We start from the raw sequence: 60595 nt of genomic DNA, 5'->3' as shown, positions 1-60595 counted from the left end.
CTGGTCATCTATAGCTTTTTTCTCAGCTTCATTTAAAGCCAAAGAGTATAGCCGCTTCCAGTGAAGTACCTCCAGCTCCTTAGAGTTAAGAATACGAAGCAGCTATGTCAGTTCGGCATTTCAGTTTACCGAGCAGGCAGTAAACCACAATAGGAGTAAAAGAGATTAAGAAAAGCTATAAGGAAGACACGAGTGTATAAAGAAGAATTTTTTTCATTCACAAGAAAAAATTTACACAAGGAGGGCTTCAAGGCCATTTTACAAATAGAAAGAAAGAAACTAAACTAAGAGAAGGGAGACGAAATCATACTCCGCCATTTTCGTCTCCGGCTTCCCTGTGGGTTTCAGCTTCTTTCTCCTTGTCGACCTCGGTCTCAGCCTCGGCCTCCCTCCTCCCTCCCTCCTGCTCGGCACCCCCATCGCCGATCTGCTGCACCTCTTGCTCGGCGTGCCCGTCGCCGGTCTGCTCATCCTTCTGCTCGGTCTCCTTGCCGGCCTCATTTTCCTGCTCACCCTCTTCTTTGAAAATTGAAGCGGGTGAAACAGGCCCCAAGGAGGCAAAGATGGCCTCCATGTTCTCGTCACGGTCAGCACGGCAATTACGGACTCGTTCAGCAGAAAGCAGGACCGATGAAGACGCAAGCTCCTCAAGGAGCGGCAGACTCTGGAGACGCGCTGCAATCTCTCGGCCATACAGCGGCAAGACGACTTCGGGTTCCTGCTCAACATTATCGGTCATCAATTTCAGCAGATCACCGATAAGGGCCGAAAATTGATTGCTCAAAAAGAGTTTCTCCGTGTAAACACGGAGAGCCTCCCCCTGAGCCACCACGGCAGCCGCCTCCCTCTGTTTCGACCGCTCTCTCTGGATGATGAGCTGGTCTTTGGCATGCTGGGCTTCATCCTGAGCCGAGATCATAGCGGCCCTTGCCCTCTCAAAGTCTGCCCGAGCCTGTTCGGCCTGATGACTAGCATCATTCAAATTCCTCTGCATCTCATCATAATCGCTGGACGCTTTAGAGAGTTCAACTGTGACGAGTTTGCAGAGCATATTGTTCCTCTGAAAATGGAAAAAGGAAAAAGTCAACAGAGGGGCCACAAAAAAAATATAGGAAAGAAGCAAAGCCAGAAAATCAAGAAGAAAATTCACCTCTACAAAGTCCTTTGGCCATAAAAAGGGCTCAGAGATATGTTCCGAAGTGGCCGTAACCACTCCTGATCCATAACCCCCCTGGACAATGTCTCTCTCTGGCGCTTTTGGGGGTTTCTGAGTCTTCGCCTTCCCCTTTGCCGAGGTCGATCCCGGCTTTTTTGGATCCGAAGACTGACTCGAAGAGGTCTTCTGCCTCTTCGGATTCTTCTCGGCATCAGACGCCGAGCTGGTGGTTTTCTGTTTCTCCGGCTCCTTTGATTCGGAGGATTTGCGACCAAGCCTGCTTAGCATGTTCACTGCCAAAAAGCAAGAAAACAAAGTTAGTTTTCGCCGCTAAAGCAGTAAAGCATAAAAAAGAAATCCTCACCCTCAGTCTCTTCGTCCGAAGACGAGGAGTCGAACACGAAGTCACCCTTGACGAGCTCAGATTCCAAATACTGTTTCCTAATCATGGGAATCTTATTGAGCCCGCCCTCGAGCTCGTCCAACGGTTCTACCCGAGGATGAGGAATTACGGACTTCGGCCCTCTCTAGGAAAAGTCCGGAGCCGCTGTCCTATTGTAAAAAAAGAAGCGATTTTTCCACATCGGCCATTTGGTTTTACAGAAGGCTCTAAAGGGCTGTAAAGGGATCAAGTAAAACCAGGATCCCTTTCTCTTAAACTGAAAGAAATTAAGGATTGCCCTCAGAGACAGATCTTTTTCTAGTCTACGCAGCTCGGCAGCAAAGGCCGATAAGTGCCTCCAAGAATTTGGAGTCACCTGACCTAAAGGAAGTTGGAAAAAATCAAGAAGCTCTACAAAGGCGGGGGGAAGAGGGAAACGAAGCCCGCATTCTAAGCAGGCTTCGTAAACGGTGGCATAACCCTCCGGCGGCGAGTTAGCCCTATGAGTGTCGTCGGGAATCACCACTAACCCCCCAGGAAGAAAATATTTTCTGTGTAAGGATATCACAGTATCCTTACTCAAAATGCTGTGAAAATATTCTACCGTCTTCTCCCCGGACTTTTTCCAGCCAGAAGATCCCTTACCCCCCTTCCTACCACTACCTGATTCAGAAACATTTTCAGAAGAAGAAGACATGATTCTTACTCTTTGATGGTCGAAAGTCTCTGAAGAAATTCTTGAAGAAGCGGAAGAAAATTTTACGAAAAAGAGAGAGAATGCAGAAGAAATAATCGCAAAAGTGTTCCAATGATGAAGAAAGGAAATATTTGTCAGATTCGCAGAGACGTTTCAAATTCGTCGCACCGTTTCAAATCCCACTTTTTCTGGATTCTCTGGCCGGATTTGCTGTCACATTTAATGCAGACACGTGCAGAGCACGTCCCCCTTACACTTATCCAAAATGCCGAAGTGATTCACTTCGCTTTTCGGGGGGGGTGGTGATGGGATACGAACTAAACAACTAAACAATAATTGCGAGCCCAATAGCAGTGACGGCCCATCACCCCAAAACCCAAGAAAGAGTATCAGTTCGGCACAACCAAAGAGTTCGGTCACAGCCTATAGCTCGGTAAAAGCCGACCAATCGAGCTCAACTCTCAGATCGGCAAAAGCTGATCGGCAAAGTTCAGCAGTTCGGTCTCAGTATTCGACCGAACAAGGAGATAGTGGACCCATGCAGGATCTCCACGACCTCCATTACACCCACGATCTATTTAGTGGTATTAAGCAGTTATCAACCCCCCCTACCAGGGCTGCAAACCACGATCTTAGTTCGAATGTATAAATAGAACTTAGATCAGATAGACCAGGGTTAAGTTCTCTAGATCCTGAAGTTCATATAGCAAATCAGTATTGTAATCTGTAAGCTAGATCAAGCAATACAAATTTGCCCTCTATTCTTCCCGTGGACGTAGATTTACCTCAGTAAATCGAACCACGTAATTTTCAGTGTTGTGATCTTCATTTATTACTTGCATTTATTCCCATCAAAAATTCGCTAAATCTCAGTAATTATAGTATATTGATTAAAATAAGGTGCATGTATGTCAACATTGGCGACTTGTAGGGCACGGCAATGTTACAAGCTGGCTAAATAAGATAAACAGTATCGAATATTCGAATCGCACTCAAAATATAGTTAATCGAATTGGTCGGCCGATTTCTTAAATATCTTAACTGTTCATATTTTTTAAAAATTAAAATGTGTGGCATACAATATTCGCAGATAATAAACCTGAACTGGATTTTTTAAATGTGTAATTGTGTTAAAATAACTAGAAGAATTTCGCAAAAGGCTGATTCGGTATAACTGTGGTCAAACAAAAAATGTATGATTATGCAAATATAAACACACAGACACATTTTAGGTGTTTTTGTGAGGGCATACATTTCCTTGAGGTGGCTGTGTGGTGGGGGGGGTTTGAACTTTGGAGAGATTTCACACACACACACACACACAGAGAGTCACAGAGAGATACATTGTAGGTGGTTTTTGTGAAGGGCATGCATTTCGTTGAGGTGGCTGTGTGTTTGGAAGGTTTGAAGGGATTACACACGGTTACAGAGTAATACAAGAAATTTCAATATTTATGAGGCGGTTGAATAATCGAGTGAGGCTTCCGACGACTAGCATAGTAAATTTCTCTCTAAACCAAAAAAATATTAAGAAATAAAAACAAATCGCTCACTTAATATTCCACATGCCTGTTTGGGCAAGATGAAGGTAGATAACATAGAAAGGGGGGAATGCAGAAATGCACAAATGTTGACTTATATCATGTGTGGTGTATTTTACAGTTAATGTTTGTAAAATTGATAAATTTTGATATCGGAGAAAGAAAATAATGTATTTGATTTGAAGGTAGAAAGGAGGGACTGAAGAATTACAGAAATGTGGACTTGTAGAAATTACCAAATATATGCATATGATAGAAAACAACAAAAAAAATAGGTATGATTATTTGAGTTGACTATCAAATACTATATCAATATATGTCAATACATAACTTTTGTTTGACATTCATTTAATTACATAACACATCTAGCAAGTTAAGAGAATAATTTAACACAAAAGATTATTCTTTTTTTTTTCTTTTCAAACTAACTAAATTTACAACTTTTTAGTTATAATATTAAATTTATAGATAACTCAGATTTGCATCTCATTAACTATTTAACCACTTTTAACATACATTGCGACCTTGTAACATAATCAATACTAGTATATATTATGAAATTATTATATGGGTGGTATGAATTGACTGCTTCGGATATCGACGTTTATAACAACAAATATCAAATAGTAAGTACTTATAATTTAGAAACTCATAATCAAAGTCCCAACACTTCACAATTTCACCCTCGGATTGGACTCTTCATTCACTAGTCTCCCATAGAAACTCATACTTACACGGTTAGAAATTAGAACCATGAAATGATTAAAAGAAAGGACGTACATTAAAAAAATTGACTCGTACTTCCTTTTATAAGGCCGAATACGCAGTTTGGTTTTAATAAAGATTGAAACATTCAACTTAAAGGCAGCTAACTAATCCATTAGCAAAGCCCATTCGAATTATTTATAGATAAGCCGTTACTTTTTTAGTTGTTTGATTCCTTATTTGATTACTACGGCAGTTTATTTCACTTTAATTGACTACCTTAACAACTTCGCGCGAAAATCATTACTGCTTTCCACTATTCTTTTTAACCAAAAAAAATATAATAACAGTTGATGATCTAAACCTAACACAGAACCAAAAAAATATAACTAAAAAATTGGGTAGGGGCCGCGCGAACGCAGGCCCCCTCTGACACAAATTATGACGTAGGCTCGACCACTTGGGCCGACCTTAGGCGGGCGCCCCTTCAAAGTGCAATGAAGGTCGCCAACCTAGGCCATGGGCCTAATGGATCACCCATCGACCCCGTCCAGGTAAGTATGTTTTACGGTTCCACTCGCCTCCATTTTATAATCCCTCTTCTCTCCCTTCTTCCTTTCTTCTACCGATGTGGGAATTGGATACTCAACATCACAAATCCTTCTGCAAATAAAACTGCATCCTCTCTCAAATCCTTATCCACATTTGAAGCTAGCAATGAAGGAATTTGAGAATCGAATCGACACAACAGATTTCATTTCGGAAATGAATGAAAATCACTAACTTCCTTGTCCATCTGACACTGACAGACACAGCAGTATCAACCACATTTCCACTGCTACTCGGTGTAGTATCCATATTCGACGTATCAGCAGGTGGATTAAATATCCATTCAGTAGCTTTCTCTATATCACCACCCTGTAATATAATAGCGTTGACACACAAGTTCTACCCAAAAAAATCATTATTTTTAAGTTTTTTACCGATGCCTGTAGAGCATTACGGGCAACTTCTTCCTCAAACCCAAATGATATCAAAGTCTTAACTTTCGATTGATCAACACGCGGAACATCCTTTTGAGCTTTAGTGACAGGTTCATCAATAAATGAGCATGTCGCTACCTTCTAATACATAACTATATAAAATCTTTTGTTTGACATTCATTTAATTACATGCCCTTAGTAATTAGTACTATGTCATTGTAATATTCACGGAAATCCTCAAATTTGTGGAAGCCACTCTTCTGAAAAATATTCTGGACCAAATCTTGCTAGCCCCCTTGCATTTTGAAGAACTCAATCTTCAGGTTCGTTAGTGCTTCTCTGATATGTGTGGTGTGTGGACATACGTCCACACACAGGAAGTTGCTCATTTTTGGAATTACAATGATATTTATTTAGGCATATTTGATTGTGTGCTATTGTCATATTCATGTGAACATGCTCAATTAGGAATTACAATAATGAGTGGAAATCGTGCGTGGATGTATAAACGTTTCCTTCCTAATGGTGCTTTCAATCCAGAATTTATAGAAGGGCTTGACAGTTTCATCAACTTTGCAAGTAGTGTGCCAGCATATATGGATATAGACAAAATTAGGTGTCCATGTAAAAAATGTGATAACAAGGGCTACAGAGATACAGACCAAGTTCATTATCACATCTCTAGGTTTGGTTTTGTAAAAAACTATCACATATGGAGGTTTCAAGGCGAAAGATCAGTGGAATCAACAGATAACACTAATATGGATTTTTAAGCGGGAGCAAGTACTACATGCCACGAAATGGTATTAGACGTTGCCGGTCCCCAGTTTAACGAGGAAACAGAAGAGCCACCGAACCCTAATGCTCAAAAACTTTACGATATGTTGAATGCCGCCGATAATGAATTGTGGTCTGGTTGTGTCTCATTACTATAAACATAAAGTTTTTTAGTGAAATTATGAGTCTATAATTTAAGAGCAGTGATGCCATAGTTTACCTTAAGCAATGCATTTGGACAGCTTGATTCAAATTAGAAGAGATGTGATAGTCCAAAATTAAAATAATAATTGAAAGATTTATTTCACTCCTCTTCACTGCCACTTATTTAATCACAATTAACTAATAAAGAACTTGCAGCTGATTACGTAGAAAGAGAGATAGAGTTACCGGTATGTTATACAGAAGGTGGCTTTACGAGCAATCTGAGAATTCATGAGATTGGAAGTGAGAGTGGAGAGACGTTAGTAGACTATGTTGGTGAACTGGTTCATCACAGTTGGATCCCTGAGTTGAGACATGTTGATTCCATTATAATCATTTATAAACAATCTCTTGGCACTGCATCAACACCAAAATACCAACCACTTTTACCCTAATATTAACTGTGTTTGACTTTCACTAATATCCAAATATTCCATTTTTTTTACAGAAAGCATTTTCATGGCCTTCTGATTGGGAGCATGAGGTGAAGACAGCGGCGGGGCGGAGACAGGTGGGTCGAGTGGGGTCGGCCGACCCCACCGCCGTACCCGGAGAACCGCCCGGAATACTCCTGCCACCGCCCCGACCCCACGGCATCCGGAATTCTGCCCTATGATTCATCCTCAAGACGGCAAGCAGCGCAATTTGCCGACAAAACGTCATTGTTATTCTTAACTATACTAATATGTATTGGATTAATTTGATTGTAATCGGGGGATGATGGGCGAAGGAAAAAGATGCGATGATAGGGAAGATGATGTTCCTTTTTGCAATTGGGCTTTTAGTTTATTACTCTAGTAAAAAGGAAGCAGTGCTAATTTCACAAATGTTTTACATTATCATAATTTTAATTAAAGAAATTTCTAGTTGAAGGAAAAATTAAGAGTTTTAAGATATAGAGAGCCGCTTTGCACAAGATTTTCGTATACAATATCATAATTTATTTATCATCTTTTAATCATGTTTCATATTTTTTCTTTTTTTTTAATTTTATTTAATAAGTAACAATAAAATTTTACCCTAATTTTAGTAGATATTATAATTATCTTTACTTTTGATTATTGATTTTAATTACCTTCCATTTTAGATTAAGAATGATTTTTTCTCGAAAAGATCTCCAAGTTTTTGTTAGCTCTTGTATGCTTAAGTTGAACAAGAATTACAACGATTAGAAGATTGTTGGATAGTATACAACAATTCAAACAAGCTTGAAATAGTTGAAAGAGTGTTTTCCGCGATGAAATTTGTCCAAGCCTAAGCTGCAAAGTAAGATGATGACTGATTGAACAACATCTTGATGGTACATCGTGAAAAGTGTATGTTCGCTAACATAAGATAGAGATATTTCATTTGTAATATATTTTAATTTTAAAAATATATTTAAGTATATATGGTCATGTTTGTCCGACCCCACGATTTTTTATTTCTGGATCCGCCATTGGGTGAAGAAGATGTGGCATGAAAAAGCTGCAAGAAGATACTCGGGTTTTATCAGTTCCTTGAAGGTGATGTACAAAGCCGGTAAATCCCGGCCCATTTACGTACCTCTAGAGTTGTGGAAATTAACTGATAAACTATTTATAAGGAGTATTAAGGATTGAGATTGTTATTTAATTGCTCAATTTATTTTTGAAAATGGTTAATAATATTGTAAAACTTGGAGAGGAAGACACATGAAGTAAGTTAAGATGTAGCGTATGAACATGAAAATATGAATGAACTCAAAGATAGGGCTTGAAGGGATACGTGGTTGGGAGTTTTGAGTACGCGGTTTGCTTGATATTAAAACGAGAAGTTTGAATATGTTTCTGATGCATAAAGTAAATTCCCAATATTGAATATAGATTTCACGTGAACTCGTGCATCTGTCAACTTATTGATTTTGAAATATAGCCCCACCAAATCACACAAAACGCCAATGCCCCACGGCCCCACCCAAACTAAATACCAACTTCCATATATGAAAAGTCACATTTGCAATAGAGTTTGACATGATTGAATTTGATCAAGAACTTTTAACACAGCCCGTATAAAGCGGGAAAAGAAAAAGAAATATAAAGTCGAGAACCCCTTTTCTCTGTATATATTAGCAGATTCATTTTATTTATTATTCTCAGGGGGAATCATAATTAAAAATAACCACATAAAATAGAAAAGGAGAAGTGATTGGAAATCAATCAAGCCTCAGGAGAGGCAGCATTTTAATTTTGTAAAGAGAGCTGATCCAAACATGACATAAACCACCAAGACAAGATAAGCCTACTAAATCATATCTTCATTCATTTTATTTCATCTCTACATGATATCTTCAAAAACAGGGTCGAAAGAATTGGCCCCATCCTATTATTGATTCCCAAGTGGCATTAAATAATAGCTATTTGTTCCATGTTAGATTTGAATTATTGCTCAATTGGAGTACGTATTGAGATAAATGTTAATAAAATACTAGTATCATGTGCTCATACCACTTTGTCATGAATCCTATCTAACCATGCATCAATAATAATAATAATAATATTGTAGTATCTCCCTGCAAAGTTTCCAAAAAAAGGTAGAAGCTTTTTCCCTCCAAAAAATGTTATTTCGGCTCGTGTATATAAATAGCCAATTTCAATTAATTACGCAAATACACCCCTTTAATGTACATAATTTGACTTTAAATAATAAATAAAAGTATCATCATATATGTATAAATTTCATTTTTAATTGATACAAACTCATTTAATTCACTGTGAGGGGAAATGCAATGCATTCATACGTCATAACTAGATCTATTTTTTTTAAAAAAAATCTATACAAAATTGGGCAGCATGTATATTTATTCGTTAGGAGAATTATGAAAGATTGAAAGAGAAAATATTGTTACATGAATACTATTGAGTGGTCGATTAGAAAATCATATCTAGTCAAATGCAACCCCCTCAATTGTTCCCATACACTACATGCAAATTGCAACCGAGGAAAAAGACTGTTTTGCGCTCATCTCCAAAATATAATTAATACCTTAAACATATAAAATAGGTCACCTTTATACTATCTTTTTTGTAGAATTTATCATGCAAAAGTGCCCATTTAATTCACATTATTCCAAAAGTGTCCCTTTCTTTTGTGAATAAATAGGCACTTACCAACCAAATGTTAGCCATAACAACTGAGATAGAGTATTATTTGAATCTCTAAATTTGCTAGAGCGATATGGCTGGTTTCTCTGCACATTGGGCTCTTGCATTTGGACTACTTGGTAAAAAAATTGAGTTCTTATTTTACTTTTTAAGTAATTCTGTTATGCTCACACATATAAATATATTTAGTGCTCGATCAAAAAAATGAACAAAATCTTATGCGAATCTGCATGGTAATTATCAGTTTATATTTCTTAAAACCCGTGTGAAGTCAAACTTGGACAATATTTTTTTATGGACTAAGGGAGGAAATTTCAATTTACCTTTGCAAAGACTATCTTTGCAGAATATTTCAATTATGGGCCGCCTCTAGAATCAGGACATCTGGATTCCAAATATGGGCTATATTGGAGGATGTCCTCAATAGAGAACGTGATTACAAAAGCCCATGATCCACTAAGAAATAAGTAAGTCCTCTAACATTTATAATTAAACATTCCTTAATGAACAGCTTTATCCATCCCTTTTCACAATAGTTATCGCTTATTTTTTAAATAAATTCCTATGGAAATTAAATCTAATTAAAATGTTAAACTACTGTACTAATTTTTTATTTATATGATAATAAAATTTTTAATACACTCACCTAAAAGCAAAAATAGAAAAAAGCAAATCTGATAATTACCATGCAGATTCTTACATATTTAATGCAATATATTATAGTTTTATTATTATTATTATTATTATTATTATTATTATTTAATTAAAATCTATTAAAAGTAATTTAAAATTATAAATCATACTTAATTTTGGTATAATAAATAATTATAATTAAAATTATCATAGTTATAACTATATTACTATAATATATATATTTTTATTATCTTAATAATAATTAATTATTTAATAAATAATTAAAATTATATAATATAATGTATATAATAATAAATAATAATTATTATTTTATATATTAATAATCAATAAATAGGAGAATATATTTATTATTATTATTATAATTTGTAATTAATAATTTATTAAAAAAATATATTATTGTTTTTTTTATATAAATAGGAGAATATATTTAGTTTTGTGCTTAAATGTATAAAATTTAAAATGTTGATATTTTCCAAGCACAAGAAAGTAAAGTTATTATGAATCATATTCCCGGGATTCATTTTCTCATGAATAATTATACTTTCCCGTCAACCAAACATAGCCTAAAAGGTTAAAAAAGTGTAGCTGGATTTCAAACCTCAAAACCATCTTGTATGAGATAAACAACGTAAGTACTTAACATCTTTGGGGTTTCACATAGAGACAAACATGGATCTAGAATTAACGTAGATACATGCCTTAGGCAAGTTGTGTGGTGCAACTTATATGATCCCCTCTGATTTCCGAGTAGTTGGTGAGCGAGGGGCAATCACAAGGTGAAGGCTCCAAAAAGTATTATTAGTTGGATTGGAGGAGACGAAGATGGTTGTGAGCAGACGGATTTTTAGAGTTTTTTTACTAAAGCTTATGTACATTCATTGGAAATATTTAGTTATTTACACTCAAATTTATTGGATTTAGTTTAGTTTCCTGCAACAATCATTCGACAAATCAACTCCAAGATTGATGCTTATTTAATTATCTTCCTCTCATTAACGACTTTTCTCTGTCTATCATATTTAACTTATACTATTAAAATCCATATTGTCCACCATCAACTATACTTATTGATCAAAGGACGAAATATGGAGTAATATACTTTTATGATTTTTATTGAAACTTGTACAATTTTACAAAAGATGAGTTATCATTTAGATATTATAAATAGATATACGTGATGGGCAATGGTGTTTTATGTTATCCCATAAATTTTTCAATCTTTCTCTCTTATTGAAACAATTTCTTCTTCCTCCTCAAACTATTTCATTTTATCCGTGATTTCACCATCTTCACTTCCTCCAACTTTTGGTATTTCAACTTGATGGATCCGCGAATTTCTGATGTTAGTAAATGCTGGTAGAGAATAAAGACTACGACACAGAGAATTTACGTGGTTCGATTTACTGAAGTAAATCTACGTCCACGGGAAGAAGGGAGGGCAGAGTTGTATTGCTTGATCTGTTTTCTACAGCTTACAATACAGACTTGCTATTTTATCTTTGATCTCTAGAAAGCGAGAGAGTCTAACCCTATCTATCTGATCTAGGTTCTATTTATACAAAGGACCAAGATCGTGGCATGCAGCACCATTTACTAGGTAGTGGATGTCGTGGAGATCGTGGCGATCTTCATGGGTCCACTATCCTGCATGAGTTAATGACTGCTTGACACCACTAAATAGATCGTGGGCGTAGTGGAGGTGGAAATCCTGCATGAGTCCACTATCTCCTAGTTCGGTCGAACTATCCTGCATGTGATCCTGCATGAGTTGACTATCTTCCAGTTCGGTCGAATACTGAGACCGAACTGCTGAACTATTGCCGAGCAGCTTTAGCCGATCTGAGAGTAGAGCTTGACTGGTCGGCTTTTACCGAGCTGTAGGCTGGGGCCGAACTCTTTGGTAATGCCGAACTGATACTCTTCCTTGGGCTTTGGGCTGATGGGCCGTCACTGCTGTTGGGCTTGTTTAGTCCGTACCCCATCACTACCCCCCCCGAAAAGCGAAGTGAATCACTTCGGCGAAGCGAGTCACTTCGGCATTCTGGATAAAGGTACGGGGTAAGTTGATGTTTGTCCTCGGTCTTATGAAGTAAACTCTTCTTTGACCGGACTTGGTTTGTGTCCTAATTTGGCGAGTTTTATCGCTCGGATCGGACTTTCCGTTGTCCTAATTTGGGGATCGGACTTTCCCTTGTCCTAATTCGGCGAGTTTTATCGCGTGGATCGGACTTTCCCTTGTCCTAATTCAGGCAAGTTTTATCGCGTGAATCGGACTTTTGTTGCAGTTCGTTTCAGACGAAGTGCTTGATTCTTAAGCTGAATTGTGGTCTTGTATCCTCTTTAGAAGCTTGGACTTCACAATCGTTGGCTTATTGCAGTTTGTTTCAGACGAACTGCTTGTTTAAGCTGAATTGTGGTCTTGTATCCTCTTTAGAAGCTTTGACTTCACAATCGTTGGCTTATTGCAGTTCGTTTCAGACGAACTGCTTGTTTAAGCTGAATTGTGGTCTTGTATCCTCTTTAGAAGCTTTGACTTCACAATCGTTGGCTTATTGCAGTTCGTTTCAGACGAACTGCTTGTTTAAGCTGAATTGTGGTCTTGTATCCTCTTTAGAAGCTTTGACTCACAATCGTTGGCTTGTATATGTTCTAAGAAGGGGATCAGCCTTCGAAGAACAAGATACCTCAGTAACATTTGTAAGAGACGACACGCATAGAGACAGACAAAACACACAGACAAAACGCACAGAGACAAACAAAGACCAAGCAAACCAAAGAAAGCACATTGACCGAACAGGACTCAAGACTGACTGACCGGACTGTCTCTTACAAATGGAACTTCTTGAGGTTGGAAATGTGCCATGTTCGGGGTACCTGTTCTCCTGACATGTGAGCCAATTTGTAAGACCCTTTGCCGAGGACTTCTGACACCCGATACGGACCTTCCCATGTGGGTTCGAGCTTGCCCAGCTTTTCTGCTCGGCTTACTTCGTTGTTTCTCAAGACGAGATCTCCCACTTGAAATTGCAGCTTCTTCACCCTTTGGTTGTAATACCGGGCTACTTGCTCCTTGTACTTGGCTGCTTTTATGCATGCCAATTCTCTTCTTTCTTCGGCAAGATCTAGCTCGGCTCTCAGTCCGTCGTCATTCATTTCTGCTGAGAAATTTAGAGTTCGGGGACTGGGTATGCCGATCTCCACCGGAATTACGGCTTCAGTGCCGTACACAAGACTGTACGGAGTTTCACCGTTGGAGGTTGTGGGTGTAGTTCGGTAGGACCATAGGACTTGAGGGAGATTTTCTACCCATTGTCCTTTGGCTTGTTCTAACCGAGCTTTTAACCCTTTCACCAGGATACGATTTGTTACCTCCGTTTGTCCGTTTGCTTGTGGATGAGAGACCGAAGTGAACCGCTGTTGAATATTCAGCTCTTGGCACCAATTCTTGAACGTCTTGTCGGTGAACTGAGTCCCGTTATCCGAAATGAGGATGTGGGGTATGCCAAATCGGCACACTATGTTCTTCCAGACGAAGTCCAATGCCTTTGAGCTCGTTATCGTAGCTAATGGTTCAGCCTCCACCCACTTCGTGAAGTAGTCCACGGCAACGATAAGGAATTTCATTTGCCGAGGAGCTTGAGGAAGTGGTCCCACTATGTCTATGCCCCATTGCATGAAAGGCCAAGGGCTTTGCATAGTGGATAGATCGGTCTGCGGCATCCTTGGGATATTTGCATGGATTTGGCACTTCGGGCATGTCTTGACGAGCTGCACTGCTTCTTGTACCAAGGTTGGCCAATAATATCCCCATCTTAGAACTTTTTTAGCTAAAGCTCTAGCTCCGATGTGGCTGCCGCACGATCCTTCATGAACTTCTCTGAGGATGTAGTCCGTCTCTTCTGGTCCTACGCACCGCAATAACGGCTGGAGGTAAGACTTTCTAAAGAGGACTCCTTCATGAAGTTCGTACCGAAGTGCTCGGCACGTGATCTTCCGAGCTTCTCTCTTATCCTCGGGCAATTGTCCTTGATCCAGATACTGCAAGATCGGCGTCATCCAGTTCGGCGAGCTGGATACTGAATGCACCTCGGCTTCATCAATGCTTCGATGCATTAATTCTTCCGCCTTTGAGCTCGGATCTGAGGCCAACTTACTTAAGGTATCTGCTCGGCTATTTTCCGCTCTGGGAATGCGGATTATCCGAAAATAGGAGAAACTTCGGCTGATGCTTTGCGCTTTGTCCAAATACTTCTTCATTCTCTCGTCACGAGCTTCACTTGTACCCAACATGTGATTTACTATGACTTGTGAATCACAATGGACTTTGAGAGATTTGACGAGCAGACTTTGCGCTAACTGGAGTCCGGCCAGGAGGGCTTCGTACTCGGCTTCATTATTAGTAGTGGGGAATAGGAACCGAAGTGAGTAGGTTACCTCGGGTCCGTCGGGAGCAACAAGTAAAATACCAGCTCCACTTCCCATCTTGTTTGAAGCTCCATTTACGAATCCGCTCCAGCAATCCGGCGGCTCTTCTTCGGATTCCAAGGGCTGTGCTAGTTCGACATTGGCAGAATTTTTCTGTTCGGCAATGACAGGGATTGCTTGATCGAACTTGGCCTCTGCAAGAAAATCTGCCAAGGCTTGTCCCTTGATGGCTTTCCGAGGTAGGTACTCGATTGAGTGTTCTCCCAGCTCTATGGCCCATTTGGCGATTCTGCCTGATGCTTCTGGCTTGGTCAAAACTTGCCGAAGAGGCAGATCGGTTAAAACGCATACCTTGTGAGCATAGAAGTATGGCCGCAGTCTCCTTGCTGCATTTACTAACGCCAGAGCAATTTTTTCCAGAGGTTGATACCTTGTTTCTGGACCTCTTAATGCTCGGCTTGTAAAGTAGATGGGAAACTGCTTTAGGCCTTCTTCTCGTACAAGCACCGCGCTAATGGTTTGATCGGATGCCGCTAAGTATAAGAAAATCACTTCGGCATCTGTTGGAGCAGAGAGAATTGGAAGCTTGGCTAAATAACTTTTGAGCTCGTCAGAAGCCTTTTTCTGCTCTATGACTTCAGAGACGATTTAGTCTTCTCGGCAGGGAGAGCTTCAATAGTTAGGATTACTCCATCATATTGCGGCTCGTTATCGTCTTCGGGATCCTGTTGCCTTTTCGGATCCTGAGGAGCGCAGTTCGCACCTCCCTGCTTTTTGTTCCTTTTCGGCTGCTTGCTTTGGTATTTTTTTAACGTCCCTGCTTTCACAAGGGCATCAATACCTGCAGCCAAATGTCGGCACTCCTCGGTATCGTGACCGTAGTCTTGATGGAAGGAGCAATATTGATCCTGAGGTCGGCGCGCGGCCGATTTCGTCATCCGCCTTGGCTTTTCGAACATATCGGAATGCAGTTCGAAAATTTCCGCTCTTGACTTGTTCAATGGTACGAACTGAGCGGGCGGCTTCTCAGGATTGAGACGTGGTCCCAATCTGCCTTGTACCGGTGCCCTTTGAATTCTTTCAAAAGGAGTTCGGCGAGGAAACCTCTGATCGCTATGATCGGGCTTCTTTTCGTCTCCTCTAGATGAGCTGTCTAAAGACCGTTTTCGACGGTCTGCCTCATCGGCACGGGAGAACTGGTCCGCAATGTCCCACATCTCTTGAGCTGTTTGCGGACCGCACTCCACGAGCTTTCTGTAGAGAGCTCCGGGCAGGATTCCATTTTGGAATGCCGAAATGACAAGTAGATCGTTGAGATCATCTACTTGTAGGCATTCCTTGTGGAATCTTGTCATGAAGTTGCTGATCTTTTCGTCGCAACCTTGACGTATAGAAAGCAGCTGAGCCGAAGTGATCCGGGCTTCCGCTTTCTGAAAGAACCTCCTGTGGAATGCATCCATTAGATCTCGGTAAGATCTAATGCTGCCTTGGGGGAGGCTATCGAACCATCTTCTTGCGTTCCCGATGAGCAGCTCGGGAAACAGCTTGCACATGTGGACCTCGTTGAGACCCTGGTTCGCCATGTTATATTGATAGCGTCCCAAGAAATCATGAGGATCCACGAGTCCGTCATAGGTTATCGACGGAGTTCGGTAGTTCCGCGGCAAAGGAGTTCGGGTGATATCGTCCGAGAACGGAGTCTTTAATGCTCCGTACATGGCGAACCCGACATCTCTTCGGTACGGAGGAGATGGAGTTCTCCTGTGGTTCCGGTACCGAGGAGGAACAGGAACATGTCGGGGTTGAGGATTCTTTCTCCAGGAAGACACGTCACTACTGCGGTAGTGACTTTCATGTCTGGATGAGGAGGGAGAATCCGCCGTTGTCTTCTCCGGCTGTTGGCTCTTCTGCAGGAAGGTTAAGAACTCCTCCTGCTTCTCAGCCAAGAACAGCTTGACAGCTTCATTTAAATCGGGCTGCTGGGAAGACTCGGTGCGATCTCTCCTGGAGTGGCTTGTTCCTTCTTCGTGAGAACCGGAGGTAGATGTCTCCCGAGGCCGTTTTTCAGACCTGCGAGCTGGACTAGCTTCCTCACGGTTATCACGAACGGTATTATGGGTGTTATGTGATCTGGTATGCATTTTTTTTTTGGGGTGGAAAAAGGGTCAAAAATTCGCTTTATCACAAATTTGGTTCTCTGTTTTCCCACAGACGGCGCCAGTGATGGATCCGCGAATTTCTGATGTTAGTAAATGCTGGTAGAGAATAAAGACTACGACACAGAGAATTTACGTGGTTCGATTTACTGAAGTAAATCTACGTCCACGGGAAGAAGGGAGGGCAGAGTTGTATTGCTTGATCTGTTTTCTACAGCTTACAATACAGACTTGCTATTTTATCTTTTATGTATCTAGAGAGCCCCCTTTTCCTTCTGATCTAAGTTCTATTTATACAAAGGACCAAGATCGTGGCATGCAGCACCATTTACTAGGTAGTGGATGTCGTGGAGATCGTGGCGATCTTCATGGGTCCACTATCCTGCATGAGTTAATGACTGCTTGACACCACTAAATAGATCGTGGGCGTAGTGGAGGTGGAAATCCTGCATGAGTCCACTATCTCCTAGTTCGGTCGAACTATCCTGCATGTGATCCTGCATGAGTTGACTATCTTCCAGTTCGGTCGAATACTGAGACCGAACTGCTGAACTATTGCCGAGCAGCTTTAGCCGATCTGAGAGTAGAGCTTGACTGGTCGGCTTTTACCGAGCTGTAGGCTGGGGCCGAACTCTTTGGTAATGCCGAACTGATACTCTTCCTTGGGCTTTGGGCTGATGGGCCGTCACTGCTGTTGGGCTTGTTTAGTCCGTACCCCATCACAACTCCATAAGGGTTAGAGACAATTTCTATAAATTTTAAATAGAAAAAAATTAGGCTCAATGTGTTTTCGCCCAATATTCTCCTGAAACTTTTGGTCAAAACTCACCACCCGTATAAATACATAAGTATACGAAAATGAAATAAGGTAGTACTAGTACATATTAAATTAGAATTTCTCTAATTGCGAGTGACTATAAGTAATTACTCTTATGCTCAATTTGTTCCAGTAAAATTAAGATACATATTTTGACACAACACAGCCACTCAACCTTGGTAAAGATACACCACAAAATCATTGCAGTTTCATATATAATCCATGAACCTTTTAAGGAATACCACACATTATCAGTAGATTAATGTTCTAACCCGAAGATACATCCGAAAAAATACTAGAATCAGATGAAGAACAACAAGAAGAAGAAGATGAAGAATCATCCACTCCAGCTCCACTAAATCTCGATTTCTTAAAAATTACACGACACAACGTCCAGTTTCCTATTCGAACCAAGCAACCCTGCAAACATAATTATACCAACAAATCAATTAATATTGTCTTATGAATTACGTTAAATTGGTATCATAGCTAGAAACAAATACCTGGTCACTCGCATGCGTTTGCTGAGTTTGTGAAAGAGCAAGGCAGTACTCATGCATGATCCAATCAGTTCTAACAGCACAACGCTGCTTCGTACGTCTATGAAATACGTATGATTTTCTGATCCCAATAATTGGCATCTTTTTCGAACAAATTATTCGTTTGGCCGAACCGCTACCCTTCCAAACACCACATTCACTCCCTCTCCCCATTTTCCTACCTTCCTTGTTACAGAAAAAATACATCTCCTGCTCTCCATCACCTACAAATTAATTAATATTTATTGTATCAAATTTGCAAATATTTAATACTATGAAAAAAGTATGAAAATGAGATGTATATATACATTACCTGGAAGCTCCCATGGATCATAAGTGAAGACATCGAGTTCAGGGATCACAAGAGCAGGCATAGGATGGTTAAATGTTTTACGCGACAAATATTGGAAGACGATCTCTTCATCTGTGGGTTGAAATCGAAAACCCGGGGGCAGTTTGCTCTCTCCTTCTCTCACTAAACTAAACTTCTCCATATCAACAATGAGATGAGAGAGAGAGAGAGAGAGAGAGAGAGAGAGAGAGAGAGAGAGATAGCCTGCGAGCTTGCACGGAAGGTATGCCCTTTGGAGCTTTTATATGTGGAGATGTTAATGATAGATAATGATATATCCTAATTAATAATTATTCCCTTTTAAGTATTTGTTTGCATAACAATTTCTTTTTGTTGAAGGAACTGCTTTTGCCACAAATTCAAACCCTGCATCTAATTACTAGTTTGATTATGTTTGCTTTCTTGCACTCAGTTACTTTAAATTATGGATTTCTGACATCTAAAGTTCACTTCTCCAATATAATATAAGATTCATGTCACAAAGATTGAAATCTGATTCCTTCTTTTCCTTAGTAGGTATATAATCTTTTTTTTTTCTAATTATGGCCAACCAGGAACAGATACTGGTGATCAGTGTGTTAATTACAGTTATAATTTTGATTTTGTAGACAATTTACAAATCAATCACGTAGGAAAATAAATTAAATTCATTAGACAAGGATTTAATCTAGAATTTATTGCAAGTGATTTTTGTTATAAACTTTTCCACCTCCGCTACTACTTCACGTTGAAGGGGGCATTTTATTGGTATCTTTGGAATATATGAATTGAGGTTGAAAGCAAAAAATCAAAGAATGGAAAAGGGTTATACTTTTTGAAAAAGTGAAAATCCTTCAAAAGATTTAGTTGGAGGAGGAAATTGACTTGAAAGAGGGTTGCATATGTTCTTTCCTTCATGTAGAAGAAGTTGCTTTTCTTGCTCATATTTATTATTTATGTATATTTTTACAAATTAAACCTTTCTTTTATTCTATGAACTAAAAATCAATTTGTACAATTGCTTTCTATGTAATTAATTACAAAAATATATATTCTGGTATTTATAAAAAAAAGTTGTATATTTTCAATTCTCTCACCTTTGTTATTCAACTCTTTCCTCTAAAAACAAGTGATTTACATTCCACAGCAAGAAAAGCACAAGGCTGAGGTCAAATGCAACATTGCTACTCTTCTAAATCCGATATCAATAAATTGAAGAAACAGACACACAATCAAAACCGAATTCTATTGAAACAACTACATATGCACAAACACCAATCCATCCGCCAGTTTCTTTGGCTCAATGTTCTTGCTTCCCAAATATCATTACTTTACAAGTATTGCTGATATTCTGTTACACTATCACCATTACTAGAAAGGGTTACCCGGTTCGACCCTATGGCGAGGGCTCTGTCATTCGCCTCGTCCCATACTGACTTCCCTTGCAGACTCTTGGAAACTGCCAAGGTTGTACTGTCGAAACTAGCACCCACTGAGTGAGAAGGCATCGTAGGCTGCTTCCTTTGCACCTTCGCCCGGAAATCATTCTTTGATTTAGGAATACTGCCACAGAATATATCCATAAAGTTTCCAATCATTCCTCTGTTGTAGGGGTTGCCACGTCTGCTATATTGGTATCTAAAGTTCTCATATGTCGTCTGTTAAGAAAAAAAAAACATGCTCAAAAATCAACGGTGCTATATTGTAGGGGTTGCCCCTAAAACTCACGTTTATAGTTGGGGAGTGTCGACAAAACATCAAAGTGCACGTTACCTGGTTTGTTGCGATGAGGTAGAAATGGAAGATCGAGAGCCCTCCTACGAACCAGAGTCCCAGGAAAGTGTAAATAATGAGTGCGATGGAGGCGGGTGTTTTAGTCATAGCTTTCCATATGGAGTAATTCTTACTGTTCTTTATCTTTACAATGTACACCCAGCAAAACCCATGAACGTACAAGGCAAGCAGCATTGTGGAAAAGACAAACATGTAAAAGAACCGATAATTCCTCTGCAGCCAAAATCAAGAATAGTTTAAACACAAAGTGAAACACACACACACATATACATAGTATCTTTGTGTGCATATGTTCATATAGATTGACGTGTAGAGCAATCAACTATAACAAGAAGTCTTCACCAAATGGAATATTACTCCCTGAAAACACATCTATATAACTTTATTTCATAGTATAAATATAGTGAAAGCTTGATTGAGGAGCTTTAACTGAGGTATATAACAAAAGTTCCTGAAAATTCAAAAATACAACTTACCAGTCCAATACATTGTCCAACCCAGGGACAGTGATGATCGAATCGTTCCACACAGTTGTCACATATCGAACAATGTGAGCAGCGTGGAGGCCTGTACAGCATACAAGTGTCGCAGTATTTGACTTTCACAGTAGCTCCGTTAACTATAACATCTTTTGTACGAGGCAAGCGAGGTGTTTGGCCAGAGCCCAATTCCATACTATTATCATACGTTTCCGGTTCGGGAGGTTGAGCATTGCGAGGAATAATACCGGGGTCCCTTCCAGAAGTCAACAGAAGCAGCACCAAAACCTGGAATAGCACAAAAGATTGCCACATCAATTAGTTTCTCCAGATGCAAACCCTACTTTATTATCTTACGAAACACACTTCAATTGCAATCAAGCTCCACTTTCTTCCCAGGACTTTCTAAGAGCTCACAGCTGTTCTCCATATTTCCATTATTTTGTATAGTTTCACAAGCAAAACGCACTTCTACTTTCTATATGACACAACTTGTCGCAAGTCTGAATGAAGGTCCATTTCCATAAACCTTACGTTACAGTCGCAACAACAATAGTTCTAGAACAAAGTATCAAGATTTTCATACTCCCTCCGTCAACAAAAAATGGTCCCATTTTGCCATTTTGGGATGTCCAAAAAAGAGAGTCCCATTTCTAAAAATGGAAAGTTTCTCTCTCATAATTTATCCACTTTTTCTCCTCTCGCCCTTACTTTACCCACTTTTTCTCATCATCTCTCCTACTTTACCTACTTTTTTCTCATTCTCTCTTACTTTATCAATTTCTCATTAAAACCCGTGCCGTCCACAAATGAGACTATTTTTCATGGACAGTGGGAGTATGTAATATCGAGCAAATCCATCACTCTCTACTAATCTAATAGGCTGTCCCAAAGAACCCTAATTTCCATCCCTCTTTACGCAAGTTCAGTTCTTTAGTGAGTTAGTCACATGTGATGACTCTTCAACTACTTTATACTAAAATTCGTCCAACAGAAAAAACACGCTAGTTCAAGAAAAATTGAGTTTCAACAGTTTTTCGATATTCACGGCTATTTCCCATTGCTCTCTCGGATGAAACTTATGAACTTTGTTGTATTCGAATCCATACATAAAATGACGCTAAGCATAGCTCTTAAAATAGAATCCGATTGAGGCCTAATAAAAAACGGTGTACTAATACTGTTAAGCAAGAAAGAGTAAAAGTTTAGTATGATAGACGCTATAGAGAGTTCCCAATTTTCACTGCACTGCTGCAGCCATGCTAGAGAACTGTGTGAAGATTCATCCTAATATAACATGTTAGTGGCTGGGCTAATAGAAAAATTCCAGACAAGTGTAAGATTTCAGGGTGGGAATAGAACTTACAAATACAGTCTTGACGATAAATACAACTAAAACGGCAATTCCCCAATCACCAGAAAAATCATCCAGCAGTTTCCTTGCAATGAATAAGCAGAAGACAGCAGCAGGAGCAACTATAAGAAACACCGTTAGAAATATCGATCTTACATCAGGCCCGAAAATAAACCTTCCCCCAAGACAGAATTTCTGCAAGAAAAGAAAACATCTTCAGAAAGATTGACAACACTTTTCTACAGCGTTGTTCTTATTGAGAGAGATATAGACCTAAGACTAGTTGAAGGTGGAACCAACAACAATTCTGCAGTATCCACTTGAAGGTAAGTCTAATCCATAAGGTTGGTTAAAAATATCTATTTAAATTAGAGTTTAAGGTGCTTGACAATGCATAAGAAGAAATTCAAGTCATCACAACATTCAAGCAACTCCAATGGCTAAAGAAAAACACATTTGATTTGAGGCTAAAATAAAGTGATAAACTAATTTCCCCTTCCCTATTCCTCAAACAAGATTGAGAGATGCTCCAAAACAATATAAGGAAGAAAAGGCATATAAAATCAAAGGTTCCCCTAACAAAACTCAAATCTAATCAAATTATTTCAAAATTATCCAAATTTAAGATCAAATACTCTACCAGAAACAGTCAATAAGCAGATAAACCCCTGATTCAATTGAAAAGGGCAGATAGAGAAAAGGCATCAAGCGATTGAATTTACATTACTGCCCTCCCACGCCTTGTATTTCCTGACCATCTCCACCGCGCCCTCGGCGGCGCCGCCCACTGTATTCATCTCTCTCTTTCCCGAAAGAATCTTGCTTTTCAGTTGGAGCAAACTGCACCCTATCTTCTTCCCCGAACAAGAGAAAAACGGAGTGCAAAATGATGGTTGCGAATATTGAATTGATGTGTGAAAAAAGTCAGCAGGGGAAAATGAATGGGAACCGCGAATTTTATGAATAGAATAGTCGAAGACGGCGTGGAAAGTCTTCGATGAACAGCGAATTGAAGAAGTTCCACTAGCTGGGGTTTGACTACGACCACTGACGTCAGTCGCCGGGAAATGACGACAAATCCCGGCCCACTTTTTACTTATTTTCCCAACAGAAAATATGCATAGACATTAGACAGCATTGCTTTACTCTTCTCTTTCTAATATAACTGATGCAAGAAATTGAATGCGATATTAGATTATTGTGTAGTGAATCCGATTCAATTAAATTCAAAGATTGATTTATGATTAATTGAGACTTTATGGACTTTTTTTTAATCAAATGTGCAGAGCTACTATTTACCCATTTACACTCATAAATCCTCTTTTTTTTACTGAGGTTTCTTATCTCTTAATTTAAAGATGGTTGTTGGATGGTTAGCGTATAAATACGGGTACTCATATCTAAAAAATCGGATATTCAAATTTGAAATTTCTAAAATTTTCTATCCAACATTTGACAAGTATTTATCAAAATATCTGATGTAGGTACCCGCACACCTAAAATTAATATGTTTCGTATTTGTTCTTATTATATAAATTATATTGTGATAAGTATGGTAAGTTATTAATATTGACATAATAGTTATTGACTTTTGTTCAAAATTCAAAGTTTTTTTATGGGCAAATGATAGAATTTAAAAACCGCGTCATAGTGAATTCGAACCTGAAACCTTTGAACTCGGGTATTACCACTCTACCGTTAGCAAACTCACACACACAAGTTCAAAGTTTAAGTTCAATACTACTTCAGTTTTCTCATTATACTTTACTTAATTTTAAAATAAAAAACTTTTGGGGTGTAGTATTGGCGAATCGGGATGGGCAAAAGAAAACTTAGAGAGTCATTAAATAAAGGGATATTGGCATATAATATCATAGAACTTTAAAAAAGTTGGGTTTTTCCCACGAACTTTGAAATTGAAAATAATATCACGAACTTTACCCCGAGTTTGTTATTTCCCACCAATGAAGAAATTCCAAAAAATAATATCATGATACGATTTTTTTTTCATAATTTATCGACAACAACTTCTAGAGCTTCAAGTTTTTCAATCATTGAGAATAGTTTTTCTTGAAGCACACCCTCCAAATTTGTTCTTAAATCCATTAAAATAGCCATAATTTTTTCATTGGTGAGAAATAACAAACTCAAGGTAAAATTCATGATATTATTTGCCAAATTCAAAGTTCGTGGTAAAAATCTAACTTTTTGAAAATTTCATGATATTAGGGGCTAATATCCCTTATATAAATTTACCCTAAATTACCCTATGTGACTTCGGCCCTATCTTAGATAAAACAAATATTTATAACTATAAACACAACTGCACAAATCTATAATCGGGTACTATTTAGATATATAAAACCTTCAAAAAATCCTTACATCAATCACACAAACCTATAATTTCAGATATTGAGTATCCAAGATTCATGCGTGTCGGGTTGATATTGAATATACATGAAACTTTAGAACTAACTTTAAAACCCAATGGATGATCAAGTTTTCAACGTAGAGGACATAAAAAGATCAATAAAAAATTCAAAATTGGTAGGGTTGATGACACTTATTCATTATGATTGCGGCTTGCGGTTTACTGTATAGGTAGGTGATGATAGTAGGAACAACTATATTTATTTTAGAGAAAATGACTTATCTTTTCCTGAACCCATGAATTTCAAATGAAAATGTTTCGACATTTTAGGAATTCAATTTTTTTACATTTTTTTGTTACAAAGTTTTAAATTTAGGATGCAACATTTCGTTTCCATTGTGTGACCAAATCAGATCCATTAGATGAATAAATCAACATTCAAGATTATAGAAACTTCTTTAAGAAATTTTATTTCATTTTTAGGTATGAAAAATTTTATAAGAGAATCCGTTTAGAAATTGCCGGATAATAAGCCACAAAATTAGGAATCAAAAAATTATTCCTAAATCCTCTTCGTTTTCCCACCCTAATTCTTTCGTGAGTAAATAAAGTTTTCAAATTTTATCTTCCACTGAATCTAACAAATGATGATAGCAAAAACAGGTCTTGGTACTTTCTTCTATAATTTTTTAGTATTTATAATGCATTTATTTAATTAAATATTTTTACAATTATTTTTATTATATTCTTATACTATAACATTTTGAATTTAGAAGTTTTTAAGTTGAATCTTTATTTAACAAATTTTATAATCTAATTAACTTTTAATTGTGTTAATTAAATTTTTTTCTCTTAAATATTTTAAAATTAATTTAAGTTGCAATATCTACTCAATATTTATTGAAATGTGATAAATTTGTAAATAGATAACGAGCAATATCAATAAATTTTTCATTTTCCCGAATATTTATGAATCGATATTGCAACTCAACTAATTTCAAAACAAATATAAAAAGAAAAGAAAAATAAATGAATTTAACTAACACAAAAAATTTTATTAAATTATAAAGACCAATAAATAATTCTCATTTAACAAAAAATAAATTTTTATAATATAATATACTTTGAATAAACAAACCTAGCAAACTAGTAATAAAGTAGTGCCAAACTTTGATCGAGTTTATGTGAGTGGGTATGACATTAAAAAAATGCACTTTGAACATTATTTTGGGCTTGTCTCCAAATTGAGGCCCAATATTTTTCTAAATAAAAAATGGTAGTTATTACTCAATGAATTAAATAGGTCCTACCGGGAGTCGAACCCAGGTCGCTGGATTCAAAGTCCAGAGTGCTAACCACTACACCATAGAACCTCTTCATTTTCCACCACATACAAATAGATAATAACAGATTACGAATTACTCAAAATATCATTCCCAGTCACCAAATACCGGCAAAATATCATTTGATGTCCCAAGATTAAACACTTGCTCGTTTCAGGTGTTTTTTCACTTTTTAACAAATTTTTAGACAAAAACACTCCCAAAAGTCTAAAGGGCATTTTAATACACTCACTCTCTAAAAGCAGATGCCCTTTTCTAACTCTTGATTTCCCAAGACATCGAATTATGTTTTCATCAGGTGTACGTTGTGTATGTCATTTGATGTGAAAAATTGGAGAAATATTAAAAGAAGTGGAGAAGTACGGAATTATGTTTTCATCAGGTTTATTCATCTTCTAACATAGAAATAATAAAAATAATTCTCATTTGTGCAAACCCTAGTTTCAGTTTCCACCACCACATCCATTACCTTCCATACCAAATTTTACCTTTGTTTCACATATCAAGCTTGAAGGAATTTGAAATGACATACATGTAATTCAATATATTGGTAAATCAAGTGTCAGAAAAGGGGTGCCTACTTTTGGAGAGTCCGTGCACAAAAATGCCTCTTAGACTTTTAGGGGAGTTTTCATCCGAAAATATGGTCAAAAAGTGAAAAAAAAAACACCTGAAATGAGCAAGTGATATAATTTAGAACCGCAAATGATATTTTGCAAGTATAGAGACCACAAATGCTCGTCGCTGAAAGTATAGAGCCTAGAAATATAAGTTCAATCAACTTCTTTTATCATTTTCATAAGTACTTAACTTCAAATCAAAGGGCAGACTAAAAATTAAATCTTTTCCAATTAATTTCTCATCCAAACAGTCACAGGGTCATTGCATAATTTTTTTTCATAAAGTTATATACTGCTAAGAAAAATATTAGTGTCGGAAGTAATAAAGCACCAAATGAGAGTATAATTTTTATAATACTTCAGGAATCACCCTAAATTAAAATCATGGGGTAAGAATAATACAGACATTATTTGAAAAACCGTTGTGAAGAAGGAAGTGCATATGACAGCTAAGCTAAACTAAACTAAAACAATGCCCATAATCTCAAATGCACAAAAGCAGGGTAAATATGAATTTCATCAAAAAAAAGTCGCGAGACTGCCCAAGCTCCGAAGAAGAAGAAGAAGAAAAACTCACGATAGAAGACGATCAAAAGCACCATACCCACAAATAAAATAGTGACCCCATCTGTGATTCTTCAAATCAATAAAAAGAAAATTAATATCTCCTGTACAAGCTAAGAAAACAGAATGCATCAAATAACTAACTAGTCCTATTTCTTATCAATGACTGAACGAGCAGACATTTTCAGCAAGAACTCCAGAAACTCATCAAACAATCTCTCATCCATAAACAATTAAATTGCATTTACTTACTCCTAGATAAAAATCATTGATAATGTCCATGAATAACGATAAAGCATATAATCAAATAGTACTAGTTAACTATCATCCGGTCACAGAAGTAAATAAATATAAACTGGTTCGATTTTACTCAAATCAATATGACAATATACCTAGGTCCACCTTAAGAGAAACCCGTAATAGCTTAACCACCTGCGTCATAATTTCTCTGGAAGTAAGCTAAAGAAAGAGCTACACATCTTACATGTCTTCCAGATAACCAAATTAACACGGCCGCGTACAGCGATAAGAGAGCATACGACTATTATCTTCAACATTCAGTTTCCACAAAATCTATCTTAATTAGCAAACTAAATAGTAGTAGCATATTGCAACTTCACCTGACGATTACCGTTTTAGTATTTTACGCAAATGGTAATAGTAAGATCTAGAGGCCAAGCTTCACCAGACAGAATAACAGAACAGAATTGTGCAGTTTAACGCCTAAGCAGTGACTACGAGTTAGCATTTCCATATGAACGTAAATAGATCAAGCACCAAACTATAGAGAAAACTTAGCGATGAGGATATGGCCTCAATAAAGACCATTTGCTAACATTCAAACAAGATCAATAATATTCCTTCTTCACAGTAGCCAACTCTTATAAGGACAGTTAAAGTATAACCCTATGAAACTAGGAACTAAAACTATCTACTACTACTAATTTCACAAGTTAAAAAGAAGTCACAGGAACAATTCATCATTGTATGTATCTTAATAATAAGGTACAGATCTGCAAAGTATAAACTGAGGCAAAATTAGATTTCTGAATCAAGAAATAAAGTGGATATAAAATGTCACATGCAATTATGGCTATGTATGTTTCTCACGGATGTACTTTTAAGGAGTTTCTGAAGCTCATTATCGCCTCATCTTGGAACGACTTTGCAATTCCAGCAGCTGCTCAAGTGATACGAGGGACCATCTGTCCTCAGTCTGGGAAAACACCTTTTGGTTGAGGGAGTCTATAATTATGCATATATTACCAAATGCATATATTTGATGCCCATCATGCATTCTACCAGGTTTGGGCTTGAACAGCAAACCATTTTGCTGAGCATGGATTTCGATAACTTCTTTCAAGCTTATCTCGTTTCCACCACTAATGCCCTCTGCTGGAATTTCATTATCCGAACTTGGCACGGTCCTATGTTGAGCTTGTGCAGCAGCTTTTTTCTGAGTTTCAAACTGCCTTTGCTCGCGCGCCCTGAGATAGCTAATATTCTCTTTCAATCCAGGGGGAGCCACCTCCATGCCTTCAACTGCCTGGTTCATCATGGCCAAACCAAGATTAAGCCTATACCGGATATGCTCATTTGCCTGAAGTTCTTGAGGAAGGAGCTCTTTCCAGTTGAGATACCACTGGGTCACTTCGTCAAAATTTGGTTCGGAACACAACCAATGATAAAGCACTTCTTGCCACTTATTAAAGAAAACATCCATTAACTGCAGCATGTGATGAGTAGGAATAGCAGACACCCATTTCACGACACAATTAAATTGATCGAGACTCTGATTGGCTGGATTTATCTGGAATTCATGCATGACAATCAACAGTTTTGGAATGATGTACCGAACCATTAAATGCTCCCAACTGGCAGGATCAAACACAGTCTTCCAAGGAGACAATATGGCAAAAGCTGATCCATCACTTGGGTGCCAAGCATGAAGAACACTGGCCAATCTATTGCGAATCGTGTGATAGCAATTCTCAAACTTGTGACCCAACAATGGTAACCAAGGGTGGATCCACTCATGGATGGGAATAGTTTCTCTACGTGGATCCCACGAGTCTACAGCAGCTGATATTTTTGGCATAACAACGTTGTCGAGTATGGCCTGTAGGATAGAAGGAGGCAAAAGTTCTTCCCAAGAATCCAAATACCTAAGCATGGGCTCTGCGTCCCTTGCCTGCCAAGAGTTGGTCCCAGATATTCTTACAGCAGGAAATACGACTTCCATAAGCAGCTGCACGTATGGAGAAGCTGTACTTGAGAAATTCAAAGAATCTTTACCTTGCAACAGTGTCTTCCACAATGATACAACCTCAGTTCCATGAGTTGGATTCTGGAGTGGGTCCCATCCCTGAAATATTCTAATAAATAGAGGCAGAGCATGCGAGCACGCGATGCAAGATAAGTTGCATAATGTGTACTCATCCGGAAATCTTGTCTGTAAATCTACAAATGATTTAGCAAGTGATTCTAAAGTTAACAATCCTGTAGAGCTCTTCTCACCCAATTGGTCCAATACAGCTATTATATCCTCCATGTTTCCAAGCCGTTGTTTCTGGTCATGAGCCTCCTTTTGCAGCTTCTCCTTTTCCTTCTGTAAAGCAACCACAGTCTCCCTTTCGTTTCTCAGATTACTATCAAGTTTCTGAATGTCATGCTCAATTATATCAACTATCAATTTGATATTATGCTGAAGTTCGGGCATTGGGACATCATTTTCCCTGGCCATTTCTTCTGCATTCAAGTTTTCCAAATTTGTCAAAACCCGAACTTGTGGCCCTCTCATGTCAAAAACCTTCTGAACAACTTCAAAACCTTTCTCTTCCTTCTGGGCCAACAGTTCTGCAGCTGTTATATAAGCCTTCTTCTTTGAAATTTTCTTCGACCAAAGCTTTTCATTAGTGCGACCTTCTAGAGAATGGCTGGGACGTGGAACAGATTTTTCATCTACGTCCTGTATTGCTGGACGAACGGCTTCTTTGTAGTCATTAAAACCCATTCCCATATTCTTAGGCCGGAGCTTGGCCTCAATAGGAGCCGTAATTCCCTGCTCGTTTTTACCAAGACCGCCACCCTTGTTGCCCATCTTCTCAAGCAACTTCATTCCAATACCTTTGGTATGCTTCTCAAATTCACCAACACCATTTGGGTCCAAGTCCCTCTTGCTAGCTTGAGATGATTTTTTGGCTGCCCTAGCCTTCTCCTTTTCCTTCTCTTCCCGCAACTTCGCACCTTCCCTGATAATCTTCCCAAATGCAGTAGGCAAGAAGTCATCATCTTCTTCCTTGTCTTCATTTGCCTTTTTCGAATCAGCAGAACCAAATCCAAGGCCTAAACCAGCAGGTGTGACATCCTCCTCCTCCATTACATCATTATCCTCCTTGATATTATGTTCAATCTCCTGACTGGGCATAACTGTGCCAGTCGAAATAAAACTGACAGGCTTAGAGTAGTCAGTCTTCTTCGACGAATCCTTCCTGCGCTTGTTCTTCGACCCAAACCCCTCGTCAGAGTCACTATCACAAGAAGCAAACACACCATAAAGAACATCATCTTTGGTCTGCACACGTTTCTGTCTGCGCTTGCCATAAAACTCGCCACCAATCCACTGGCCATCATCATAATCATTATCCATGCCGAACCTTTCCCTCTCCTGATACTCATCCATCTTCTAGTAAAATTTGGTAGCCTCTGGAAAAATTTGCAACACCAATCAAGCAACTAACAACTAAAGTAGGGTATAAGCAACGATAATTAAATTACAACCCTTTTCCCTAGATTTATTCAAAAAGTAGCTCGCACAGAGGCAGCGTTTTTAACAAACGATAAGGGGTGTCAAATTGGGTGAAAAATTACCCAATCGGGCGTCCAACCATGCTAAAGCGCATTTAAAACCTAATATCAATTCCCACAGTCTCATACTACTATGTTATATCAAACCACAATTTTAATTCCAAGTTTTCAACTCGATTAATACAGCTTGTAGTTTTGTTATACTTGTGATTTAATCACAATACTACTATATCAAAACCCAATTTCAATTCCAAGTTTTCAACTCAAGCTAAATGTCTAAAATCATCTGCTAAATATCTAAAAACTAAAATTAACAATGATATTGCTAAGAGGAATCAATAGCGAGTGGAATATGACGCACTGTTGGGTTGAGGGAGAGAGGAGACTGTTGTTCGGGTCCGGTCGTTGCGACGAGCTCGACCTTGGGTGGCGGTAGGGCAGAGAGTCGGAGAACCGCGAGAGAGAGAGATGTCCCCAAATAGTTGTATAACTAACTCATATACTACTATTGACAAGAAATTGAATTTAATTGTTAATAATCGAAGTTACTCAATATTAGAACAATTTATTGGGCTAGATTATTTTATGGGCTGGGCTGGGCTGGGCTAGGGTATATTTTTAGTTTGGAGTAATATAATGGGTCGGATCCAAGTTATGAGATGAAGTGTTTTTGAGCTAGGTTGTTTAGTATAGCTAAAGACTTAAATTTAAATTGAATTGTTTATTCAAGTAGGATCCGAATTCGAGTTTGATTCATGATATGATCAAAATAAATTAGATTATGCTAAGTATATTTTATTTATTATAGTATAAATTTCATTAAAATATTTATTTTTTATTCATAAGAATAATTACTATTCCCTCTGTCCTAAGGTAATCAAGTCAGTTCTTTCTTTTTTTTGCAGGTATTTTACGAAATTGATACTATTAAATAGTTAAGTGAAGATAGAATAAATAGAGAAGAGAGTGAGAAAGTGAAAATTAGTGGAGTATGCAAATGCCTTCCTTGCTTGCCTTGGGAGGCATTTCGGTCCAAAAATATGTAAAAACAGTGAAAAAAAGGATCAAATATGTGATTAGCCTCTAAATTCAAAAATCTTTCATGCTATTTTTAAAGTTCAGAGACTAGAAAGATACAAATCTCAACGATCGAGAATTATTTGTGTAGTTCATTCTTTATTTAAAGGAGTAAAATGGTCCATAACTCATAAATCTTTATCAAAATTTTATTTTTCACAAACTTAAAATTTATACCACTAGTATTTGTTAAAATATAACTGGATAAACTTTGATCCTTCCGCTTCTGATGCATTTAAAATTATCAGGCATATAAAAACAAATTCCGATATATTTTATGACACAAAATGATAACTAGCATAAGTATTATACTATATAGGGTAAACTGCTTCTAAAATCGTGAACTTTCACAATAGTTTGGTATTTCCCGTAAACTTTAAAAGTTGCGTTAAAAATCATGAACTTTGCTTTTGGTTGCCGATTTCCCGAGTCGGGTTTTCCAGCCAGACTTGTGCTCGTGTGGCGCGCTGATAATTTTTGTTAAAAAAAATCACCTCCTTGCTGACGTGGCATGATGACTAAGCATTCTATTAGTATTTTTTTAAAATTTCCTCCCAGCTATAATTAAATCATATTTGAAAATAATAATTAATAAAATTAACACAGCTTACTCCGTCCTTCGTTTTCGGCAAATCACATTCATATTTCTAACCTCACCTCTTCACTCTCTCTCTCTCTCAATTCGATTTCTCAGTTCAATCTCCAATCACAAAATCGGAATCGATCGATTCGGCAATGTCGAGAGTCGCGGTGGCGTAATCGGCGAAGAGGCAGCCGCTGCTTACGATGGCGGCGCGAAAATCGAAAGGAGGGGGAGACGGCGGGGCGGCGGTGTGTTGCTGTTGCCCCTGCGCAATGGTGCACCTCCTGATCTGTCCGTGTTCCGCCTCCCGAGAGGGCTGTGGCGGAAGAAGAAGCTGAAGATGCTGCTGAGGAAGAAGAAGCAGCGGAATTCGCCGGAGAAGGCGGCGGATGATCGGCGGAATTCGGATTTCCTCGGCGGCGACGAGGCGGAGGAAGGGGAGGGGGTGAAAGCGGACGTCGTTGAACGGGAGGATCGGCGGAGATCGGACTTCCTACTGCGTGACATTCGTGACCGTCAATCCGCCGGAGCCGCCGTTGTCGGCGGAGACGAAAACGCCGGTGTCAGAAGCGCTGAATGCTTCGATTGAATCGGGGGTCGACGGGATTTTGGGGATTTCTCTATTGGGTATCTCCGTCGGGCGAGGGAGATAGCGGAGAGGGGAGACTCTCCGGTACTTCTCCGACGACGAATCGCCGAGGTGACGGCCGGCGGTAGATGATGGTGGAGGTGGAAGGCGACTGATTTGGGTGAAGTGAAGTGAGGAGAGTGGAGAAGGGAGTTGACTGATGACTGATTTATTGAAATTTTAATTTTTTTCAACCAACACCAACCGACGTCGTTTTGTGTTCTGGCTGCCAAGTCACGTTTCCGGCTGCCACATAAGATAAGTTTATGCCGGAAAACTACCGGGTCGGGTCGTTTGCGAAATTTGCACAACCCGACAAAGTTCATGATTTTTAACGCAAATTTTAAAGTTTACGGGAAATACCAAACTATTATAAAAGTTCACGATTTTAGAAGCAATTTACCCTACTATATACATGCACTTTAGATAATATCCATCAAACTTGGATTTATAAATTTGTAATTGCACTTTCACCACCAAATAGTAGGTCACCCTAAAGCAGTGATTTGATTGTAACTAATTCCACTTACTACTAATTTTTTTATATAATCAGAAATAATGCTCACTCTAAAAGAGACCTCGATGAAACAGGATCATTAATTAAAACTAGTGTCAACACTCGTCCTATGCACGGGACATAAGATTTTTAAATTATGTGTAAATAAAGATAAAAGAGTATGAGTTAGTTAGAATAAAATATTAGTAGTAAAAATAAATACATAATAGAAAGAGAAAGAAAATAAAACATGTGCAAACAAAGACAAAAAAGTAACAACCGAATAAATGGAACAAAATAAACAGCTCAACAAAATAGGATCTACCAAACACCAATAGTTCATAAGTTTTGGAAAACCTCTTTGTAAACAACATTAACAGTCGAATCACCCCTACTATCATCATCCTCATGCTTACAAACCAAAATCTTCTGACCTGCACGACTCATAACTCTAGATATAGCAACATACAATTGTCCATGACTGAAGACTGGTTTTCGTATAATGATGTTTAAAGTTAAAAATATGTGTTACTTACAATAAGTATTAATAATACTAAGAAAAATTAAAAATATTATAAACAATTAAAAACATTATAAACAATAACAAAAAGAGAAATGCACTTCTCTGACATGAGTGGAGTAAAATAAAATAAAACAAATGACAAAGAAACGACTAAGAATTAAAGAGTATGAGTTAATTAAAATAAGATAATTAAGTAGAAATAAGAAATAATATCATTATGTATACTTAAAGAAAAAAAGTAATGTAAGGTCCCAATCCAAGTAAAGCATTTCCTATTCGACACAGAACTTTATACATTTTTATTTTGTGAGTTGAGTGTAGAAGAATAAAATAACACAGAATAAAGTAAAGATAATGATGTTACATTAATTAGAGTAAAAACTAAAAAATAGAAAATGTATTATAATATTTTTATAATATTTCAAGAATTAACACTGGTAGATTTAAAAACATGTTTCAAGAATTAAAAGAACCAAATGGTAATTATAATATTTTTAATTTTCAAATAAAAACATAAAAATCACAAACATGTAATAAAAAAATCACTAATATAAAATACTTTAAGCACAATATTATGACACGTAAGATTTCTCCTTCCTAAAAGTGTAATTGTCAATTGAGTGTCATTACAAATCCAATAATGGAATGCAAGAATAGTTTTGAAATGGAGAAATAATTTCATCTCCACCATAATTAATTTATGGGACTATTTTCCGTGGACAATCTAAAATGGTAAAATAAGACTATTTTTCATGGACGGAGGGTGTAAGAGTACTTAAGTAGAGAGAAAGTAAAGAGAGTACAAAATCATGTTGAAGGGGATTCTCCTCTATATTAATCTCTCGCTTACCTTATTTTCTTTCCACTCTAACTATTTATTACTTCTATTATTTTTTAAAACACGTCCGAAAACGAAACATGTCATCTTAGTCGGGATGGAGGTAGAACTTGATGGGTTGCTCATTCTTTTTTGAGTTTGTGGTTTTGAGTATCTATTTGCATATTGCAACTTGCATATTATTCCTATTACTAATATTACTTCCTAGTTCTTCATAACATGATAACATCTACGCATCTTCAATTTAACTCTAGTTCCTAAATTTTCAAGTGATAATTTTATTGTTTATATTGTCATTTATAATGGTGTGAATTAGTGTGGTTAAATATATGGTTAATAGTAGTTTATGAATCTTGAAAAAAAATATGAAAGTTTTGGTCATAAACTAATCTTTCTTATGAAATAAATTTTTTATGTATAGTATAAACCTTTTGCAATATTTTTAGATTACAAATCTTCAATAGATATTTATGGAGTTCTTTGAAGTGATGCATATTATAATTTTTTGTATCTAACCTTTTGCAATATATTTTTCTTAGCTATTCATCTTTAATTTAATACAAAATATACTGTATAAATTATTTAGTATTTGTACTTGGACTTGCAAAACGAATTTGTATGAGTACGCTCCCAAACCCTATGCTTCCTATACCTCTAAATATTGCCCAAACAAAGAGCCCCTAATCTAAATAGAAGTAAAACAATTAAATAATTTTTAGCCCAAACAATGAGCCCAACAACTAAATAGAAGTGAAACCCTACTATTTCAAAATCATGTTTCAGATATTAGAGAGGGCAGCGGCGCCTTTGTCACCATCGGTCTCACTGTTCTCGGTTGGCAATGGCGTATCGTTCTTCTTTCTCTCCTTCTTGCGGTTCCACCTCTCGGCCACCGGCTTGAGGACTCCTCCACGCCACCCAACCGCCATCGCCGGTCACCAACACCTCTCTCTCGTAACTCTCAGGTATTGGGCTTGCCGGCGTGCGAGTCCAGCCGCCACCGCCGTCGGCTCTCCTTCTCTTTACTCCGCTTCCGCCGCCGCCGCCGTAACCCATCCTGCACAGCATTGTCGCTGCCACTTCCTCTTCATCTCCGGTATCTCTCTCGTCGCCTCACCCGCCAGCTGTCGCCTGAGCCGTCGTCGGTTCCAAGCAGAACCACACCTGCTATACGACAATCACCAAATCAGAAAATCAGTCCACAAAATGCAAATTCTAGTCCATCTATTTTAAAGTATTTTAAATCTTCTTCAAGAAGTTTTGCATTTGATTGGATAATTTTTCGTCTAATTACTTTTGACATGGCCCTAGGGCCTAGGCAATACCGTCCGATATCACTTACTTATGCATCTCATTTTCCCTCCAAAAAGGGTATCAATGTCTTTTCAACCAACTGCCACTAAGAGTAGTATAGATAGCAACAAACTTTGTATATATACCAAAAAAAACAGCAACAAACTCTTAATTCTTATGAAGACTCAAGACAACGATATTAATTGAATCTGCCAAAGATATAATAAAAGAACACAAATAAATCTGACCAAAAAATAACAAAGCTAAAAAGATCCCAACTCCAAATCATGAGAGATAGCTTAACATATTAATTGAATCTGCACAAAGGACAATATTTGAAAAATAGTTCACGACATTAAAAAAGGAGAAAGATAGTCACTTTTCAATTCATTAATTTAAGAAGACCACTAAAAAATATCTGAAGACCAGCAATCATGAAAATAATAAAAACAAGAATCAACATCAAATCTACCTTGTATTTACTCAAAAAAGAAAACTAATCTACCATGTACCATATCACATTATATTAAAACATTTATCTGCCGCTTTTTTCACATAAGCCATTGCAATTGGCATGCCGATCTCAAACAATTTGTATACGTTAATTAACATGCACTTACCATTAACGAGAGAATAAAGATAATTTAGTGATTAGATATGATGAGATTAATAAGTGATTAGAGATTACACTCAAAGGACATCTTATCCTCTAATTAAGTATCATACATCCAACTTTGCGCCTACCTTCTTGAGTATAGCTTTGTTGACCGACAGAAGGCACGGTGGCATTCTTTCCCAAAGGTTACAATCATATAATTATGTGACTTTAGACACATTTATCAGCAATTGGTGCTTAAGTAACATCATGCAGAATGAACAAATAATAAATAGACAAGATGTCAAGATGGAGATTGCTTTTAATAATTTCAAAGTTTGTGCTATTTTTAACGAGGCGCTAATCCCATTCTACTTGAACTTGATTAAACTGATCTAATTATTATTATTATTAGTAGTATAAATTATGATATTCTAATTATACGAAAATTACTAAGTTCTATTTTAACTTTTAGATTAATATAATTAGGCTTATGATTTATGATTAAGTAAGGTTGATGGTTGCACCTTTATTACTTTAATTTGAGTCAGGAAAGCTCTGGTGATGGAGTAGCACAATTCCAAGAACAGAGTTGGGTTCAACCCGATAAGGGGCTTAAGCCCATAACGCGTCCATTTTTTAATTTGACGTGCATGGGCGGACACACGTGGTGGGTTCGGGGGCTTAAGCCCATACCAAGTCCATATTTTCAATATATACCATGTTTTATGGAGTATAAATTGTTACTTAAAAGTTAGTATTAGTGGTTGAACTACCTAAAATATATGTTCTCGAATAAATTTTAAGAGGCTTAATTAGTAGTACTAATCTTTTTTTCTGTGTCCGCTCTCTTGACAAGAAACTACATGTACAAAAGTTAATGTATATTATAAACAAATCAATGTAAGATTAAATAGGAGGTTAATTTTATTTTATGTTACAATGTACACACGTTACATAATTGGAATCTTTAATTTGTTGTGAGATAGAAAATGTCTCTCTCAAATATTGTCCAATGTTAATAAAAGAAAAGGGAAAACGAAATAGACCAAAAACATTCATATGGTTGATTTAGGAGGCCGTACAAAATCATAAGATCCATGGTGCCACCTGTCAATAAATTAGGCAGACAATTGTATGGAGAGATCGGTCATAAAAGCTGGATCATTCTTGATAAAGCGCATTACCATTTGCTGATGACATCTCATCACTAAATATGGAGTAGTAATAGTATAAAGGATAATTAAGTGGAATTTAATTCATAAGATGCAAATTCAATTTGTTGAAAGTTTAAAGTCAGAAATTACTATTTGTTTTATTTCCATTTAACAAAGAAACGGAATTTAAATTTTAACAATTTAAATGCATAATAAATACTTATTAAATTTTTAAAAAATCGACACTTTATATTCATCAATTAACATCTAATCATGTGCTAGATTAATTTCCATTTATATATAGAATAACTAATGACTAACTTTATTAAATACTAATATTTTATGTACTTAATTAGCTTAAAATAGAATTTTAAAAAGGCTATCAAATTAGTTTTATCATGGGCTCTTGTAATGATTGATTGATTTGAGTAGTAGATTGTCAAATGCAACTAATTCAATAAACAGATTAAATATGAAAACCCTCAACAATATAACATCACACGTAGGGATGTCAATCGGGCCAACCCATTCGGGTTGTCGGGCCATTCGGGTACGGGCTATTCGGGTTATGATTTTTTCGGGTTATAAAAGTTCGACCCTAACCCTAACCCTTCGGGTTTCGGGCTAACCCACCGGGTTATTCGGGCCAATGCGTATTTTTAATTCTTTTAATATTTTCAAAAAATAATACGTATTTTAAATTTTCTTTATTATATACATATTTTTAATTAATCATTCAATAATGAAATACATATTTTTAATTTTCTTTAATATTTTTAAAAAAGATTAAGTTATTTAAATTTAAATAACTTATTCATTACATAATTATTTACAAAATATCTATCAATAGTATGTTTATGTTTATGTATTTAAAACATAAATCAACACTTTGTTTCAAAATTCAAACATAAATCAATTCGTAGAAAATTAAATAAAATTTTCATAACGTGAGAGGTGACATTAAATAAAATTTTCATAACGTGAGAGGTGCATCGTAGATGTAACAAAAATATTTTGAATTGTTAAAGAGTGAATTATCAAGATGCTAGCTAATTGGAGTAACTCTAAGTTTTCTTGAATTATAATTGGTCAAATTTAATTTATTCCAGATGTAAATAAGTCAAATAATAATTTATCTTTGTTTTAAGAATCATCAAAGTACGCATAATTCAATGACGAAGCGGCGTCAAAATACTTTGCACTATTATATTGGAAATATACTAAAAGAAAGCTTTTATATACACGTATTTATGAATCCATGAACCACATGGTGATTTTTTTTGTGATCTTATATAGTCGGTTGACGTATTTGGATTTTGCATGGTTTTAGAGGGTTGTCTTGGATGATTTTGATTATATTTCTATATTTTGGTATGTTTACATGTTTGTTGAGAAATGATAGAAAATTGATTAGAAAATGTACACAAAATATGTGGATGTGCAGCAACCTTGTTTGAGTCAATGTTTCTCGCGATTTTGAAGTCTGATAAACCTCTAATACATATCATTCTCTTCCTCTTCGAAAGAGCTTCGCGTGGATATATTGCATGCCTCAATTAGAGCTTTGTAGAGAAAGTTATGACCGTTACAAAAACTGCTCGCTGTGCAGAAGCCTTCAACCCGACGGGCCGACCCGTAACCCGAACGGGTCAGCCCGCCTAACCCGACAACCCGAACAGGTCAGCCCGAATGGCCCGATTTTAAATTCGGGTTGCGAAGTTACAACCCTAACCATGTATTTTTATCGGGTTATTCGGGCCGGCCCACGGGTTCGGGTTACATTGACATCCCTAATCACACGTGTGCATTAACTTCGTATACACATTAATTTGATTTTTGAGCTTTTGAATGTCATTATGTAGACACAAGGAGTAATATTTTGCACAAATATTTAGTATATTAATGTTTGTTTCTTTTACTGTATTTAGGGATGAAATTAGTATGGTGGGATTCAACAGCTTAAACGAGGCACCACTAACTAGTTTTTTTTTTTTTGTGATTACCAATGGTATCCACCAGCGGACCCAGTGATTATTTCCCGCGCTGATTTGTAGGCACCACAAAAGTGGGACAGCTGGTCCAAGGATTTAAAGTTGCTCCATAACCAAAGACAGGGATCGATTCACTGACCATTTGATTAACAAGTCTCATCTTATTCGACCACACTCATTGGATTACCACTAAGTAGTTAATCATCTAGGACTTCGTAGGCAAGTTTATGTAAAATTTGTTGAGGTGACAAAATTTGAGTAAATGTGTCAATACAGTGGCTTGAAATTATGCACTCATGCATCTATATTTGTAATTGTACAAGAAATCAAGAACAACAAGATAGATTATTTTGAAGAACAAGAGTATAAAGCCGGAAACGACGTCGTATTTAGTTCAAATACTCTTTCTACCTATTTAAAATGATATGACGACTTGGAAATAAGTGTTACAGACTTAGGGCGTGTTCACTCTACCATATTTCATTTCCGTCGATTTGGGCCCGTAAAGATTTGGGTATTAGTTTTGGAAAAATGCTTATATTGCTAAGGTGTTCAGTATACCAGATATAAATTCAATATGCAACAAAGATAGTAAATGACAATGACCATTTTACCCTCCACCATTTGTAACCGGATGTGTTGTTAGAGCGTGAGAGCAAGCACAGCTGTGCCGACGGAGATGAACCAGCCATTTTTTCCTGATGGTGGCGCTGGTCTACTTTTTTTTTTAATCGAAACTCCAATATTCAGTTAAACGATTCATAAGCAACAATTTTATACAATCGAAAACGAGAATTAATCCTAGCACCAGCTGATACTATAATCAAATCAGAACAACCAATTTTTTTTCAATTGTTATGCTGGAAAAAATTGTTCACCTCAAACCCAAAATAATTTAGCATTATAGAAACAATCCCAAGCTAGAATACAAACTCATGCTAATTCCTCAACATATTCCTCTTTCTTAGCACTTCTTCAATGGTGAGAGAGAGTCTAGGCACCTATCAATTGGTATTTTTCTTCAACTCTTCAATTGGTTTTCCTTCATGGCCTTGAGATTGCGAATAAATTCGGAAGGAAATATGGAATTCAATGGCATCCTTGTAGGTCAATTGTGTTGAGAAGAGGATTGACGGCAGTAGGTTGCCGGAGATGTATGAATTAAGAGAACTGAAAGCAAAATCATAGATCACCTTGTTTTGTTTGGGGAGATGTGCAGGGACTGCCCTGGAGGACTCGGAGCTTTAGAGCCGCTGTCGTCGAGCTCATGACGGTGGCCAAGGCTCGGAGTTGACGAATCTGGGGGCTTCGAAAGAATTGTCGGGTCTGCGGGAGGGAGCCGACGCAGAGAGAGAGAGTTCGCGAGGGAGGGACAGAGAGAGAGAGAGGATGGGGGAGGTTGTTGGTGGCGAGCTGTCACACGCCAGCGTCGACGGTGGTGCCACCGGTAGTAGCCGAAAGTGGACAGAGAGGGAGCCGAGTTGGAGAAAGGGAAGAGAGAGAAGAAGGAAGCTTGGTAATTTGTGTAGGAGATGATGAGGTGGAAAGTAAGGTTAGCTTTGTCAATTCAGTATCAATTCTTGGTTCACTCATCGATGCATATAGCAAATCTTACCTATTTTGCAAGAAATAAATTTGCTTTATTTCTTATGAATAGTGCGGGCTTACCATCAATTCTCGGGCTTTGAATGAATTAATTCAAAGAAAGCGAACAACGGAAATGAACAGATTTGCCTCCATTTCTTGGCATTTCTGGTAGAGTGAACACGCCCTTAGAGTCGTAAATGGTGATGAAAGCGTTGTGGAGGCCAAACAAAGCATTATTTATTCTGGTGAGCAGCCTAATTAATCAAAATGCAAAATGCTAGTAATATTTTGTGATTATAGGGGATTGTGGCCCCTTTTGTAACTAATTACAAGTATAAATCAAAGTCTTAATGCTTCCAAGCTGCATGTTAGGTAATTTTTGCTGTCTGCCGCCATATAAAATATCTCATGTTTCTTTTTCATCTGATATTTTGTAGTAATATGGAGTATGTATTTTAGTTCAATCAAATAAGAACTTCTATATATAATGTTCCACTGCTGAAACCTGTTCATCCATCGCTCTTAAGATTTGATAGTAATATATGCCGTTCAATTGCCATAACTAATTATTATGGATATAATTCATCTAAGATTAAATTGTGGGATTATTTTAGTTAGAAAAGATAACTATTACTAATAATTATAACATTATTACTATCTAAAATTAAATTATGAGATTCAATCTCATTCCAAACACAATACATATTTTAATCGAACAGCCTAGCATAAGTACTATTCCTTAATATATTAACCTTCAATCAAAAAAAATCCTTGCTCCAAAGACTGATCATCAAAATCCATTGAATACCACTGACATTTTTAAAAAGTAAAATTTGTGAAGCTATAGTGCACCGCCATATTTATGAAATGTACCCATCACATCAAGTTTTGACTGCCTAAAAGTTTGAGTTTTATAATCGAACGCGAAATATCTCACGTGACGACATTTAATTGAATGTTTCCATAAATAAAAAAACGGCTCTAGTTAATTTTTTGACAAGGCATAAATATCGGTTCATGTGGAAAATATGAAGAAGAAAGAAGGTAAAAGTAAAAAAATTGTTGAAAATCAAAATAATAAAGAAGGTATCCCATAAAACGAATATACTATGGTCATGTTTGGTTGTCAGGATTCTGTCTGGGAAAGTAATCTGATTCCTTAAATTTTAAATTCCTGTGTTTGTTTCCGTTTTTAATCAAACTGGGAAAGTAATAAAAATCCTGAAATAAGGAAAGTTAGTACAACTTTCCAGGATTCTTAATCCTAACTTTTCTTAGGTATTCTTTTTCCCAGTTTTAGGATTCTTACATATTTAATGCAATAGAGTACATTTTATTATTATTATAATAATAATTATTATTATTATTATTATTATTATCATCATTATTGTTATTATTTATTACAATGTTTTAAAAATAATTTAAAAGTATAAACCATACTTAATTTTAGGATAATAAATAACTATAATTCAAATTATCATAATTATAACTATATTATTAATATTTATTTTTATTATCATAATAATAATAATAATTTATTAAATAATTAAATATAAATATAATTATATAATAATATAATCATTATTAATTTATAAATTAGTAATTAACAATAAAATTGTAGTGAAATTTTAAATTATAAAATTTATTCAATTAAAAATTAAGTAAATATAATGATAATATTAATAATAATAATCTTATTTATTATTATATTATTATATATATATCCATCGTAATAATAAATAAAATAATATAATTATTATCATTTATAATTAATAATTTATTAAATAATATATATTATTATTTTTTGTAAATAAAAAATGATAAGTATATTTTAGTTTAGTGTTTAAATCAAATATATACGTTCAAATCTTTATATTTTCCAAACACGGGAAAATAAAGTTATTAGAAATCATATTCCCGGGATTCATTTTCTCAGTAATCATTTTCCTTGTCAAATTTACTTTCCTGCCAACCAAACATGGCCTATAAGTTTGAGCGATCGACAAACAAATTTATAAATGAAATCCAATCACAAAAATTGGACCGCGCGTATATAGTTCGATCGATGTGATCCGGGCCAGAAAAATCACGTTATTTAAATGCTAATCAAAGTAATCAACAATTGGAGGTTACCGCAATCAAATTTTAGCAAAACAAATTGTCATACAACTAAAAAGGCGATTTGAAAAAAAAGGGCAATTATTTCAACGCTCAAGTTTACGTGGCTGTGGATCCGCCAACAATCTCTATTATTCCGTAGGGTTACAAACAATCAATCATTACCTTAGACAAGTATCTAATTACAAAGAGCACCACGCCCCCCAAAACCTAAAAACTTTATTTACTTTACTTAATCACATATACTAATCGTAGGCCGTAACGACGATTCTTGAGCTGTTGATAAACTTGATTTTTCTTTGCGTTAATTAGGCGTTAGATGTGAACTATTTAATTTGTTTTTAAATTTGGAGAGACATAACCTGTCTCAGTCACGATGAAAATGTCGTTCAAAGCAGACACTCCCACATGACCCATGTGAAGCCCAAAGCTTAACACACAGACCGTGTCTCACTTGGCGGCCATTCTAGCAGCATACACACGGATTGTGTGCCCGTACCGTACATGCTCGTACATAGTGACGAGATTTTATGCATTTTTACGCAATTTTAGTATCTTCAAATCCTATTTTAACTCAAACTCCTTCATAGTATTGTATAATAGTTTTTGTTAGAGTTTTTATGATTTTTAGTGTAATTACTCACCCTCTTAAGCACACGCATGCGTGCCTTACCGGTGTTTAGGATCGTTGAGCATGTCGCACTCACATGCAAGGTCGTGTAGAGCTCATATTTTCCTGCCCAATAAGAACTCACCATGTGACATTATTATAATTTTGAATATTAAAAAATATTTTAATTTTTTTTGTACTTAGATTTTATCCATGAATACACATTTCCCGCAATTTTATTTTTTTTATTTTAAAGTTTAATTATTTAATTTTTTGCTTAGTTTAATTATTTAATTTTCTCTATTTTAACAAAATTTTAGTACTCATTATTTATTCTTAAATTAATTTAACTGAAAATTATAAATAAGGAAGAATAAGAAAAAAAAATAGAACCGAGAAATATAGATAAATAATGTAAATGTTCACTTTATTAGTGATATATATTTAATGGTTGTCGATAGTGTTACTACTCAAGAATTGTGCACGACCTAAAATAGTAATAAATCTGTATCCTAGCTAGTTTTTGAGAATATCTTTATAATCGCTGATGGTTGAGTAGGTTTTGATTCAAATTCGAATATCGTTTAACTTATATATATTGGTCAAATCTGTAGAAGCATCCCCATATATATTATGCTAATAATTTTTGTATCACATTTCGATATCGCTTGATTACTGCGATAGATTATATAAAGCATTGAAGATTAGAAAGTGCATGCATTAGCTAATCTATAATTAAAAGAGAAATGATTTTATGAACTTTATTAGTGAATACGACGTTTCGTTTAATTAATTGAGCTACAGTGCCTAGCTAGTGATCTTATCTAACATAGTAAACATATACTAAGAAAAATTGCACGAAGGCTACTATATGATATTTTTCAGATTAATTTGGTACTTAATTTCTGTTTTAATTATATATAATTAACACTGTACTTCAATTGATCATGTTTTGATGGTTCCCTTTAAGATTCTATTTTTTTTTTTCTTATGCGGAAATTGAAACTCTACTTATGTTGATTATCTCACAATCGCGCTTGCCTCTTCAATTCTCAATAGATCACTAACTCTTCCATAAAATTATGTTCAAGCTAGTTCATGATATATAGATGTCACTAATTGAGACATCTTGTCAATGAATAACTATTATATGTATTGTACGTACATGTATGTCATAGTAATATATTAGCATGTCACAAATTTAGTGACATTTGAGGGTGTAATTAATTAAATCAAACCAATAGTAATACATCGTTAAATAAATTGGGATTCAATTATATATAGGATTGAATTAAACATGTAATACATCTAATAATGTAATATTCATGTCGATAACTTTCAATTTAACACATTGGATACAAAAGTATGTTTAGTAGTACTACTACTTTTTTTAAAATCCTGATCTTATCTATCCACTTGTATAGTATGGAACATTAATTAGTTAGGGCTGTGAACTTTAAGAGTACTTAGCATGCATGCAGGAAGGCCACACCGACCTAATCCAATCACAACAAATATCTCATATTTATAATAGTATGTGCCAATAATTTTAAAGGTGCAAGATACACAGGGCAGTCCCGACAAAATCAGAGGCACTGTGCAAAAATCTAAAATGAGGCCTACCACTATAGAAAAAAAGACAATGCATTTTAAAGCTATATGATAATTAAAGAAATATACCATTTCGAACCTCGATTGCATAGTCTTTACTTGAACAACATCATTCTTTTGGTGTTCTTTGAAATGAAATCTTCGACGATGTTAGAAAAGAAACCGATCAGAATTGGAGTCACGGTGCTAGAAAAAGGTCTGGGCGTTGCTATACAAGAGAAATAGCTTTGTTGGGCTGAAAAAATAGGAATACATGTATATGGGCTGAAATATTTCAGAGGCCCCTGAAAATTGGGGGCCCTGTGCGGTCGCACAGGCCGCACGGGCCAAGGGACGGGCCTGAAGATCACATATTCTTTTATTACGTGCATGATTAATTATAATGTTAATTTATTGTATAGTGTTCGAGATTCTGTACCACAATCATGCACTGGTAAATGAAAAGAAGCATGGCGGCAAAATAATGACTATAATTAAACTAGTTAATCTCACCTTGATAGCTTCGCATATAAACTTATTGAAAAATAAAGTTAATTACTATAGTTTTTCTTCGTAAAACATCATGTACAATATAATATAGCAATATAAGAAAATAATGGTTTAATTCCACTTAATTATTAGTTAGTTATTAATTGAGGCCAGCACAATAATAGTACGAGTATTATTTTCTAAGCCACCACACAAATTTAAAGGCACATTTGCAATAGAGTTTGGCATGATTGAATTTGATCAAGAACTTTTAACACAGCCCATATAAAGCGGGAAAAGAAAAAGAAATATAAAGTCGAGAACCCCTTTTCTCTGTATATATTAGCAGATTCATTTTATTTATTATTCTCAGGGGGAATCATAATTAAAAATAACCACATAAAATAGAAAAGGAGAAGTGATTGGAAATCAATCAAGCCTCAGGAGAGGCAGCATTTTAATTTTGTAAAGAGAGCTGATCCAAACATGACATAAACCACCAAGACAAGATAAGCCTACTAAATCATATCTTCATCCATTTTATTTCATCTCTACATGATATCTTCTAAAACAGGGTCGAAAGAATTGGCCCCATCCTATTATTGATTCCCAAGTGGCATTAAATAATAGCTATTTGTTCCATGTTAGATTTGAATTATTGCTCAATTGGAGTACGTATTGGGATAAATGTTAATAAAATACTATAAAGTTTGAATTCCTTTTTTGCCTCCTCAATTATGTGCTCATACCACTTTCTCCTCAATACTATCTAACCATGCATCAATAATATTGTAGTATCACCCTGCAAAGTTTCCTAAAGAAGGTAGGAGCTTTTTCCCTCCAAAAAATGTTATTTCGGCTCGTTTATATAAATAGTTAATTTCAATTAATTACGCAAATACACCCCTTTAAATAATAAATAAATTAATATCATATACGTATAAATTTCATTCTTAATTGATACAAACTCATTTAATCCGTTGTAAGGAGAAATGCAATGCATTCATACGTCATAACAAGATCTAATTTTTATAAAAAATTTATAGATAATTGGGCAGCATGTATAATTCGTTAGGAGAATTATGAAATATTGAAAGAGAAAATATTGTTACACGAATACTATTGAGTGGTCGATAAGAAAATCATATCTAACCAAATGCAAAATTGTTCCCATACACTAACATGCAAATTGCAACCGAGTTGAAAGGACTGTTGTGACCTCATCTCCAAAATTTAATACCTTAAAGAAATAAAAAAGGTTACCTTTATACTTTTTTTTGTAGAATTATCATGCAAAAGTGCCCATTTAATTCACATTATTGCAAAAGTGCCCCTTTCTTTTGTGAATAAATAGGCACATACCAACCAAATGTTAAGCCATAACAACTGAGATAGAGTATTATTTCAATCTCTAAATTTGCTAGAGCGATATGGCTGGTTTCTCTGCACATTGGGCTCTTGCATTTGGACTACTTGGTAAAAAATTTTGAGTTCTTATTTTATTTAAGTAATTCTATTATGCACACACATACGTATAAATATATTTAGTGCTCGATCAAAAAATATGAACAAAATCTGATACGAATCTGCATGGTATATCATCAGTTTCAATCATGCATAAAAAGTACGTGCTCGAAACAAACATTTTTTGGTGCACTTTTTAGAGGATAATACTTTAGTATATCTAGCTTAGCTTTCAATTTCCATGCATGTGTACGTCAATTTATGCAACCTAACTAACAACTTTAACCTAATCATTAGTTAAGATCGATATTCATAATATTTTCTTGAAACAATTAAATTATGAAATTCTCTAACATCTAATTCTTTATGCGCAGGGAACATCATCTCGTTCTGTGTATTTCTAGCTCCATTGTAAGTAACAAATTACTTCATATACTAATTAAATCTTACTACATAATTAAAGATGGATATCTATATCTCACAATTTTAACTATATTTTCACAGACCAACTTTTTACCAAATCTACAAGAAAAAATCAAGCGAAGGATTTCAATCGATTCCATACGTGGTTGCTCTGTTCAGTGCAGTACTATGGATTTACTACGCACTTCTCAAAGGAAACGCTACTTTCATAATCACGATTAACTCAGTTGGCTGTTTCATCGAGACTTTTTACATTATCTTTTATTTCTATTACGCCTCAAAGAAGTCCAAGGTAATAAATCATTAAAAGAAGTTAATTAACTTGGCTCATCCATGCATGGATGATGGATCAATATATAGTTTGTTTAAAATTAATTTTTTGTATTTATACGCAGGTAACAACAATGAAGTTCTTAGGTTTGGTTGTTGTAAGCGGGATGGGAATATTTTGTGTCACTCACTTCCTAATGAGACCTTCTCAACGTCCCATCGTAGTTGGATGGATTTGTCTCGTGTTTTCTTTGTGCGTGTTCATCGCCCCTCTATGCATCTTGGTGAGTAGGGATTTACACAAAAATTGTAACATTATGTATCAGTACTGTATTTTGGTTTATTATTATATAAGTTTATACGATAATTGTTTGCAGAGACAAGTCGTGAGAACCAAGAACGTGGAACATATGCCGTTTCTTCTCTCATTTTTCCTTACAATTAGCGCAGTGATGTGGTTTTTCTATGGCCTTTTGCTTAAAGATTATAACATTGCGGTACGTAACATCCATGCACTAGATTTTGATAAAAAAAAATCATTAGACATGTACATGTTCTATATTATACTAGTGGAATATGAGGTCCACTTAGATATACACACGCATTCGCATAAAAATACATAGTATCTAAGTATTCATGTTTTTTCTTTTTCTGTCTACATAGATTCCAAATGTGCTAGGCTTCATCTTCGGCTTGCTTCAAATGGCGCTCTACGCGAGGTACAGAAACGTAGACAAAATCATGGATCATAAGCTCCCAGAAGTTCAAAAGCCAGTAAGTGTTACGGAGGAAGCGAAGAACAATATTCACAAAATCGTTGAAGTTTACAAATTGAGTTCACTTCTGAATTCAGACAAGAATGGAGTGGAAGCAACGCCGCAAACTCAAGCTTGATGTGAATTTGTCCAAATTTGCATGGCATCCAGCTGCATGTGATCATCTAATTTAGTTACTATGCTTTTTAAATTAACTTTGCCAATTTATGTGTATTAATTATTACTGTATTTGTTGATGGAACATGATGTACATCGACTTGTTCTCAATATGCTGGAAATGAAAAATGGATGCCTTTTTTTATGGACTCTTCTAGTCCCTTTTCTTCATCAATTTACTTATTCATACATTGCTTTATGCAATGTTGTTGTCGTAAATATCTTGTATAGTTCTTATAAGTTTGTGCCACGTTTATATGTAGTAGACGTAACGTGGTTAGATTGTGTACACAATTAGCGCACATTTTATTGTCTGCTATAGACAAAAAACAAAAAAAGGGCTTCTTTATCGAACACAGTGTGAAAAAGTCGAGCCAGTAAAATAAAATAACTGTTCAAAATTAGAGGATCTTTAACTTTCAAATGTGAATTAATCCCTTAATTACTTGAGATGGAAAATCGAGGTTAAATTGCAAATTAAAATAATTAGTAATTGCTAGTTATAGTTTGTGGTATCCAAGAGTCACACATACATAAAGGCCCGTACTTTTGTATTTACAAAAAAAAAAACCCAATTTCTGCACTGTTTGTGCGCATATATTGCTTTCTCAAGCCCGTGTTTGACAACAAAAAGCCCAATTTTTCAATTTACTGTCCATTTACGTTGTTTTATGGGATTAATTATGCTTAGCTATTTCATATTACTATTATGTACGTAATGTGTCATCAGTAGCGGCCAAAGAGGTTATATATATATCTCTATATATTTGAAAAGGTGTCTGGATTCAGTGCTACCCCTAATAAAAGCTCATTCTTTTCGTATCACAAAATAGGATTAATGATCAAATATATTTGACAAAATCATACAAAAAAAAGTAAAATAAGGGAGAGGAAAAAGTAGAGTTGATATTGTGTCCAAATGTTTTATTTTTAATAAGACAATTCAAAAGTAAAATATTTTATTTTTAATGGGACATAGAGAATACTATTTACTAATTATATATCAATTTCATTCCATGTTTTTCAATTTTCCAATGAAATTCCGATCTTTTCAATTTAATCAATCGTTTTCTAGTAATTATTATTTCAAAACAAAATTAATATTCTCTTATAATAGGTCAGTTTAGTTTCCAACTTGAAATGTTTAAATGTCATTTTTGGTACCATTAACTCTTACCTGATCTATATTGTATTGTAAAAAGAACATCCAAATAATAATTGAAAATTTACAGGATAATATATGGTGATATATCATCTTGATCTTAGAATTGAAGGATAACAAAGATTCGATTCTATCGAAATTTCAACTTTTGCTATGAAAAGTTGGGGTTTATAATTAGGACAAATATGTTTGAATGACATCAGCCTTGCTATAATTGATGTCCCGTCCCATGTTAAGGCACGTCTTCATTCATGTCTGCCGCCACCATTTTAAAACTTGTTGTCACGCCCGCCCACCCCAGGGGTTTTACAAACGAGGCGATCGTGACCAAGGGACAAACATTAACAATAGCATTTAAGGATAACAGTTCATAAGAAAGGCTCAATTAGCTTAAAAGAATAATATATATCAGAGTGTATGATACACAGAGTGCAAACTCGACTTTAGCTCCAAACAAATGGGAAAAGCTCGAATAAAATAAGAGTGTCTTTTCAACAATCAGCAACTCGAGATAAAATTTTCGAGCACAATACTTGGCGAAAGAAACCATATTCAGCGGAAGCATTTCGAGAGTAGAATAATGTCATGTATGAAGACACAACATATTCTGAAACTTTCATAGACATCTTCTTCACTTTTATGCTCAACATCGTCCGCCGTCATCACTGCTCAACCTGCACATTTTTAAAACAAATGCAGGGCTGAGTACTTGGTGTACTCAGTGGACACGTGCCGAAAATATATTTATAAAAACAGATTTTGTCAAGCCACTCTTTGAGTGAACTCGAGATTTTAGGAAAAGTCCGAGAACACTAAACATTTTTCTTTTCCTTTTTCAAAAGCGATCTTTCGATCTATTTTCCTTGAACATATGCCGTATCTGACAAACCCGATTTCACTATCTCTTGTTCATTCATCAGTCCATTCATCATTCATCGTTCCTTTCATCATTCATCATTCCTTTCATCATTCATCATATCTTAACATTCAAGTGCCGGGGAAGTGGTTACCTCCCACGGTCTCCCATCAATCCATTCCATTCCATTCATCGTTGCAGTCAGATAGGCATAGTTCCAAAACAAAATATGGCTTGACATAACCTTTTCAACTTTTCTTTCCTCAAAACGTTTTTTTTTTGTTGAAACATAAAATTTCTGGCAGTGCGCAGTTCATTTGAAAAATTCGCCATAAATTCATCCAATGCCCAATAAGGCTGAAATTTTTACAAGACTCAGAAGACACTTCAAATTTTCATCTAGTTCAAGAATTACATCAAACGGAGGTCATTTGGTCGGTCAAACAGAAAACGAAACATTCTGGCCGAGAATACCAGTTTTTGGCAGAATTGCGCAGTCGACTTCAAACATTTTTCAAAAATTCATCTTTCGTCGAACGGGGCTGAAATTTATACGAGACACAGAAAACACCTTGAAATTAACTCAGTAAAATTTTCATACCAAAATTCGATCGTTTGGTCAGTCAAATACACGTCGGAATCCACTGTCCGAACACCACAGATTTCATACTCACAAATTCGAAATTTGAGTTTCTTCCTCAATCATCCAAACATAATTTTCTCATCCTTATAACACGAAATCATGCTTGATAAGACTCTCTTAAACATGTTTGCACATAAACTTAGATCATTCACCAAAGATTCAAATCAAACTTCACACAATTCAATCAAAAAATCGCATAACATCACTTTCATTTAAAGCACATAAATCACATAAAACATGATGCTCAAACCGATATATATTAAAACGAAAGCTCTTGGAAACACTTTAGTTCAAAATCCCACGTAAAAACTTCTCGTAAATACTGTACGGTAACTAGAAAGCCCACCTCGATCAAAACGCAGCGCCGCTGCTGTCGCTGCCGGGAGACGTGAAGCCGGGAGGACGCTGCTGTCGCCGTCCAGCCATCCTCAGCGCCGCCGTCCACCGTCGCCGCCTCCAGCCATCCTCAGCGCCGCCGTCCACCGTCGCCGCCTCCGGCGGCGCTCTCTCTCTCTCTCTCTCTCGGATTCTCCCTCTCTCTTCTCTCTCTCGGATTCTCCCTCTATCTTCTCTCTCTCGGATTCTCGATTCGTTCGTAGAAGTAAAAGAAATGAAATGAAGGGACGTTGTATTTATAGAAAAATTTTCATAAAAGACAAAAAATCACGTCTTTTCGTTTCGATGTGACGCGTAATTAATGCGGCGTTGAAAAACGTGCCTGATGCGACGTGGTTCTTATCCACTTGGAAAACGTGCCTGATGTGACGCGGTTCTTATCCAACTTTTCGTCTCGATTTGTTGTCGAAAGTGTATTTGATACGTGGTTTATTCTTTCGTGTAGGTAACGATTTTGCGGGTCGTTACATTCTACCCACCTTAACAGAAATTTCGTCCCGAAATTTGATTACGTCCTTCGAATGGTTCGCACTTAGCTTGCTTCAAAGTTTCACGCAATTCCAAGAAAAAGTTCATGGTCCATCGGCCTCCTTTTGCACTTTCGATCTCCTTGCCTCGTCGTGACTTGACAAATTAGGGTTCACCCCAAACTTTCTGATTCTCGTTCGTTTTCATCGCTCGGAAAAGCGATAAATTATCTCAACTTAAAACTACGGTTCGCGCGTATTCAATCTAGCCTACAACATAAGCACTTTATGTTCGCAACATACTTCATCATCATTCATACTCAAAGATAACCAAACACACAACATTTTAACATCCCAAAGCAAAAACACTTTCAACAAAATTTCTACATCTCACTTTAAAACTCAAAACATACTTTAACATCAACTTTCATCTTTCATGTAGAACAACAATCCATCGTTCCTCTTCAAAACTTCATCATCTTTCTTTCTCAAAAACTTTTCTCTCTTTCTTTCTCAGAAACTTTCTCATTTCAAAACATTTTACCTTTTCTCTTGTTGAGCGCGACGAGACGGAATGTTGAGCCTTCAATGAATAAACTTTTAGTCTAGCGAAACGAGTCTAGACTAGATTGAATAAGAGACTCTCGGTCCAGAGCGGAAAGAAAAATTGCTCTGATACCATTCTGTCACGCCCGCCCACCCCAGGGGTGTTACAAACGAGGCGATCGTGACCAAGGGACAAACATTAACAATAGCATTTAAGGATAACAGTTCATAAGAAAGGCTCAATTAGCTTAAAAGAATAATATATATCAGAGTGTATGATACACAGAGTGCAAACTCGACTTTAGCTCCAAACAAATGGGAAAAGCTCGAATAAAATAAGAGTGTCTTTTCAACAATCAGCAACTCGAGATAAAATTTTCGAGCACAATACTTGGCGAAAGAAACCATATTCAGCGGAAGCATTTCGAGAGTAGAATAATGTCATGTATGAAGACACAACATATTCTGAAACTTTCATAGACATCTTCTTCACTTTTATGCTCAACATCGTCCGCCGTCATCACTGCTCAACCTGCACATTTTTAAAACAAATGCAGGGCTGAGTACTTGGTGTACTCAGTGGACACGTGCCGAAAATATATTTATAAAAACAGATTTTGTCAAGCCACTCTTTGAGTGAACTCGAGATTTTAGGAAAAGTCCGAGAACACTAAACATTTTTCTTTTCCTTTTTCAAAAGCGATCTTTCGATCTATTTTCCTTGAACATATGCCGTATCTGACAAACCCGATTTCACTATCTCTTGTTCATTCATCAGTCCATTCATCATTCATCGTTCCTTTCATCATTCATCATTCCTTTCATCATTCATCATATCTTAACATTCAAGTGCCGGGGAAGTGGTTACCTCCCACGGTCTCCCATCAATCCATTCCATTCCATTCATCGTTGCAGTCAGATAGGCATAGTTCCAAAACAAAATATGGCTTGACATAACCTTTTCAACTTTTCTTTCCTCAAAACGTTTTTTTTTTGTTGAAACATAAAATTTCTGGCAGTGCGCAGTTCATTTGAAAAATTCGCCATAAATTCATCCAATGCCCAATAAGGCTGAAATTTTTACAAGACTCAGAAGACACTTCAAATTTTCATCTAGTTCAAGAATTACATCAAACGGAGGTCATTTGGTCGGTCAAACAGAAAACGAAACATTCTGGCCGAGAATACCAGTTTTTGGCAGAATTGCGCAGTCGACTTCAAACATTTTTCAAAAATTCATCTTTCGTCGAACGGGGCTGAAATTTATACGAGACACAGAAAACACCTTGAAATTAACTCAGTAAAATTTTCATACCAAAATTCGATCGTTTGGTCAGTCAAATACACGTCGGAATCCACTGTCCGAACACCACAGATTTCATACTCACAAATTCGAAATTTGAGTTTCTTCCTCAATCATCCAAACATAATTTTCTCATCCTTATAACACGAAATCATGCTTGATAAGACTCTCTTAAACATGTTTGCACATAAACTTAGATCATTCACCAAAGATTCAAATCAAACTTCACACAATTCAATCAAAAAATCGCATAACATCACTTTCATTTAAAGCACATAAATCACATAAAACATGATGCTCAAACCGATATATATTAAAACGAAAGCTCTTGGAAACACTTTAGTTCAAAATCCCACGTAAAAACTTCTCGTAAATACTGTACGGTAACTAGAAAGCCCACCTCGATCAAAACGCAGCGCCGCTGCTGTCGCTGCCGGGAGACGCGAAGCCGGGAGGACGCTGCTGTCGCCGTCCAGCCATCCTCAGCGCCGCCGTCCACCGTCGCCGCCTCCAGCCATCCTCAGCGCCGCCGTCCACCGTCGCCGCCTCCGGCGGCGCTCTCTCTCTCTCTCTCTCGGATTCTCCCTCTCTCTTCTCTCTCTCGGATTCTCCCTCTATCTTCTCTCTCTCGGATTCTCGATTCGTTCGTAGAAGTAAAAGAAATGAAATGGGGGGACGTTGTATTTATAGAAAAATTTTCATAAAAGACAAAAAATCACGTCTTTTCGTTTCGATGTGACGCGTAATTAATGCGGCGTTGAAAAACGTGCCTGATGCGACGTGGTTCTTATCCACTTGGAAAACGTGCCTGATGTGACGCGGTTCTTATCCAACTTTTCGTCTCGATTTGTTGTCGAAAGTGTATTTGATACGTGGTTTATTCTTTCGTGTAGGTAACGATTTTGCGGGTCGTTACACTTGTACATCTATTAATTGACGTCCGTGTTAATAATATTATTATACATAAAAAAGAGAATACTATACTGGAAGAAGTTGGGAAAATAAAAAAATAGTTTTTGAAACATCAATTTATATATCATGCACAAAATCAAGAGATTTCAATATGCTGAATTAACTTGAAAAGGGAAGAGAAAAATTAAAATATTTTTGAGTTGCGTTAGGTTCTCTTTTATGTTAATAGTAGTATTTGATAAAACTTATGGAGTAAAACTTTAGTCATGAGTTTTTTACTTTCTTCTAAAGTATAGGTACTTTTGATATTTTATTTGCAATGTTTTTAGTGCAGTGATGTAATCTAATCTTTTGTAAAAAAGCGTTGGTTAATTAAAGCTTTTTTTCTTCTTTTTTATTGTGGCACTTTTCCTTGTCTCTTCAGTCAACTGCTATGGAAACGACAGAGTGAATTACATCGTCTAGGTGAATGGAGCATAAATTACTATGTAAATATTAGTAAATTTTATCAGAGTTAATTTTTCTTCTTTAAAGAACGTGACACGTTCCATACATGTGTATATATTCAAAAATATTCTCATGGCGATGATTACATCAAAATCATTAAACTGGTCCCCAAACCAAAAAGAATAAAATCAATAAGCTGGTGGTAATAATTAAGTTATCATTACGTATAATGACAATTTGAAGTCCGAAGTGTAATTATGTATCGTGTTGTTGCACGTAGTTTATGCCTCAAAAAATCATCACCTTTAATTTTATGAACATAAACCAAAATTTGAAGTAGTGTGTATGTGGACTATGTGTTTATCATTAATAGTACTGTTGCAATAACAGCACAAACTGAAACGTGATATAATGAATAGCCAACATATTTATTAATTTGAGTAATTTTGTTGTGAGTGTGGACTATATTATTTGGAGTAGTGATCCAACATCACCAATTTCAACGTGACGTAAAGAATAGAGAACGTATAGACGTATACATATAAAGATTGTTCGAAATGTGTGAAGAGACGGTATCATTTGATTATTAACAGCACCAAACTCATCTTAGGATACAATATTGGTAAACACAAATTACACATATTGGGCTTTCCTAGTTAATTAATAGAATGGCCTATACATAAATAGAGATACGAAATCAAAATCCAATCAATTAGGAATTTTCATTGGGCTAGAGCCCGTGGATCTAAAGGAACTTGAATCTTACTACCTCTTTTATTTACCTTGAATCTACAGCCTAAATCTAATTCAATACAAGTACTAACAAATGATCAAATCCCACTACTGTCCAAGGATCAAATTCTACTATTGTCCTGTAGTTGTAGCACCTCTCAGTCACAAGTATGAGACCTTGTAAGATGAGCTTCTGGCAAGCAGTGAGTTAGGCCCTCCCCCTTAGCAGGTCACTGCATACCCTGATTTAAGGGTTTCAACCTTTTGTTTTATGTATGAATAGAAGTACTGATCATACTGTAGTTACGTTACAAATTAAGAATGCGCAATTTGAGGCAACTAATTCCACCCAATATATAATTTGTTATCAGCTTTTAAATACTAATTTGTACTTATTATACAAAATGAGAGGAGTGGTATGGGTGAAGAGGTATGATGAGGGATTGGGTTTTATGGAATGAAGTGAGTTAGATGGGAAAGTGCAGCACAAAAGAAACGTCAGTTAAATGAAACAAAGGAATCAAGTCAAGAAAAAAGAGAGAATATTAGATGGGCAAGTGCATCACATCAGTTAAATGTAACAAGTGGTGATGACGGGGCAAGATATGATTGGTTGAGTGGCTGTACAGCACAAGTTATTTACTGAATAGGGCAGGAAATAAAAGGGTGAAGCATGAATGAGTCAAACAGTAGCCATAAACTCTAAGTATGAGTTGTAACCCTTATGCCCAATTGGATTAATGGTGGTTGACACATCAGAATCATCACATTTGGGTCCCTTTTGTCTTCGCTTTCTCTTCAACATCCTCCCCCCCCTTTTTTTTATCGAAAATGTTTAGAATATAGACATATTATGTCCTTCAAAAAACATTTAGTTAGGAGTATATAATTAATATTTGCAGAAAACACTGTAATCAGAATATAAAATCTTGTGTGAGAAGATACTACTAAGACCTCTTTCACATTTTATTTATTTTAAGTTGATCAGTTGAGACAAAAAAAAAAGATATATAATTCAAAATGGCAAGAAATCGAATGGTATACGAAATAAGGAATGAACTACCCAAATCTATCAATATATAAGTGCTCGTTTTTTGGCATGTCATATGGCACTGTTTTTGGCGGGAAAGTCACTTATTGGCAAAAAAAAAAAGACAGATATTATTGAATAAAAATTGGTGCAATGAAATAGTGGCTTCTCAAAGAAGATTAAACACTTATATATAGATAAGTAATTAATTGAATCTGCAATTTTGAGGACTATTGTTGTGGACTGATTTTGTAATTTTTTGATTGCAGCATAGGGACATATGAGAGAGAAAGAAGAAAGAAGGTGAGAAGAAGAAAAATGAGAGGAAGGAGAAAGAAAGCTAGCGACGCCGGCTGTGCAGTCACCGAAATCCTCTCCGCATTAGTTTTACATGATTTTACATGAATATCCAATGAAAGTTTTACATGATTTTACTATATTCACAACACTTTATGAATGCGATGGTTTTACCAAATTATATAATAAATGTCAAAATGCATTAATTTTGTACGATATTATTATTATTAGTATTATTAAATTGAGAGGCTAGAATTGCAAAATTCTCCCTAGCCAGCTTTTCGTTTAACCAGTCAAAAAGTAAACAAAAATATAAGTGGCAATTTGTATTTAATTTCTATATTCTATAACTATATATCGATTTGATAAGTTAATACAAATATAATTTCAAATATGTTACTATATTATTAAAAGATCAAATTAGTATTATATAGTTGCTTTAAAATAAACGTGAAATTGGAGAAAAAATTACTCAACTGACCAAGTCTTCGCCATTACAAAAATGTTACTAATTCGCCATTAGAACTTGATGTAGGAGACTAAATAGGGAGAAAGCCGTTATCATTTTGTGATTTTTTACATGCACATAGGATAGTTAGTAAGTAGTATGATATTAATTATTAAGTTGTAAATGTAATTTAGTATTCTTTAATATGATTACTATAAAGTTGTTTTTTATTTTATTTTATTGTAATATTGGTATGATGTTTATTATTAAATACTTCATCTGTCCCTAAAGAGTATAAACATTTAATTTGATTTGGCATTGGTTTAATGCATAACCGGAAAAGTAAGAGAGATCGAAAAAAGACTTTTTAAAGTACTGTTAATGAGAATGAGTCTTATTATTAAAGAGAAAGAAAGGAGTTTCCAAAATTAGAAAATTCATACTTTTCAGAGACGGACTAAAAAAATTATAATTCTTACTTTTCAGGGACGGGAGAGTAATTAACATAACCGTTACAAATTTGTGATATTTATATAAACTTATAATTTTTACTTTACAATTCAAAATTCGTTTTTATAAAATGCTTACATGACTCAGACATTCCCGAGTAAAACATGCCAACTATCATAATGGAGGGTTTTCAAGCATAATAATATTTTTTCTCATTTTAGTTGATTAATAGAATGTTAACTTAGTTGGAACGGAGGGGTATTAAATTTGTATTTTTTTATTTGTAAATACTTGAAATATAAACATATGTATATTTACTAAAGTGTTAATATATACTCAATTTGTCTCACTCTAAATGACACTTTCTAAATATAGAAACATCATTCTTTCTACTTTTCCCCCATCTCTTATCTTATTCTCTACTTTTGCAAGATCGTGCTATACTTGCTCCCACGCTGGATGTTGTTGATGAGGTTAACAAGTTCTTGAGAAGATGTTTGATTTCTATGTTTTGTTGATCGAATTTATAATGAACTATTTACTTTTTTAAATAATTTTATATATTTACTTTGGTATTTAGTATTTCTCAATCTTTTGTTTGTATATCCTATTCTATTTCTATTTTTTCCCTCATGTCCTTTCGTTATAGTGGATTGATAGATTGATAGATTGATAGATGTAGAAGTAGAAGTATGTTTTTTAAATCTTTATATTCTTATGAATACAAACTTTAAATAGTTTCTATTCTTGATTTGCAATAATTTTTACATTTTTTCCATAAATTTTTTAATTTGATTTAATTCCTTTTAATTATATTTTCTTATTTTTTGAAAATTATTTGACCCGTGTATAGCACGGGTGGTAACACTAGTTAGGTTAAATGGAGCATTGAGTGGGTGAATACTTACAAGATAAAAAAGAATTTCAGGTAGTGATTAAACCCAGCACTATGGATTGTTTTTTGAGTCTTGAACAGCTGTAAAGATGAAAACAAGTAAATTCACCCTCCCACCTTCAATCCTTCATCTATATAAATGATCCTTCCCACAACCATTCTCACTCACCTCACCACTCAATCAATTCTAAGGATATATAGTGATCCCATCATCTGGAAGAAATGGCTGATTTGGCTTTCGTTTTTGGCCTTTTAGGTACGTATAATAAACTACCATGCAAAAACATGCAACTCATTTATATCATCCTCACATATATAAATACTTACTCAATATTTTCTTGAAATTTTTGTCCGCAGGGAACATTGTGTCATTCATGGTCTTCCTTTCACCAATGTGAGCTTCCAATCCAAGAATTTTCTCTTCATGATTATCATATCCTATAAACTTAATTACATATATAGTGACAATTTTTTGTTAATTTGCAGTCCCACATTCTACCAAATCTACAAGAAAAGATCAACTGCA

At 35.9% G+C, this 60595-nt stretch overlaps 5 protein-coding genes and 2 non-coding genes across 7 annotated transcripts in view; 2 read left to right on the top strand and 5 right to left on the bottom strand.

Moving 5' to 3' along the window:
* Window positions 1-4882: 4882 nt before the first annotated feature.
* Window positions 4883-5043, bottom strand: LOC121753421. The gene has a single exon (XR_006040401.1). It is a non-coding gene; the product is annotated as a U1 spliceosomal RNA (small nuclear RNA).
* A 12762-nt stretch (window positions 5044-17805) lies between these two features.
* Window positions 17806-18743, bottom strand: LOC121750682 (NAC domain-containing protein 83-like). The gene is made up of 3 exons (XM_042145259.1): window positions 18472-18743; window positions 18123-18382; window positions 17806-18039 (listed from the first exon to the last, which is right to left on the bottom strand). The coding sequence occupies exons 1-3, from the start codon at window positions 18650-18652 to the stop codon at window positions 17887-17889; spliced, it is 594 nt and encodes a 197-aa protein (XP_042001193.1). The 5' UTR covers window positions 18653-18743; the 3' UTR covers window positions 17806-17886.
* Window positions 18744-19674: 931 nt separating this feature from the next.
* Window positions 19675-23324, bottom strand: LOC121751061 (probable protein S-acyltransferase 7). Its single transcript, XM_042145775.1, has 5 exons — window positions 22839-23324; window positions 22129-22311; window positions 20760-21050; window positions 20263-20496; window positions 19675-20147 (listed from the first exon to the last, which is right to left on the bottom strand). Exons 1-5 carry the CDS (start codon window positions 22911-22913, stop codon window positions 19821-19823), a joined length of 1110 nt encoding a protein of 369 aa, XP_042001709.1. The 5' UTR covers window positions 22914-23324; the 3' UTR covers window positions 19675-19820.
* Window positions 23325-25788: 2464 nt separating this feature from the next.
* Window positions 25789-25860, bottom strand: TRNAQ-UUG. The gene has a single exon. It is a non-coding gene; the product is annotated as a tRNA-Gln (tRNA).
* Window positions 25861-27808: 1948 nt separating this feature from the next.
* LOC121753173 (septin and tuftelin-interacting protein 1 homolog 1-like) lies at window positions 27809-31322 on the bottom strand. Its single transcript, XM_042148373.1, has 2 exons — window positions 31183-31322; window positions 27809-30719 (listed from the first exon to the last, which is right to left on the bottom strand). The coding sequence occupies exon 2, from the start codon at window positions 30694-30696 to the stop codon at window positions 28156-28158; it is 2541 nt and encodes an 846-aa protein (XP_042004307.1). The 5' UTR covers window positions 30697-30719; window positions 31183-31322; the 3' UTR covers window positions 27809-28155.
* A 16460-nt stretch (window positions 31323-47782) lies between these two features.
* On the top strand, window positions 47783-49630 carry LOC121750447 (bidirectional sugar transporter SWEET14-like). The gene is made up of 6 exons (XM_042144985.1): window positions 47783-47872; window positions 48235-48271; window positions 48365-48575; window positions 48679-48837; window positions 48931-49050; window positions 49217-49630. The coding sequence occupies exons 1-6, from the start codon at window positions 47827-47829 to the stop codon at window positions 49445-49447; spliced, it is 804 nt and encodes a 267-aa protein (XP_042000919.1). The 5' UTR covers window positions 47783-47826; the 3' UTR covers window positions 49448-49630.
* A 10599-nt stretch (window positions 49631-60229) lies between these two features.
* The window catches only part of LOC121750788 (bidirectional sugar transporter SWEET10-like), a 1504-nt gene continuing 1138 nt past the window's right edge, over window positions 60230-60595 (top strand). The window contains exons 1-3 of the mRNA XM_042145397.1: window positions 60230-60325; window positions 60427-60463; window positions 60556-60595. The exon at window positions 60556-60595 is cut by the window's right edge and continues 171 nt beyond it. Coding sequence (XP_042001331.1) covers window positions 60292-60325; window positions 60427-60463; window positions 60556-60595 — 111 coding nt within the window. The 5' untranslated portion in view covers window positions 60230-60291. The remainder of the gene's footprint in view (window positions 60326-60426; window positions 60464-60555) is intronic.

The sequence above is a fragment of the Salvia splendens genome, chromosome 10 (genome assembly GCF_004379255.2).
Source record: "Salvia splendens isolate huo1 chromosome 10, SspV2, whole genome shotgun sequence".
In the NCBI taxonomy this organism is placed as follows: domain Eukaryota; kingdom Viridiplantae; phylum Streptophyta; class Magnoliopsida; order Lamiales; family Lamiaceae; genus Salvia; species Salvia splendens.
This window is presented reverse-complemented; position numbering and strand designations above follow the sequence as displayed.

Bases quoted from the DNA above. Each gene is read 5' to 3' on its own strand.
- LOC121750682 (XM_042145259.1), bottom strand. From the start codon at position 18,652: ATGGAGAAGTTTAGTTTAGTGAGAGAAGGAGAGAGCAAACTGCCCCCG. The intron at 18,383-18,471 runs GTAATGTATATA...ATTAATTTGTAG, and splicing joins TGATCCATGGGAGCTTCCAG to GTGATGGAGAGCAGGAGATG. The intron at 18,040-18,122 runs GTATTTGTTTCT...TTATGTTTGCAG, and splicing joins AAACGCATGCGAGTGACCAG to GGTTGCTTGGTTCGAATAGG.
- LOC121751061 (XM_042145775.1), bottom strand. From the start codon at position 22,913: ATGAATACAGTGGGCGGCGCCGCCGAGGGCGCGGTGGAGATGGTCAGG. The intron at 22,312-22,838 runs GTAAATTCAATC...CTTTTCTTGCAG, and splicing joins AGGCGTGGGAGGGCAGTAAT to AAATTCTGTCTTGGGGGAAG. The intron at 21,051-22,128 runs GTAAGTTCTATT...GTGCTATTCCAG, and splicing joins TTATCGTCAAGACTGTATTT to GTTTTGGTGCTGCTTCTGTT.
- LOC121753173 (XM_042148373.1), bottom strand. From the start codon at position 30,696: ATGGATGAGTATCAGGAGAGGGAAAGGTTCGGCATGGATAATGATTAT.
- LOC121750447 (XM_042144985.1), top strand. From the start codon at position 47,827: ATGGCTGGTTTCTCTGCACATTGGGCTCTTGCATTTGGACTACTTG. The intron at 48,838-48,930 runs GTGAGTAGGGAT...AATTGTTTGCAG, and splicing joins TCGCCCCTCTATGCATCTTG to AGACAAGTCGTGAGAACCAA. The intron at 49,051-49,216 runs GTACGTAACATC...CTGTCTACATAG, and splicing joins TTAAAGATTATAACATTGCG to ATTCCAAATGTGCTAGGCTT.